Source organism: Hordeum vulgare, chromosome 4H (assembly GCF_904849725.1).
Source record: "Hordeum vulgare subsp. vulgare chromosome 4H, MorexV3_pseudomolecules_assembly, whole genome shotgun sequence".
In the NCBI taxonomy this organism is placed as follows: Eukaryota; Viridiplantae; Streptophyta; class Magnoliopsida; order Poales; family Poaceae; genus Hordeum; species Hordeum vulgare.
Window position 1 is genome coordinate 587,872,373 of NC_058521.1, and position 71,566 is coordinate 587,943,938.

The 71,566-nt window shown below is 48.4% G+C and overlaps 2 protein-coding genes and 2 non-coding genes across 5 annotated transcripts; 1 reads left to right on the plus strand and 3 right to left on the minus strand.

The window, feature by feature from the left end:
* Nucleotides 1-16,439: 16,439 nt before the first annotated feature.
* Nucleotides 16,440-21,678, plus strand: LOC123449778 (protein NLP1-like). 2 transcript variants are annotated; one of them, XM_045127104.1, is made up of 6 exons: nt 16,440-16,544; nt 17,081-17,933; nt 18,125-18,172; nt 18,268-19,297; nt 19,825-21,195; nt 21,306-21,678. In XM_045127104.1, the coding sequence occupies exons 2-5, from the start codon at nt 17,193-17,195 to the stop codon at nt 20,694-20,696; spliced, it is 2,691 nt and encodes an 896-aa protein (XP_044983039.1). In that variant the 5' UTR covers nt 16,440-16,544; nt 17,081-17,192; the 3' UTR covers nt 20,697-21,195; nt 21,306-21,678. The 2 variants fall into 2 exon arrangements, with proteins under 2 accessions (XP_044983039.1, XP_044983040.1); XM_045127105.1 differs by having other exon boundaries at nt 16,440-16,539.
* Nucleotides 21,679-22,014: 336 nt separating this feature from the next.
* LOC123447321 (probable serine/threonine-protein kinase PIX13) lies at nt 22,015-25,824 on the minus strand. The gene is made up of 3 exons (XM_045123912.1): nt 25,275-25,824; nt 23,008-23,143; nt 22,015-22,902 (listed from the first exon to the last, which is right to left on the minus strand). The coding sequence occupies exons 1-3, from the start codon at nt 25,635-25,637 to the stop codon at nt 22,217-22,219; spliced, it is 1,185 nt and encodes a 394-aa protein (XP_044979847.1). The 5' UTR covers nt 25,638-25,824; the 3' UTR covers nt 22,015-22,216.
* A 526-nt stretch (nt 25,825-26,350) lies between these two features.
* On the minus strand, nt 26,351-26,431 carry TRNAL-AAG. The gene has a single exon. It is a non-coding gene; the product is annotated as a tRNA-Leu (tRNA).
* Nucleotides 26,432-26,602: 171 nt separating this feature from the next.
* Nucleotides 26,603-26,683, minus strand: TRNAL-AAG. The gene has a single exon. It is a non-coding gene; the product is annotated as a tRNA-Leu (tRNA).
* Nucleotides 26,684-71,566: the final 44,883 nt, after the last annotated feature.

Below are 71,566 nucleotides of genomic sequence, written 5' to 3' on the forward strand. Positions count from 1 at the left end.
TGATCTCCATCACCAAAGCACCGGCATGATCTTCTTCTTATCGGCGCCACACCATGATCTCCATCATCATTATCTCCATCAACGTGTCGCCATCGAGGTTGTCGTGTTATCTATGCTATTACTACTAAAGCTACGACCTAGCAATATAGTAAACGCATCTGCAAACACAAACATTAGTTTAAAGACAACCCTATGGCTGCTGTCGGTTGTCGTAGCATCGACGTGCAAGTCGATATTAACTATTACAACATGATCATCTCATACATCCAATATATCACATCACGTCATTGGTCATATCATATCACAAGCATACCCTGCAAAAACAAGTTAGATGTCCTGTAATTTGTTGTTGCGTATTTTACGTGGCTGCCATGGGTATCTAGTATGATCGCATCTTACTTACGTAAAAACTACAATGGAGATGTGCAAATTGCTATTTAACCTCTCCAAGGACCGCCTCGGTCAAAACCAATTCAACTAAAGTTTAAGAAACCGACACCCGCCAGTCATCTTTATGCAACGAGGTTGCATGTCAATCGATGAAACCAGTCTCTCGTAAGCGTACGAGTTATGTCGGTCTGGGCTGCTTCAATCCAACAATACCGCCGAATCGAGAAAAGACTAAGGAGGGCAGAAAATCAAACATCACCATCCACAAACCTTTTGTGTTCTAGTCGAGATAACATCTACGCATGAACCTAGCTCATGATGCCACTGTTGGGGAACGTTGCATGGGAAACAAAAAATTTCCTACGCACACGAAGACCTATCATGGTGATGTGCATCTACGAGTGGAGATTGGATCTATGTACCCTTGTAGATCGCACAACAGGAAGCGTTCAGAAATGCGGATAATGTAGTGGAACGTCTTCACGTCCCTCGAACCGTCCCACGAACCGTCCCGCGATCCGTCCCACGATCCGTTCCGATCTAGCGCCGAACGGACGGCACCTCCGCGTTCAACACACGTACAGCTCGATGATGATCTTGGCCTTCTTGATCCAGCAAGCAAGATGGAGAAGTAGATGAGTTTTCCGGCAACGTGACAGTGCTCCGTTGGTGGTGATGATCTACTCCTGCAGGGCTCAGCCCGAGCTCCGCAGAAATCCAATCTAGAGGTGAAACTGTGTGGTAGATGCTAGAGTTGCACGTGGCAAAGTTGTATCTCAAAAGGCCCTAAACCACCACTATACATAGGAGGGAGGGGGGCTAGCCTTGAGGGACAAGGCCCTCAGGGTGCGCCGGCCGCCAGGAGGAGGAGGAGGACTCCTCCAATTCAGTTTGGGAAGGAGGAGTCCTCCTCTTCCTTCCCACCCCCTCTTTCCTTTTTCTTTTTCCTTTATTTTTGGTATTTTCTTATGTGGCGCCATGGACTCCTTGGGCTGAATCCATGATACGTATCCAACGTATCTATTATCTTGTCAAACTTTGGATGTTTTGTATGCCTTTTATATCTTTTTTGGGACTAACTTATTAACTCAGTGCCAAGTGCCAGTTCCTGTTTTTTCGTGTTTTTGACCCCTTTCAGAGGAGGATTTTAAACGGATTCCAAATGGATTCCCTGGGCCTCCTCTGCCCTAGGTCTTTCGTCTATGTATTCCCTAAAATCCCAGAAAAAATCAGGAGATCAACGAAAACACTTTTACGCCGCCGCAAGCTTCTGTCTCCGCAAGATCCCATATGGGGCACGTTCTGGTGCCCTGGCGGAGGGGGGATTCGGATACGGAGAGCTTCTTCATCAACACCATGACCTCTCCGATGATGCGTGAGTAGTTCACCATAGACCTACGGGTCCATGGCTAGTAGCTAGATGGCTTCTTATCTCTCTTGGATCTTCAATACAAAGTTCTCCATGATCTTCATGGAGATCTATCCGATGTAATCTTCTTTTGCGGTGTGTTTGTCGAGATCCGATGAATTGTGGATTTATGATCAGATTATCTAAGAATCTTATTTGAGTTTCTTCTGATCTCTTATATGCATGATTTCATATCCTTGTAATTCTCTTCGAGTTGTGGGTTTTGTTTGGCCAGCTTGATCTATGATTCTTGCAATGGGAGAAGTGCTTGGTTTTGAGTTCATACCGTGTGGTGACCTCACCCAGTGACAGAAGGGGTATCAAGGCACGCATCATGTTGTTTCCATCAAGGGTAAAAAGATGGGGTTTTCATCATTGGTTTGAGTTTATCCCTCTACATCATGTCATCTTGCTTAAGGCGTTACTCTGTTCGTCATGAACTCAATACACTAGATGCATGCTGGATAGCGGTCGATGTCTGGAGTAATAGTAGTAGATGCAGAAAGTATCGATCTACTTGTCTCGGATGTGATGCATATATGCATGATCATTGCCTTAGATATCGTCATGACTTTGCGCGGTTCTATCAATTGCTCGACAGTAATTTGTTCACCCACCGTAATATTTGCTATTTTGAGAGAAGCCTCTAGTGAACACTATGGCCCCCGGGTCTACTTCACATCATATTTTCAGCTTTACACTTTTACTTCGTTGCACTTTCTGCCTTCAGTTCTCACTTTGCTATCAATCTTGAAGGGATTGACAACCCCTTTATAGCGTTGGGTGCAAGTTCTTTTGTGTTTGTGCAGGTACTCTGGACTTGACGCGATTCTCCTACTGGATTGATACCTTGGTTCTCAAACTGACGGAAATACTTACTGCTCCTATGTTGCATCGCCATTTCCTCTTCAAGGGAAAAACCAACGCAAGGTATTCCTCCGGTGCCAGTGAGTTATATGATCTCATGGTCATCGGAACAAATACTTAACACGCGGAAAACAATAGCAATAAAACGACACGATCAATATGCTACGTTCAAAGTTTGGGTCTAGTCCATCACATGATTCTCCTAATGATGTCATCCAGTTATCAAGTGACAACACTTGCATATAGTCAGAAAACCTTGACTATCATTGATCAACTGGCTATCCAACTAGAGGCTTGCTAGGGACATTGTTTTGTCTATGTATCCACACACGTATCTATGTTTTCATTCAATACAATCATAGCATGGATAATAAACGATTATCTATAAACAGGAAATATAATAATAACTATTTATCATTGCCTCTAAGGCATATTTCCAACAGCTATTACTGCTAATACAGAAATAATCACGAGTGGCATAAACGTGTTATACCCTCCAATAGGCCATGCAGAAGCCGCAACGACGGTGGCGGCAGCAAGAGCGTCCTCGGCGGCCTTCTTACCTGCCTTGGTCTACTCGGCGGTAGCACGTTCAGCGTCGGTGGACATGGTGATGACAGAGACGACGCAGACATAGAGGAAGTAGTGGATCGGAGGCGAGGAGTCGCATAGTCCTTCCCAAAAACCTATCCGCCTCTCTCCCGTACAGGAACTGGAGAGACGGGGTTTCCGAGGCCTGCTCTCCCGTGGACCGTGTACGCAGTGAATGGGACGGAGTCGCCGGCAGCAGCAGCAGCAGCAGCAAAGGAACGAGCACGTGAGGCAGAGGCGATCTGATCTCGTGATGGATAGGGTTGGCGTTAGCCCCGCTTATATAGGCGGCCGGGTGGAGAGACGTGGACTGAACCCACGTGTGAGTTGGTAACAGCCCATGATCCGACGTCTCAGATCGTGACGCATCCGTTACGTATTCTCCGATCCTGACCGGCAAAAATAAGCGTGTAGGTATGAGCTTGACTCATTCCCGCAACCCGCGGTGCGGCGCATCGTGGCGAGGCGTGGCGAGGCGGGCGGCGGAGGAGGAGTGCACGAGGGTCTCTTCTCTTCTCACTCTCCAATAGCACGTAGAAGAGAGACCCTTATAAAGGGGTCCAATTTCTTCTCCACTAGCGGGGTGGGACTAAATTTCCCACCACCACCTTGTCATGCCACCACCTACATGGGCCCTTGGAGATTTCTGAAATTCTCTTATGGGCCTAAATCCCACTACTAATTTCAACAATCCCCCACCAGATCTCAAGGGCACACCGTGTTCCCTCATTCCAATCACTGTTTTAATATACCAGCATTTCAGTGAAGACCTGTTAAGGTTGAGCTTCACCTAGAACAAGCAGCTACACCCGTTTACAACTGAACAATGGACTATGCCTTGAATTGTAAGTTTGGCGTAAAGAAGCTTCACCACAAATCTTACTAGTACTAGGCTATCGAAGGCTGACCCCTCGGGTGGAGCATATTAGTCACACTCCTAGCCTATTCACGAGTTTACTAGAGATCACCCCAATCTCATAGACTGTGACCAGCAGTCAGGCTCATATAGGTGTGTTCCTCCAAAGATCGCTCTGTAGGAAAACATCTTGCTTACACATAAGCTTTGGAACACATTAAGACACTAGTCATTGACAACTGTTCTTCCCATTTGCAACGGCACCAGGAGAATGCTACTAGCACTCTCCGGCAATCGAAACTAGAAGAATGTTGTTGACAGCCCACAAGCACATGGGATCGTAGCAGTTTTCGAGGGTAGAGTATTCAACCCAAATTTGTTGATCGCCTATAGGAAGTGAGAGAATACTCTCGAGTATTAGCAGCTGAATATGTCAGATTCAACCACACCTGAAAGATTAGTATCTGCAAGCAAAGTAGTAACAGTAAAGTACTATGATAACAACGGTGTCAGAAACGATCTGTTGACGACAGACTATTCCTAACGCTTGTATCAATGGCGCCAAGTTGCCTCGTTGACGGAAATTGTCAGTTCCCGTCAACGATCAGCGAATCAAGATTGTAGCAGGTAGCAGCAGTGTAACAAGCAATAGCAGCGGCAAGGAAAAGCAGTAGTGACAGCAGTAGCAAGTAGCAACAGTAGCAAGCGACAGTAGTAGCAACAATAGCAGCAGAGCAAGACAAGTAATAGCAATAGCAACAGTAGTAGCAGCAGAGCAAGGCAAGTAACAGCAGTAGCAACAGTAGTAACAACAAAGCAAGACAAGTAACATCAGTAGCAACAGTAGTAGCAGCAGCAGAGCAAAACAAGTAACAATAGCAGTAGGACAAACTCATAGGCAATGGGTCGGTGATTTGTTTGGATGATATTCATCATGCAACAGTTATAACACGGAGAGATATGTGGCAAGCTCCCGTTCGTCAATGTGATGTAGGCATGCATTACGTGTGTCGTCATACGTGCTTAGGGAAAAGAACTTGCATGACATCTATTGTCCATCCCTCCCGTGGCAGCGGGGTCCAAAAGGAAACTACGGGATATTAAGGTTCTCCTTTTAATAAAGAACCGGACCAGCGCATTAGCACTTGGTGAACACATGAACTCCTCAAACTATGGTCATCACCAGGAGTGGTTCCGGTTATTGTCACTCCGGGGTTGCCGGATCATAACACATAGTAGGTAACTACAACTTGCAAGATTGGATCTAAAACACACATATATTGGTGACAACATAATAATTTCAGATCTGAAGTCATGGCACTCGGGCCCTAGTGACATGCATTAAGCATGGCAAAGTAGTAGCAACATCAATCTCAGAACATAGTGGATACTAGGGACCAATACCCATCAAAACTAACTCGATTACATGATAGATCTCATCCTACTCATCACCGCCCAGCGAGCCTACGAATAGATTACTCACGAACGACGAAGAGCTTCATGGAATTATCTTTTTATTTTTTTCTGGGACAAAAGGGGACTTATAGACCTGAGGTTGGGGCGGCAGAGCCGTGTGGGCCCCACAAGCCTGCCCACCGCCACCAGGGGGGTGGTGGCGGAGCTAGGGCTTGTGGCCCACTGGCCCACCCCCTAAGGTGGAACTTGGCGCAGATATTTTTCTTATTTTCCAAAACTGCTCCCCGTAAATTTTCAGGACGTTTGGAGAACTTTGATTTCTGCACAAAAATAACACCAAGGCAATTCTGCTGAAAATAGCGTCAGTCCAAGTTAGTTCCATTCAAATCATGCAAATTAGAGTCCAAAACAAGGGCAAAAGAGTTCGGAAAAGTAGATACGATGGAGACGTATCTGTCATCCTACCATACAGTATCCGAGAGCATTGCATTTCCAACGTAGTGGGTTAGTAAAGTTACTCTCCTCAGTTCACCACTGGCTTGTTTTCCCAGGTCCTACTTTACGGGATCTCTGATCATATTGGTTAGGTTACTGCCATGGCAACTCATGTGGGTCTCATACCCATCTCCCTCGATGCACTATCTATCACAACACGTGATAGCCCTTTAGTAAAGGGATCTGCCCGATTCTTAGCCGTCTGGATGTAATCCAACGCTATCACTCCGGGGTTTCTCAAACGTCTGACAAACATCAATCTCACTCTTATATGTTTGTTGGACTTCATATTGTCCTTTGAACTCTTCACTTTGACAATAATTGTCTGATTATCGCAATTCATAAGGATAGCCGAAACCAGCTTCTCAACCATGGGTAAGTCCATCAAAAGATCTCGAAGAAATTCTGCTTCGACAACAGATGTGTCTAATGTTGTTAATTCTACTTCCATTGTCGATCTCGTTAAGATCGTTTGCTTGCAAGACTTCCAAGAAACAGCACCACCTCCAAGAGTAAATATATACCCAGTAGTGGCCTTCATCTCATCAGCATCACAGATCCAATTTGCATCACTATACCCTTCAAGTACCGATGGGTATCCCATATAATGAAGTCCGTGGTTGACAGTACCTTTCAGGTAGCGCATAATTCTTTCAACAGCACGCCAATGAACATCGCCCGGGTTTGCAACAAACCAGCTAAGTTTGCTCATAGCAAACACGATGTCAGACCTCGTTGCGCTAGCTAGGTACATAAGCGAACCGATAATTTGAGAGAATCTCAATTGATCTATAGATGTGCCTTTGAACTTTCGAATCAGCACACTAGGATCATATGATGTTTGAGAAATTTTGAAGTCTGAATATCCAAAGCGACTCAAAATCTTCTCAACATAGTTGGATTGCAGAAGCGTAATCCCACCCTCATCATCTCGCAAGAGCTTGATGTTCAAGATAACATCAGCCACTCCAAGGTCCTTCATCTCAAAGTTTTGAGACAGAAAGGACTTAACCTCCTCAATCACCTTGAGTTGGTTCCAAATATCAGTATGTCATGAACATACAAGCACAGTATAACTCCTTTGCCCCCACCATGGAGATAGTATACACACTTGTCAGCTTCATTAATAGCGAAGCCAACACATGTCAGAGTTGTATTAAACTTTTCATGCCATTCCTTAGGTGCTTGCTTCAGGCCATATAAAGATTTCAACAACTTGCACACTTTTCCTTCCTGACCATCTATCACAAAGCCATCTAGTTGTTGCATATAGATTTCCTCGTCTAGCTCTCCATTCAGGAAAGTCGTCTTAACGTCCATTTGATGAACAAGAAGACCATGCGAGGCTGCCAACGAGAGTAGTACTCGAATGGTGGTCAGTCTGGCCACACATGAATAAGTGTCAAAGAAATCTTCATCTTCTTTCTGGGCATAGCCCTTAGCCACAAGCCTAGCCTTGTACTTTTCGATTGTACCATCGGGCCTAAGCTTCCTTTCGAACACCCACTTGCATCCCAGTGGTTTACAACCATAGGGATGATCAGTAATTTTCCATGTCCCATTAGCCATGATGGAATCCATCTTGCTACGGACCGTAGCTTTCCAGTAATCAGCATCTCCAGAAGCATACGGTTCTGAAATAGAAGTGGGATTATCATGCACGATGTATACGAAGAAATCATCACCAAAGGTCTTTGCAGTCATTTGTCTCTTGCCCCTACCAAGGGTTTCCTTGTCATCCTCCTCGGGATTATCACCATGTGTTTGTTCATAATATTCCATAGGAATGGCGGGCTGAGGAGTTTCCTCAGATTCCTGTCTAGAAGTGCTTTGCATATCTCTCATGGGAAAAATATCCTCAAAGAATGTAGCATCTCTCGACTCCATAATTGTACCGACCTTCACGTCAGGTACCTCAGATTTCACTACTAGAAATCTATAGCCTACGCTATTCTTAGCGTATCCCAAATTAACGAAGTCCACAGTCTTTGATCCAAGCTTACGCTTCTTGGGGATCGGCACATTGACTTTTGCCAAGCAGCCCCAAGTACGTAAGTATGAGAGCGTCGTCCTTCTCTTCGACCACTCCTCATAGGGAGTGACCTCATTATCTTTTGTAGGAACCTTATTCAGGACATGACACGCGGTCAATATAGCCTCCCCCACCATGCCTTGGATAAATCCGATGTATCTAACATGACCTTAACCAAATCAGTTAGAGTACAATTTTTCCGTTCGACAACCCCGTTTGACCGGGGTGAATAGGGAGGCGTCCTTTCATGAATAATGTTGTGTTCCGCACAAAAAGAATCAAACCCATTTGAGAAGTACTCTCCACCATGATCAGACCGGACCCGTTTAACTTTCTTTTCAAGTTGATTCTCAATTTCTGCCTTGTAGATTTTAAAGTAGTGTAGAGCCTCATCTTCAGTATTTAACAGATACACATAGTAATATCTAGTGGAATCATCTATCAGTGTCATGAAATATTTCTTTCCACCTTTAGTCAACACACCATTCATCTCACAAAGATCATAATGTATGAGTTCTAATGACGCCAAGTGTCTCTCCTATGCAGCCTTGTGAGGCTTGCGAGGTTGCTTTGCTTGCACACACAAATGGCACTTAGAACCTTTGGCTAAAGTGAAACTCGGGATTAAATTCAGTTTTTCTAGCGACATAACACCTAAACTTATGTGACAAAGACGTGAATGTCAAACTTCAGATTCATTAACACTCAAATATATATTGTTCACGACTATATTACAAAAATCTGCAAGGGAAAGGCAGAACAGACCTCCGCATTCATAACCTTTTCCAACAAAAAGTCCATATTTTGTAACAACTACTTTATTAGACTCGAAGACCAACTTAAACCCTTCTATACACAGAAGGGAGCCACTAACGAGATTCTTCTTGATGGCGGGGACATGCTGTACGTTCTTCAGCTGCACAATCCTTCCCGGAGTAAACTTCAGATCGACCGTGCCAACACCAAGAACAGATGCACTCGCGCCACTTCCCATCAATACGGACCCGCGACCTGTGGCCTGATAAGAAGAGAACAATGAGATGTGAGCACACACATGAATATTTGAACCTGTGTCCATCCCCCAATCGGTGGACTGACAAACTGAAAATACAGTAAATAAATTACCGTACCCAGATGCACCACTTTCATTGTTGCCCGCAATCATATTGGCAGACTTGGAGTCCTGCGCCAGCTTCTTGTACTTGTTTGGGCACTTGTTCGCCCAATGTTCATCTGAACCACAAGTAAAGCAGCCCTCTCCCTTCTTATTCTTCTTGAAGGTCTTCTTTCCCTTCTTCTTGAAGTCGGTATTCTGTTGGACAGAATTCTTTCCCTTGGGCTTGTGGGAATTGAAGTTCCTCTAATGTACCATATTGGCAACAGAAGAGCTTTTGACCGATTTTCCACTGGAGTCCTTTGCTCTCGAGTTCTGATCAACACTCAGATGGTCGATGATGTCCTCCACTGAGAACTCGCGCCTCTGATGTTTCAGAGTAATAGGAAAGTTTCTCCAGGAATTAGGGAGCTTAGCAATTATACAGCGCGCGACAAACTTGCCCGGCAAATTGCACTTAAGAAACTCAAGTTCTTTAGCTATGCATATTATCTCATGAGCCTGTTCCAATACAGAACGGTTGTCAACCATTTTGTAATCGTGGAACTGCTCCATAACATACATCTCACTTCCGGCATCGGTGGCCCCGAATTTAGATTCGAGCGCCTCCCACGGCTCTTTGGAAACATGCATATGTAAATATGCATCAACCAGCTTATCTCCGATCACGCTTATAACTGCTCCAAGGAATAGGACGGTGGCCTCCGCGAACATCTTCTCTTCTTCAGAAGAGATCGTTCTCGTGGGAGTGACACCGGCTACCCAGAACATGTTCATAGCCGTGAGCCATAAGACAGTTTTCATTTGCCAACGCTTGAAATAAGTAGCGGTAAACTTATCCGGTTTCAGTGCGGCGGCAAAGCCACTTGCCAAAAAATTCCTACACATAATAGGTTTTTGGATTGCTGAGTAAATAGGCAATTTTTCGACTAATTTAATCCGTAAGTAGATGACTAGCATGGCATTCACAGAATTAATGACATACTGATGTTGATCTAAACAAGCACGTACTATGCAAGCAGTAGACAAATCTACACATGATTCTAGTACTGCTAATACAGAAATAATCAGGAGAGGGATAAACGCATTATACCCTCCAGTAGGCCATGCAGAAGCCGCCGCGATGGTGGCGGCAGCATGAGCATCCTCGACGGCCTTCTTATCGGCCTCGGTCTTCTTGACGGTAGCACGTTCGGCGTCGGTGGACATGGTGATGACAGAGACGACGCAGACGTAGAGGAAGTAGTGGATCGGAGGCGAGCAGTCGCGTAGTCACTTCCCAAAAACCTATTCGCCTCTCTCCCGTACAGGAACCGGAGAGATGGGGTTTCGGAGGCCTGCTCTCCCGTCGACCCGTGTACGCGGTGAACGGGACGAAGTCGTCGGCGGCAGCAGCAGCAAAGGAACGAGCGCGTGCGGCAGAGGCGATCTGATCTCGTAACGGCTAGGGTTGGCGTTAACCCTGTTTATATAGGTGGCTGGGTGGATAGACGTGCCCACGTCCGAGTAGGTAACATCCCACGATCCGACGTCTCAGATCGTGGCGCATCCGTTACGTATTCTCCGATCCTAACCGACAAAAACAAGCGTGTAGGTATGAGCTCGACTCGGCTCATTCCCGCAACCGGCGTCGAGGCGTGGCGAGGCGGGCGGCGGAGGAGGAGTGCGTGAGGGCCTGTTCTCTTCTCACTCTCCAATAGCATGTAGAAGAGAGACCCTTATAAAGGGGTCCAATTTCTTCTCCACTAGAGGGGTGGGACTAAACTTCCCACCACCACCTTATCATGCCACCACCTACATGGGCCCTTGGAGATTTCTGAAATTCTCTTATGGGCCTAAAGCCCGCTGCTAATTTCAACAACGGTGACCCTTGTAATTTCTCTTACAAAAAAAATCTTTAAAGTGCATCATTCAAGGCACTTAGACCTAGGTGTAATCCGATGCTAGCTTCGCCTTTGTAAGAGCATGGTTAATAGTATAGCCAGCTGCTGGCTATAAGGCATTATCATGTCACCTATAGCTCATCTTATAGCTAACATGTACATTAGTTGGTTACAAAAGTGTACTAATTTTTTATTATATGGTCCACCTTTCACTCTCGCAAAGTGCCTAGGAGCACGTGCTAGAGCTGACTCCTAATTAAGAGCTCACTTACCTTCTCTCTCCTCTTCTCTTCCTCCAACTAAACACAAATATATTATTTTATTTCTTATAACCAGCTGACTCAGCTCTATTGTACTTGCTCTAAGCATGTATTAGGCCGGTCATAGTAAGAGTATCATATGAAATATCACTGAGGCCAATTAAATAGTTTAGACGAGGCGGCAAATGAAGATAATGTCAACCGACGATATTAAACGATGCGCTACTCTGCGTCATGTATAGCAATAAATGAGGTTATCTATGATATCAATCTATTGTACTATGCATTATGAAGATAATATTATACATTAATATCATATACATGATACTAATACTCCCTCCATTCATAAATACTTGTTGGAGAAATTGATGTATCTAGACGTATTTTAGTTCTAGATACATCCATTTTTATATATTTCATCAAAAAGTATTTCCGGACAGCCTTAGAGCAACTCTAGCAGACCCCGCAAAGATTCGACCCACAAAACGCGTTTGCGGTTTCACGAAGATCGCGTTTGCCGATTGAAGACATGCGCGACCGAACAGAACCCGTATCAAAACCTGCATAATTAGAAAAGACACTTTCGCGGAAGAAATTGCACAAACATAGTTCATCACATAATACATAGTTCATCACATGATCAACAAACTACAAGCATAGTTATACTACATACTACGTTAAACTAGTAATAGAGGGGTTGGATCTGACAGCGGCGAGGTCGTGGCAAATGGACGACGTCGTGGAAGAGTCGGTCGCTCAATCCTCCTCGCCGGAGCTGCACAGGTCGACGTACTTTCCCGCCTGCTCCGCGCGGATGCGGAGCCACTCCTCAGCCTTCTCGTTGGCGGCGACGTTGACGGCGACCGCCTGCTGCCACTGGAGGGCTTCGAGCTCCTCGGCATGGCGCCGACGCTCCGCCTCCTCGCGCACGCTCCGCTCGGTGATGGCGGCAGCAACGGCATCGAAGTCCGCGACGTAGTCCTCGTGCCCGACCACTCCGCAGCGGCCGAGCGGAGCGGGCTCCTCAGGCTCCTCCTTCACTGGGACGAAGGCGAACGGCGCCGGCTCCTCCGGCTCCTCCTCGTCCTCCGACCAATCCCTCTTCACGGGAGAAAGCCTGCGCCAGAGGACGAGGAGGATCCGGCGTAGGAAGATCTTGCGGAGGAGAAGGATGCGCTACGGTGGTCGTACTCCTCCGTCTCGCGGCGGTTGAAGCTCACCGGCGGCGACATCCCGCGGTTGGTCCACCTCCGGGCGCCGCGCTTCCTCGCGTCGTCCGCCCGAACGCGCCGCTCGCGCTACGGGTCCCTCTCACGGCCAGATCTGCTGCCGGAGCCGCGTCCGGAGCTCCACATTCGGCCCCACATGGCGGCTGGAGGCAGGGCGGGTGGTCGCCGGCGGCGAGAAATGTGGAGAGGGGAAAGGGGAATCGGGTGGCTCGCGGCGGCGAGGGGACAGGGTTTGGACCCGCAAAATGGTCGCGGAACCGCAGTTTATACTGCTTGGGGCATGCGGTTTGCTGGCTGCGGCAAAAAAATTGACGGGCCGGGCAAGTATGCGGGCCCTGTTCTGACCGGAAAATTGGGCCGGTCCCGCATACTCGTTGGAATTTTTATGGGCCGGACATTTTGCGGGGTCTACTAGAGTTGCTCTTAGAAACCCCATGTGTCCATACTTCAATGTTGTCGCCGTTTTCCGTCATTATACTAGTTTTTATGGGGATTCGATGATTAAACTTTGACCTTAAATAGACAATATATGAATTACATGCACAAAAATTAAACTGATGAAAGCTACATTTCAATATGAACAAAATGGTATAATTTATGTGACATATAACTCACATTTTATTTAGTCCTTGAAATACCTATATGCCCTATAAATAGGACTAATGGAAGTAACATAGAAACTCAAATTAACATAGAAACTCAACCATGGACTCTTGTTGTTTGAAAGTTGAATCTCCTACTAACATACAATAACGATACGAAACAACAAGGAGTGCGACGCCGCACAGAGCAGTGGCCGGTAGCTCATCAATCACTAGGGTTGGGAAGCCAGCGGGGCTGACTGATCCAGTACTGGATCTATGGTTTGGTGTCTGTGTGAACTTTTGATGCGATTCAAATTGGATGTTCAAAGCAACTGTCGCAACCTAGTTTTTTTTAACATAGTACAGATGCAATCATTCATATACACACGCATACAGTCATCCCTATAAAAACACACACGCATGCCCTACCTCTATAAGCATCTCCGAAAAACTGAGCCGATATATCATCTTAAGATTTAGAAAGTCACTGTAGCCGTCTCGTCATCGCCGCGAACGTCTCCTCCTATTGAAAGCATATTGCCGGAAATTCTGAAATAAAATCCAGAAATAACGGAAGCACCAGAATTTGAACCCTGATGGATTAAAAATATCAACGTTTTTCTAACCATTCAACCATAGATTGGTTTACAAGTTGAGCATGCACTCCCGTCCAAGCCCTTATCCCTCTCCCCCTCAACTTCGCACCACGTACCACTTCACATAAAGAGGCACACAACCAAGCCGTCAAGAATTGCTCACGGTCGAAAGTAGCTGAGAAGATCGGAGGAAGTGGGGAGACATTGCTCAGCCACCGGCGACCCGAGACAGACAACCCTACTAACAACAATAGTACATCCGCCACTCTCGCTGAAAAATGCTTGCGACATTAAATTTGACGAAGTCTTGTGCATCATGGGAAAAATCATGCCCTATAAAAGAAACACCTTTCAAGCACTACCTCCGTCCTACATTAAGAGCAATTTCAATAAAACGACTCATTTCATTCACCGCCCGTCCGTTTGGATCAGCGCGGATAAAACAGATGACCCAACACGCCGACTCATTTTCAAAACACGACTGCTCTATGTCCGCGCCAATCCATTTCTAGCCCAAATTTGGAACTAAAATGCGTTGGCGCGGACGCGAAGCGGATGCGCGCGCCGTCTTGGTGTGTGCCCCCAACCACCGCGGTCAACATTATTTATGACGACCGCCTTCTTCGGGCCCACGCGCCAGCGACCGCGGTCGGTCTTTTTTAATCGGGGCGTGTGGTGGGTTCCGCCTCATCTGCTTCCAGAACCCACCGGTCCCCATCTCACCACCTCCTCGGCGACCAAACCCTAGCACCATGGCCGGCTCCTTCCCACCCAAGGGCAAGACCCTGCTCTACCCCCGCGCCATCTCCTCATCGGCGTCTTTCCGCCGGCCTCGCCAGCGTGTGAGCGTCCCGGTGCACCAAGCGTGGTGGCACCGGGAGCAGCGCATGCCGCTGCCTTACCCCGACGTCACCCTACCGCACCACTGGCATGTGGATCCGGAGAGGATCCCGGTGCCGGCCGTGCCGCGGTCGGCGCGGGTGCACGCGCAGGAGGTGAGCCGCCGTCGGCGTCTGCTGATGCCAGAGCAGCGGCAAAACCCTGCATACGCGGCCGACTCCCTCAACTGGGAGTTGTGGTTCGCGGTGAAGCACGAGGACCAGCGCCATCGTGGCGTGAGCGACGTGCAGCCAGGAGACCCTCCCCCGCCCCCGCCTATCGTCAGCGATGAGGATCGGGAGGCTGAGGCCTCCTAACAGGCGGCGATCGCAGTTGTTCTCCGCGACAGCGAGGAGGAAGAGCGGCGCAGGGCCGACGAGGAGGCAGCGTACTAGCAGCAGCTCGCGGAGGTCATCGCACTGTCGGCTGCCGGCGACTGCGTCGTGCCACCTCCGCTGAAGCCCGAGCCCACGGAGCCGCGGGAGGTCTAGCAGTGGAACGACGTCGTCAGCGAGTTTTTCAGTGCGCCGCCCTTCTGGCTGGGCGTCACACCGCAGCAGGAGCAAGCCTACCTCGAGCACTGAAGGACGGATCACCTGCGGGCGGAGCGCGCCGAAGGACTTCAGCTGATGGAGCTGGAGAAGGAGGCGAAGGAGGAACGACGGGAGATGTAGGAGGAGGAGCGCAGCCCGTGCTTCTGCGCTGCCACCGCCACCAGCACAGCCGCACCGGCGGGACAGACGACAAAGGTGCAGGCAGCTACGCTCTGGAACACGACATTCCCCTGGGCCGGCCCTGCGCCTACGCTGGTCGACCTCACCGGCCCCAACGACGACGACGACAACGCCTAGGGTTGCCTCGTAGTTTTAGGGTTTTTTTATGTTTAATTAATGTAATGCGGACGCGTGGATTCTCGCGGGCCTTCGTGACCGGCTTTTAATGTTTAATTATGCATGTTTAGTATTTTCGCGAATACTTATGTATTTTTTCGTACGTCGGTATAAATGGATCGGACCAGCGTTGGGCGTATGCGACGGCCCAAACGCTGAAGCGGACATTTATGTATGCTGGGCCGGCCCAAACGGACAAAAAAACAGACAAAATCGTCGTCCGTTTGGATCGATTCGTTGGAGTTGCCCTGACACTATCAAATGAATATGAATATATGTAGACGTATTTCAGTATTATCAATACATCCGTTTGAGGGGGACATTTTCAGGTTTGACGCGGTTCAGCAAGAAATCTCATTTTGCTATTTGAAGAAGTTTAGTCGAAGGCTGTTTCAATCAAATCAGAAAGAGAAAAATAACCGCAGAGGAGCGAGAGAGAATCTTCCACCCACGGAATCACGGCTCACGGGTTGGCGGTCACAGCCACGGGCGGGGCCCAAATAGATGCACGTTCTGCCGACGTCACCTTGATGAGGAATTCCCCGTCCTGCCCCTCGCAACACGCCCAGGCCCGCTTGACTTGGGGCCCAAAGCCAGGCCCATTCCCGTCAACCCACCCTCCCCGAGCCCGCGCGCTCGAAGATTCCGTCGTTCGTCGTCGTCGTCGTCGTGCGTATGCACAAACAAAGATGCAGCCGAGGAGCGCACGCCACAGCAGCAACGAGGAGTAGAAATTGAGCGCGTACTCCGAGGAGAGAGCCAGAGGCGGAGGCTACTTGTGCGCCGTCCTCAAGTACAAATCCACCACCACCACCACCCCACTCCAGCCCACCAACCCACATCCTCCCGTACTCTACCACGTACGTACCGGACCCTCCCCACTCGCGCGCAAGCTACTTTTATTCCTGGCGGCGGCGGCGGCGGCGGCGGAGTCCGTCTGATACCGCACCTGGTGCGTGCCTGAGAGGAACGGGAGAGTCATCCGGAGCCGCTCGTCCAACTGACCGCCTGTCGGGCCCTACCGCCATGGGAGATCGCCTCCGAGCTAGGTGAGGTGAGATGGGTTCGTCGACCCACCGACCGCTCCTCGGCGCCCGATCTGATCTGAGTACCTGCCTACTTGGTCAGCAGCGCTCTTCCTCCTCCTCCTCCTCCGTCGGCATTCGGCAAGACGAGAGGCTACGGCTACGTCTATATAGCTAGGCCTAGGAGTAGGCTGAGCAGTAGCGCGCGCTAGTCGGCCGGCGCCCAGCACGTGGTGGGGGTTCACCGAGGAGGCTGCTGCGGTTGTCCGCCGTCTCGTCTCTCTCCTCACTTTCTTCCCAGGGCGGGGCGTGGCTGGGGCGGGGCGGGGCGGGGCTAGCTGACGGCGACGTGTCCCGCTTTCCATGATGGGGATGGGGATGTCTCGTCCGCTTCCGCTACTTGCTTCTGCCTGCCAATGGAGTGGTGGCCGGGAACGGCTTCCCGCGAGCTAGTGGCGTCCGTCGTGGCAGCCATGCGCATCAAATCTTATTGCTTGCCTGCTAGATTCCTTGGATTGTATCGTGACGAGATTTTCCCTCTCCTCTCTTTTCCCTTTGTGCCCAGCCAGCGGAGTTAATCCGAGCTTCGTGGCTCCCGTCACTCCGGCCGGTTCCTTGGCTTGTACGTATGCGGCGGAGGGTTTGAGGATTGCTGAGCGAGCTGCTTGTGGGCGGCCATGGAGCATCCCGCGACAAGGAGCGACGATGGCGGCATGCGTGGTGCCGACATGGACGAGCTGGATCTCATGGAGGAGTTCCTGCTGGCGTCGCCCGGGCCCGACTTCCCCGAGTTCCTGCACCCGGGCGGCGCGGCGTCGCCGAGCCCCTTCTCCCCCCTCTTCGACCTCGGCAGCACCATCACCACCGCCCCGGCCGGCGGCGGCGACGGGGACGACGACGGGTCGCGCCGCGCGTGGCTGATCCAGCCGCAGGAAGCACCGGTCTCGGTGAAGGAGCGGCTGGGGCGGGCGCTGCAGGGCATCGCGTCGCGGTCGCGCGGGGCGGCGGGCGAGCTGCTGGTCCAGGTCTGGGTGCCCACGCGCATCGGCGACCGCCAGGTGCTCACCACCTGCGGCCAGCCCTTCTGGGTCGGCCGCCGCAGCGACCGCCTCGAGAGCTACCGCACCGTGTCCGTCAAGTACCAGTTCTCCGCCGACGAGGCCGCCTGCGCCGAGCTGGGCCTCCCCGGCCGCGTCTTCGTCGGCCGCGTCCCCGAGTGGACGCCCGACGTGCGCCTCTTCACCGACAACGAGTACCCGCGCGTCCGATACGCGCAGCACTTCGACATCCGCGGCAGCGTCGCCATGCCGGTCTTCGAGCGCCGCACCGGGGCCTGCCTCGGCGTCGTCGAGCTCGTCATGACCACCCAGAAGATCAACTACAACGCCGAGATCGACAACATCTGCAATGCTCTCAAGGTAGATCATTGGTAACCCCTCTATGTACCGTGCGTGCGATGTTTTGCGCTTAACCTGTTCGATGGAATGCCCCTAGGGGGAAGACGTGGTAACCACCGGGCACGCCGATCCCCGAAGTAATCAGCCTTTTCGCCCCTCTTTCCTTGATGATGTTCTTGTCTTGCTAAAACTGCCTTTGTGGAAATTTGCAGGAGGTTGATCTCAGAGGTTCCGATGTTTCGAGCGATCCTCGCGCACAGGTGGGCTGAAAACATACCGAGCTCAGGGTAGTTTCGCGGTAGAATGCCGAAATTTCGGTATTGCTAACATAGGCTGCTGCTTTCGTTGTTGTCAGGTGGTCGATGCTTCCTACCGAGCAATTGTGCCAGAGCTAGCGCATGTTCTCAGAGCTGTTTGTGAGACCCATAAGTTGCCACTGGCCCAGACATGGATACCCTGCGTCTGCCAGGCCAAAAGGGCGAGCCGCCACTCTGACGAAAAATACAAGTATTGCGTCTCCACCGTGGACGAGGCGTGTTATGTCCGCGATCCCGCCATGAATGGCTTTCACCAGGCTTGCTCTGAGCATCATCTGTTCAGAGGCGAGGGTGTTGTCGGCACGGCGCTCGGGACAAATGAGCCGTGTTTCTCTCCGGACATAACTGCCTACAGCAAGGTCCAATACCCCCTCTCACATTATGCAAAACTTTTCGGCTTAAGGGCCGCAGTGGCAATTCGGCTGCGAAGTGTCAAGACTGGAAGTATGGATCTTATCTTGGAATTTTTCTTGCCAAACAACTGCATAACAAGTGAAGAGCAAGGGGCCATGCTTACTTCTTTGTCCAATACCATACAACAAGCCTCATGTACACTGCGAGTTGTCGGTGTGAAAGAACTGGCGAACGATGGATCGCCTGAAACTAGCTCGCCGACCCCACCAGAAGTTTGTGACAAGCCAACTGAAATCTTGGATGAGCTTTCTAGTGGCCTTAATATTCCTGCAAGGACAACATCAGTGGATGCTTCTGAGGAGGTATCTTCATGGATTGCAAGCCTTGTGGATGTTCAGAATAATGGGGCGCAGGGAGAAACAGATTGTGGCCTGCCATTTGGATTCAGGAAACAAGAGGATGAAGGGTTCAGTGTAACAGCTGGCTGGCCAACTTCACCGGTGCTAGAACCTGAAGATAAAAGTTTCTTTCCAGGGTTTAAGAAGCAAGAAGAATATGAGGTCAAGGGTTCACCTTTTTCCAGCGATCGAAGCCTCTCAAACTCAGACAAAGCAATAGAGAAGCGGCGAACTAAAATTGAGAAAACTGTGAGCCTGCAAGAACTTCGGAAGCATTTCGCTGGTAGTTTGAAAGAAGCTGCAAAGAATTTAGGAGGTAACTTCTGACTCTCTCAAAGTTTCTCTATTGTTCTTTACCTTCCCTTTTGTTGGTTGACTTGCATTTTCTCACTTTGGATGAGTAGTCAGTAGATTTAGACAACTTGCTAAAAAGTTGGCACCACAGTTCCTTCCTAATTATTTGAGTAGCTCGTATAGGACTGCAATAATTGTGCTAAGTTTTTTAGGATCTAACATAGATTGGAAGTGTATAATTGGGACGTGTGCATCTTGCTATGCAGAGGCCAGATTTTGTCCTCATTGCTGCTGTATCGCCTCGATGCGACGTTTAGTCATTATAGTTACATATACCGGGAATAAGGAAGCATATAATCAGGCAGGGAGTCTTAGAAACAGAATTGCTCTAATAAAATTGATTCTCAATAATTCAGCTGACCCTGTTGTTGCAACAGCTAGCAACTGAAAGACATGCTGGTCTTGATTTTTCATTTACTATTTGCAATACATACAAACTCCAGTGTCTATCATTGACTATAGCTATTGTCTTTCTACCGTTTGTTCCAGTGTGCCCTACTACATTGAAGAGGATTTGCAGACATCATGGAATTGATCGTTGGCCATCAAGAAAGATCAAGAAAGTTGGGCACTCTCTAAAGAAATTGCAAATGGTCATTGATTCGGTACATGGAGCTGAAGGAACTGTTCGGCTGAGTTCACTCTATGAAAACTTCACCAAGACTACATGGTCAGAAAGAGAATTGCAGGGAGATCTGAGTTGTCCAGCATCAGAGCAAAAGGTTCAGCTGGAGCCTTCAGTTCCTGATCGACAGTGCGAGAGCAGGTTCAGTCCGCATACCTCTGGCTCAAATTCCCTCTCCCCCACCTACAGCCAGAGCTCAAATTCTAGCCTGGGCTGTTCCAGCGATCCAAAGCCTCAGCAACAGCAAAGCAGCGCTCCTCAGCTTGCAGTGAAGCAGGAGTTTTTCATGGAGGAGAATCAGAGTTCGACACAGATGAAAGCTGCGAGCCATGACGAACTGCAGTTATTTACTGAAGAAAAACCTGTCACCCTGTATAGATCTCAGAGCCACATGCTATTCAGTGAACACAAACCAGTGGAAAACATGTCAAGCATGCAAGAAGCCAAGCCTGATTCTCTCAAGATAAAAGCCATGTATGGCGAGGAAAGATGCATATTCCGGCTTCAGCCGAGTTGGGGCTTTGAAAAGCTAAAAGAAGAAATCGCAAAGCGGTTCGGCATTTCTCAGGAAATTTATCACCTCAAGTACTTGGATGACGAGTCGGAGTGGGTTCTTCTAACATGTGATGCAGACCTGCTGGAGTGCATCGATGTATACAAGGCATCAAGTGCTAAAACAGTAAGGATCTCTGTGAATCCTACAGTTCAACCGGTACTCCGTGGTTCCTTTGGTTAATCCTGACGTTTCTTCTTCAATATTAAAAACAACCATCCCTTCTTCCAAGTTTTCAGTCACAGCGATAGGTAAAGGCCACATTTGTAAATATTTGGAGTCTGTGGTCCATCCAGTAGTCAGATGCTTGGTGAGTTATTATCAGCCTGGTCTGTGTTAACTGAATATGACACTTTGTACTTGTAGACTAGGTCATATTCAGACATAGGAAAAATGGTTTACTGCAGTTACCAAACTAGTGTACAGAATAGGAAAGAATAGGAATTTGTCGAAATGAAGCTTTGCATTAGGTCTAGAGTTACCTGGCAAATGTAAGTTCTTTCTGGGCTTGTTTGATCCGTCTCACAATTCTGAAGCGCCTTCAAGGTTTCAACATTCCAAAGCTTTCTTGAAGGCATTCATGCGCTTTGTAATTGAGGAAATTATGTTTCGTGCCTTCACGCATCAGTTTGAGCGGCACGAAGATGCATCCTTTACGGTGCTGGAACGCCTTCTTGCTTGTGTAAGTATTGCTGCACTAAATTTTCTCTTCAGAAGTAATATAAATCATTTCCCTTGTAAAATTCCGTTGTGGCACGGTTAACTGATCTTACTTGCACCACATACTTGCAGATGAGTACATGATACGGGCACTCGGATTGCTTTGCTCACATTAATAAGAATGCATGCATGGATCAAGCTCATCTCTGGTGTCGAAAATGCATGCATGGATCAAGATCATGTTTTCAATCAGTGCTGCTCATGTGTGAGGCAGGAAGCTGTCTAGACTCCTAGACAGACTCTGGCCGACGATGGTGCATACATAGGAGATGATTTATTTTCCTACTTTTTCTTGTTTGGGAACAGTGGAATACTAGAACTTTTTTGTGGTAATCTTTTTGTATAATTACACTCAGAAATACACCTGTACACCTTGCTTCAGAAATCCATAACATGTACTGTATGCAACGGTCTGTGATTGCTTATAAACTGATGTTCCTTGCTCTCATTATTATTATTTTCTCTGAATGTGCATCGAAATGCTTGCCATTTTGTGCTACTAGACAAAGTACGCAACAATAATTCCGCAAGTGCGTGAACGTGAAGTTCTTGAACCATAAAATCGGAAACGTTTAAAGAAAGTTCTAAAATTTATTTATGGCAAACTTTGACAAATATTAGCTTGTAAAGTTTCATCATGAAACCACATTTGAGAAAGTCATGGCAAAAAAAAAAAATGATACTTTAAAAATACTACTTTCGAAAGTGTTTTGGAGCACTGGTTTTATTTTATTTGCCATGACTTTCATAAATGTAATTTTATAATAAAATATTGCAAGCTCTTGGAACATTTTTCAAGGTTTTTCATAAAAAAGATCAGATTTTTCTGAACATTTAAAATAATCGAGTTACTATTCATCCATACCCCAATGACCTAGTAATTCAAAGGCAAGTATGAATCAATACAAAACTGCCTAGCTAACAAAGAAATCAAGAAACTAATGAAAGACCGTTGGTTAACAGGTGGAATTATGAGCTCGCCGTCAGGCCGGCTTGGAGTTGGAGGAACCGCGGTACGGCGACCTTCGCGCCGCCGCCGCTGCCGTCACCGGGGCGGGCCTCGGCCTCGGCGGGAGCGGGTCGCGGCTCCCTCTGGCGTCGATCTCCTCGAGCTTGGCGACGACGTCGTCCATGGAGGGCCGGGCCTTGGGGTCGCCGCAGAGGCAGCGGTGCGCGAGCCTGGCAGCCCGGAGCGCGGCCTTGGGCGGGTACTGGCCGGCGAGGCGCTGGTCCATGAGCCCGGTGAGCTTCCTGCCGCCGGCGCCGGCGATGTAGGGGCGCGCCCACTCGACGAGGTTGGCCTGGTGGGTGGGCCGGTTGGGGTCGTGCGCGCGGAGCCCCGTGAGCAGCTCCAGCAGCACCACGCCGAAGCCGTAGACGTCGCTCTTGACGTAGAGGTGGCCCGTGGCGACGTACTCGGGCGCCGCGTAGCCGTAGCTGCCCATGACCCGGGTGGTGACGTGCGACCGCCCCGCCGCCGGCCCGCTCTTGGCCAGCCCGAAGTCGGACAGCTTCGGGGCGAAGTCGTGGTCCAGCAGGACGTTGGACGCCTTGAAGTCCCGGTAGATGATCTGCGTCCCCGGCGAGTGCAGGAACGCCAGCCCCCGCGCCGCCCCGGCGGCGATCTTCAGCCTCGTCGCCCACGACAGCGGCTCCAACGAGCCGCCCCCTGCGACATCCATCATGTGATCATGGTCAGCCAAGAGCAAAGCACAGCGCGTCGATTCATCAATGGCGATGCATCCATGCATGCATGGTGGAGTGGATGGATTACTTCGGAAGAGGTGGTTCTCGAGGCTGCCCTTGGGCATGAACTCGTAGACGAGGAGGAGGTCGCGGTCCTCGCCGCAGTAGCCCAGCAGCTTCACCAGGTTCGGGTGCTGCAGCCGCCCCAGGAAGTTCACCTCCGACTGCACTCGCCATACAAAAAAAAAAAAAAAAAAAGTGGCCACGTTAGCACGGCACGGCCGGTGAGGTTTCCAATTCCAGTGAGATTTCAATGGAACTCACTGATTTTAAGAAGATTTGGTAGATTCTTAAATATTTACCTTTCCACAAAATTATTTTAACGATTTCAGTAGTACTTCCTCCGTGAACTAATATAAGAACAATTAGAACACTACTTTAGTAATCTATAAATGCTTTTATATTAGTTTACAGAGTGAGTACATATATATGAATTCAAACATGTTACGGATTTTAAAATATTTTATTGAATTCAAGCGGACATTTTTTGTCCTTTGACCAAAAAATGCAAACCAAAAACACTGAATTACAATGATTTCAGTTGGTGCTGATTGCTCAACTTTTTTTTTTCTTTCTAAAACTGAAAGTGAAAACCAGCTAAGTAGTGCCAGTCAGAGAACACACAACCAAGATGAACATGGACAGCTGGGACTGACGAATATAACTTAACTTTAATACATACACGTGGTACAATTGACGAACTGCTTGAAAGCAAATTAACCAGCAAATGGATGGAGTTGAAAAATGCAGCTTGTTGCTTGCTGGCATTGGCACGCATACTACTTGTCAACTCTAGGTACAGACAGAGGGGGTTGGCCAGAATTGTACACCCACCGATGGGCGATGGGCGATGGGCTGGCCAAGACAACGACTAGCTGAGAAGGGGTGAGTGAACCCGCAGGGAAATGTTCTCCATTGATTCACAGAAAGGGACGGCCTTTTGTTTGCTGCTAGCTCCCCTAGTTGGAAATTGCTTTTGGTGGGGCCTGGATTTTTTGAAAAACATACCTTCGAAATTTCAGAAACTTTTGGCAATTTTTTAAACATGAACCCAGGGATGTATACTACATCTCCGTAAATTTTCATGATGAAATACAGAGCCGTCTTCAGAAATTTGAGGGCCCGGGACAAAATATAAATTAGGCCCCTATGTTTCAGAAAATCATATAATTGAAAAACTAAAATAACTAAAGCATGCTCTCACTCACTTAACTATAATATTATATACATTTAGATATGTGCTATTCTGTACAATACTTAGAAATATCTCAGATATTATAACACTAAAAAGTGTTGCGAAACCTCATGCTCAATCTAAGAAAAATGCCTTCATGTTTTATAAGTACAACAAAAATCATGATTCAAACACTACATGAGTTCTAAGCTTATCATTTCTCAAGATAATCATGAATTTTGGGTGCTCCTGGCTGGGCGAGTGGGCTTTTTTTACCTAATTATTAAGCCAGCCTACGCAGCAATACGAAACACTGGTGATTTGGGGGCTCCAAAATTCTAGGGGGCCTGCGCGGTTGGCCAGTTTGGCCTGCCCCATCGACGGACCTCATGAAATACATTGTCATTCAAGCTATGCAAAAAAAAAAAAAAACGTGCCTTTCTAGCATATGCACTATTCATCATAAAAGTCTCTGATTTCAATTTTTATACACCTCACACAAAAGCGCAATTGACCACAAAACCTTACATAAATTTAGTGTACATTTTAATGTTCATGTGTATTTTTTTCAAAATTTTATGAGACTTTAAAATGTGTGTTGGCTCAGTGTCTTGGACGTGTTCATTAATGTAGGGTGCACATTTGTGTGTTCATATATGGATGAATGGTTGTGCATGTGCGTGAGTAGATGTGATTGTACCGCATTACGAATTTAGAAACATGTCGGAAGAAAACCATGGATGGATGGAGTTGAATAAACGCAGCAGGGGAATTACTTATCAGCCAAGTACAGACAGGGTTGACCAGACTTGTACGCCGATGACATGCCACGACAACGACTAGCTCAGGAGCGGTGAGCCGCGGGGAAATGTTCTCCATTGACATTATCGTCTAATGGAAAGGGACGGGTTTCTCCTTCCCCGCTAGTGCAGCCCGGCGACAGAATTCATCAAGTGCAAACTGACCAGGAAAAAAGCCATGGATGGGAGGAGAGAGAGAGACCGACTGAATCCAATCAACTCGGAATGGAAACGGAGCCGAGAGGCAGGCAAGGCATGCAAGCAACTGAGACTGGGATGGGATGGCGCCATGGCGGGCGGGCGGAGGATGCATGAGCTCACCTGCCACTCCTGGAGGCCCTGGACGCTCTCGGCGTTGAGCCTCTTGACGGCGACGACGACGCCGGCGGAGCTCTTGGCCGGGTTGAGGGTGCGCTCGTCGACCCAGCCCTTGTAGACCCGCCCGAAGCCGCCCTCCCCGAGCACCATCTCCGGCTTGAACCCGCGCGTTACCGCCCGCAGCTCCGCCAGCGTGAACACCCGCAGCCTCGGCGCGTCCAGGACGCGCCCGCCCGCGCTCGGCCACCGGCGGTACGGCTCCAACGACTCCTCCTCTCTCCTGCCGCCGCCGCCGCTCTCCTTGGTCGACGGCGTCGCTTTGGCCGGGCTCCCGGGCTTGCCGCCGGACCGGAAGCAGTTCCCCATGCTGGCCGATCTTGCTTCCCTCTTCTTCTTCTTCTTCTTCTTGCTGTCTTCGTGCGTGCGTGCCTGCGTGTGTGTGTGTATGTTAGGTGATCGTGTGTGTGCGCGTTTGCTTATATATATGCAGTTGGGTTGTGGCGGAAAAGAAATGATGGGGCTGGCCGACGTTGACAAGGCGGAGGTCGACGGCGGCAAGGAAGTGAACTGGTCGTGTTTCCGAGGAGGTGCAGTAGGGACCAAGTTCACCGGCACAGCCGTGTTCAGACGGGGAAAACCTGACCTCGAACGCAACCGGCCGGAAATTACCGACCGGCCGGGAGGGGAGGTTACCTACGTGCGTGCGCGTGCGTTGGAGGGAAGGGAACACCTGGCAAGCGCAAGTGTGCAGGTGCTGCTGGCTGCTCGGATGTCCGTAGCTCGTGGGTTTGGTGGTAGCTCCTGGCTAGATCGCGCTGTTTGCTTCGTCGTCGGCGCAGTAGCCAGCAGCTTCACCAGGTCCGGGTGGCAGCTCCTGGCCAGATCGCGCTGGTCGCTGGACGGACGACGCGCACCAACTCATCCGGCAAGGGAGCGGTGAGTTCTCGTGCATGGATCGAAACCAGTGAAAAAAAACACCGCATTTCCTCGAGCAATGCTACGCCAAAGTCGATCAACTTCAGATATGCTTGCGTGTCTTATTTACTTTTTTGATGAGGAGAAAAAAAGATATATATATTTGACCAGAGTGGGATTTGAACCCACGCCCTTTCGGACCAGAGCCTTAATCTGGCGCCTTAGACCAACTCGGCCATCTGATCAGCTGTTCCTTTTCTATTTTTATAACTTTCTTATTTTTGAGACTGAAGGAATACATGATAGTTTTATGCTGTTCCTGTCGAACTTAAGATACGCCGCAAGTTTCCATGCATGCACGAGGAGAGGTGATGATATGCGTTTACCCTTTTTAGAGAAGAAAAAAAACATATATTTGACCAGAGTGGGATTTGAACCCACGCCCTTTCGGACCAGAGCCTTAATCTGGCGCCTTAGACCAACTCGGCCATCTGATCAGCTGTGCCTCATTTATTTTTACATTTTAATTGAGTCGTTCATCCATTTTCTCGTAACAGAAGAAAAACAAGAAATTAAGAGAAAACAAAGATATTTATTTTTGGAAAAACAAGGTGGCATCAATCGATTCATACGGCCACATTTATTAGTTATTCAACGAAGGTCAAGCCACCCGAAGTCATCTCTCACACCAACAAACTTGATAATATGGAGTGCTTTCCTCCCCATATCTAAAACCGGTGTCGTCGTCGATCCATCCACATAACTATCACAACCTACAGCCTGTGCAGCAAACATAAAGCGTACACCACCTGCACACGTTTTAGAAGCCGACATCGTCATTGGACCGCTGATCCATCTTGAGGAAAGAGATACGCATCCTCCTTGCCAGTCGACCATCCGTCGACGCCGCCACGAGGTCCAACGGTACCACCTCCTTGCGAGCAAACTCTTGAGCACGTTGTGGTTGCCGCCAATACACCGCAGCACCATGTCATCGAGCACCACCATTCGACACAGCTTGAAGTCTTTGGAAGATCTATCGTGCGTAGCACCTGTCGACCACGCATGAGTTGACATATCCACCGAAGCTCCGTGCAAGATGAAACCGCTCCAACTCCTGCCTCTGACTTCCAGGGCTGCTCTACAAACGATGCTCTCAGAAGAGAAACGACATCACAGTGTCGTTATCGTCCGATCTGGAAGACCAGGTCCTAGGATTTCTCGCAGAGCAGCACGAGTGGACTGACAGTAGTTACACCACGACGTCTTCATGAAGGTAAAGGTGCACAGCGCCGCCATCGCCCATTGTCGGCTCGGTTTTCCCCGGCAACTATGTCTCCCTGACTCACAACGGGATTGTATGACAGATCTGAAAATTCGACCACCTAGCCTCACGCCGACCACCTCCGACGAAGTAGATGACCACCACCGCCAAGGCCCGTCTCCATGCCGAGAAGGGCCATCGGACTCCACCGTCGTTAGTAGCCGTGCCTGACGCATAGCCACCAACAGCACATCATGAGCACCCCGGGGATGCCTCCCCGACCTGCCTTGACGTCGATCCAAGGCTGAGCACAGGCGACAAGACCAAGTCGGCGAGCAGCCCCAAGGGCATCCCGCTCGACTCCGCCCAGCTCAGGTGCCACCGCCCCCTCCCCCAACCGTCCATACCCGACAGGTTGATCGCCGGTCATTATAGCCATCACCAACACGCCGCTCTCCTCGTGCATCCCTCCACGCCCGCCACCGCTGCAGCTTAGCATCGCTGCGCCCCGCACCACACCGTGTTTCGACCAGGGTAGATCGCCCCATGATAATCCCTCATCGCGAGGAGGAGAGAGCGGCCCGCCGCCGCCCACGGCGGCATGCGCTGGCGGCGGTGAGGGGAGGAAAGAGGCAGGAGGGTCGAGGTCCGACGGCGGCTAGGGTTTCCTCCCCTACCGCCCGTGGGAACGCTAGAGGAGGAGGACTTGACGCGAGACGAGAGAACACATATATCCATCCCAAAAGAGAACAAGAGGAGAACAAAGATATAGCGCGAGTTGACGTCCCTAAAGTTGTTTTCCTTATGAGTTGACATCCATGAAGCTGGGGCAGTATTTCAATTGCATCACTTGTCACGGATATAGATAGCGTGCTTACTCTATCTCATACGTGTGCTAGCTTTTTCTACCACTCCCACTGTCTCATAATAATATATTCCCTTAATCCCTTTATTCTTAAATATAAGTCCTTTAAACATTTCGTTACGTACTACATATGAAATAAAATAAATGAATCTATACTCTAAAGTTTATCTATATACATATGCGTGTAGTCTATACTGAAATCTCTAAAATGACTTGTATTTAAAAATGGAATATAAAATGTTACTATAAACAAAAGTTCTTTTTGGAGGCCGAGCTCAATGAAGGCCTCCTTTTGCAAAATTCAAAATTCATCAAAATACATATAAAGCGATACTACCACTTATAAAGCGGTACTACCGCTGTCCAGATCAGTACCACCGCTATCGAGAGCGGTACTACTGCCTAAGACCTTGAGGACACATGCACAGAAAATAGATGAATGCATGAACATCACAACTGCCATAACTTCTGCAAATGAGCTCCGAATTGAGCAAAATCAAGCTTGTTATACTATGAAGAGGCGGTAGAAAAATGTCAATGATATAGAGATGTGAAACCTCTATGAATGAATAATCGATCAAAAGTCCAACATAGAAAACATTATAAAAGATGCATATGGACTCCGTTTTTGATGATCTCGAGCTTGTCATGAAGATGATCATAAGATCTAAAACCCACATAGAGAAAAGACAAACAAGAACCAAGAAATATGATGATGCCAAGAATGTAATGGTTCGAGCTCTCAAAAAACAATATGATCAAGCTACTCACTTGAGAGAGCCCCTTGATAGTACGACAATCGATCCTATAACCCGTGTTGGGGAACGTCGCATGGGAAACAAAAAAATTCCTACGCGCACGAAGACCTATCATGGTGATGTCCATCTACGAGGGGGATTTCAGATCTACGTACCCTTGTAGATCGCACAGCAGAAGCGTTAATTGTTGGAATTATGCCCTAGAGACAATAATAAATATAGTTATTATTATAATTCCTGTATCAAGATAATAGTTTATTATCCATGCTATAATTGTATTGAATGAAGACTCATTTACATGTGTGAATACATGGACAAAACACCGTCCCTAGCATGCCTCTAGTTGGCTAGCCAGTTGATCGATGATAGTCAGTGTCTTTTGATTATGAACAAGGTGTTGTTGCTTGATAACTGGATCACGTCATTAGGAGAATCACGTGATGGACTAGACCCAAACTAATAGACGTAGCATGTTGATCGTGCCATTTTGTTGCTACTGTTTTCTGCGTGTCAAGTATTTGTTCCTATGACCATGAGATCATATAACTCACTGACACCGGAGGAATGCTTTGTGTGTATCAAACGTCGCAACGTAACTGGGTGACTATAAAGGTGCTCTACAGGTATCTCGGAAGGTGTTAGTTGAGTTAGTATGGATCAAGACTGGGATTTGTCACTCCGTGTGACGGAGAGGTATCTCGGGGCCCACTCGGTAATACAACATCACACACAAGCCTTGCAAGCAATGTAACTTAGTGTAAGTTGCGGGATCTTGTATTACGGAATGAGTAAAGAGACTTGCCGGTAAACGAGATTGAAATAGGTATGCGGATACTGACGATCGAATCTCGGGCAAGTAACATACCGAAGGACAAAGGGAATGACATACGGGATTATATGAATCCTTGACACTGAGGTTCAAACGATAAGATCTTCGTAGAATATGTGGGATCCAATATGGGCATCCAGGTCCCGCTATTGGATATTGACCGAGGAGTCTCTCGGGTCATGTCTACATAGTTCTCGAACCCGCAGGGTCTGCACACTTAAGGTTCGACGTTGTTTTATGCGTATTTGAGTTATATGGTTGGTTACCGAATGTTGTTCGGAGTCCCGGATGAGATCGCGGACGTCACGAGGGTTTCCGGAATGGTCCGGAAACGAAGATTGATATATAGGATGACCTCATTTGATTACCGGGAGGTTTTCGGAGTTACCGGGAATGTACCGGGAATGACGAATGGGTTCCGGGAGTTCACCGGGGGGGGGGGGCAACCCACCCCGGGGAAGCCCATAGGCCTTGAGGGTGGCACACCAGCCCTTAGTGGGCTTGTGGGACAGCCCAAAAGGCTCTATGCGCCAAGGAGAAGAAAATCAAGAGAGAAAGAAAAAAAAAGGGAGGAGGTGGGAAGGAAGGGGGACTCCCTCCCACCAAACCTAGTCCAACTCGGTTTGGGGGGGGAGAGTCCTCCCCCTTGGACTCGGCCGACCCCCTTGGGGCTCCTTGAGCCCCAAGGCAAGGTCCCCTCCCTCCCACCTATATATACGGAGGTTTTAGGGCTGATTTGAGACGACTTTTCCACGGCAGCCCGACCACATACCTCCACGGTTTTTCCTCTAGATCGCGTTTCTGCGGAGCTCGGGCGGAGCCCTGCTGAGACAAGGTCATCACCAACCTCCGGAGCGCCGTCATGCTGCCGGAGAACACTTCTACCTCTCCGTCTCTCTTGCTGGATCAAGAAGGCCGAGATCATCGTCGAGCTGTACGTGTGCTGAACGCGGAGGTGCCGTCCGTTCGGTACTAGATCGTGGGACTGATCGCGGGATTGTTCACGGGGCGGATCGAGGGACGTGAGGACGTTCCACTAGATCAATCGCATTCTCTAACGCTTCTGTTGTATGGTCTACAAGGGTACATAGATCACTCATCCCCTCTCGTAGATGGACATCACCATGATAGGTCTTCGTGCGCGTAGGTAAATTTTTGTTTCCCACGCGACGTTCCCCAACATTAATAAACGCGATTGATGTAGTGGAACGTCCTCATGTCCCTCAATCCGCCCCGCGAACCGTCCTGCGATCCGTCCCACGATCCGCTCCGATCTAGTGCCGAACGGACGGCACCTCCGCGTTCAGCACACGTACAGCTCGACGATGATCTCGGCCTTCTTGATCCAGCAAGAGAGACGGAGAGGTAGATGAGTTCTTCGACAATGTGACGACGCTCCGAAGGTTGGTGATGATCTAATCTCAGCAGGGCTCCGCCCGAGCTCTGCAGAAACGCGATATAGAGGGAAAACACGTGCAGGTATGTGGTCGGCCTGCCGTGGCAAAGTTGTCTCAAATCAGCCCTAATACCTCTGTATGTATAGGTGGGAGGGGAGGGGCCTTGCCTTGAGGCTCATGGAGCCCCAAGGGGGTCGGCCGAAGGGGCGGGAGGAATCCTCCTCCAATCCTAGTCCAACTAGGATTGGAAGGTGGAGTCCTTCCCTTCCTTCCCACTTCCCCATTTTTTGATTTTTTCTTATCCTGTGCATGGGCTTCTTGGGCTTGCCCACCAGCCTACTAAGGGCTGGTGCGGCACCCCTAAGGCCTATGGGCTTCCCCGGGGTGGGCTGCCCCCCCCCCCGGTGAACATCCGGAACCCATTCGTCACTCCCGGTACATTCCCGGTAATGCCGAAAACTTTCCGGTAATCAAATGAGGTCATCCTATATATCAATCTTCGTCTCCGGACCATTTCGGAAACCTTCGTGACGTCCGTAATCTCATCCGGGACTCCGAACAACATTCGGTAACCAACCATATAACTCAAATACGCATAAAACAACGTCGAACCTTAAGTGTGCAGACCCTGCAGGTTCGAGAACTATGTATACATGACCCGAGGGACTCCTCGGTCAATATCCAATAGCGGGACCTGGATGCCCATATTGGATCCTACATATTCTACGAAGATCTTATCGTTTGAACCTCAGTGCCAAGGTGTGACAGCCCGATGCCGCCGTTCCAGAAGATTCCCCCTTCTTTACGTTTTCGTCGTGTGTCTATTTTATTTTGTCGCATCATCATCGCATCATTCGCATCATCTGCATTGCATCGGCATCTCCGTTGCCACCAGTTTTCAAAACTTGCATCCGTTGTTAGCTGCTGGTTCTCGTCGTTGTCCGTTCTTAGCCCGACCGCACTCGCACGCGCCCGCGGCATCGTTTAAATCTTGTTTCCAAAAGTGTGCGTAAAACTTTCATTGATCGGGGTGAAACTTGGCATGCGGTCGTAATTTGTTTTAGTTAGACCGCCTGTCGAATTTCGTCGCGATCGGAGTCCGTCTAGCACCCGAACGGTCGACCGTAGCGGCACCGTAACCGGTCTGCCGTCGGACGTCTGTCGGTGTTTCAAAACTCGTTGCCGCGCCGCCCGTTCTCCCTCTTGTCCCCGGATATCCCCTCTACACGGCCACGTACCCGTCCCCGCGTGCGGAAACGTTCGAATTCGACCCCACGGTTGGATCCGGAACGCGATTTCGGATAACCTACCCCCCGTTTGTCTATATATAGACCCCCATGCCATTAATTAGACAGCCACTCCCCCTGTGCCTCAAAAACCGTGCCCACGCCTAACCCTAGCGCAGCCTCCCACCTCTCTCTCCCACCTCCAGCCGCCCGGCCCACCCGAGCCCGGGTCAGGCCCGCCGAAGCCCATCTCAGCCCGAGGCTAACCCTAGCCCAAGCTCCCGCGCCTTCTTCGCCGAGCTCCGCCGCCCGTGCCTCGCCGGCGCCTCGCTGGCCGCCTCCCGCGCGCAGCTGCAGCCTCCCCCGCCGCCTTGCCCTTCGCCTCTGCGACGCCGCGCCGCCCCGCCTACCCCGCCGCCGGCCTCTGCTAGTAAGCGAGCCGCCACCATGGCCGCCTCGCCGTCCTCCGCCCGGAGCTCGCCGCCGCGGATCCCTCCAGATCCGGCCGGCCCCCACCGATTCCCCTTCTTCCCCGCCGGATCGAGCCCCGCCTGGTGCTGCCACCGGCCAGGCGCCATGGCCTCGTGCTGAGCACTGGAGGACGAGGGCGCTGCTCGCCAGCGCCAGCAGGCCAGAGCGCCTCCAGCCGGCCCAGCACCACACCGCCGGCCCAGCTCCACCAGCCTCTGCCTCGGCCCACCGCAACCAGCCACTCCACGAGGCCCATCTCGCGCCAGCCCAAAGTGAGCCTTCCCCGAGCCTAACCCTCGCCCGCGTGCATTTTTAATTATATAGCGCCCGCCTGTGCGGGCCATTAGATAATTAGGATTTTTTTTCGAATTAGGAATATTCCAGAAAAAGACGTATATTAAAACGTCCGTAGTTTTTAATCCGTAAGTCGGATCGCGATGAATTACATATGTATTTGGTGTAGAATTTCGCGTAGTATCCGTTTTTGCAACTTGCATAAATGTTTGATGAGGTTTGACCAACTGTTTGCCTAGAGTAACGTGTTGTCCCCTTAGAATAGTGCCCGTATTACTTTTCGCGCGTGCCCGGACTGCCCGTATACCGTAGATTAAATGTCCAAGTTTTAGGGACCATTATTTCATGTATTTTAGAGCGGTCATAGGTATTTTTGCATGTATGGATTGCCGGTAGTTTATTTTCCCGTGTATAGGTTATCTTTCCCGCATTTTCGTGTGGCATTATTTTGTTGCGCAACCCCACATATTTTATATGTTTTCGCTGGATTTTTCTGTGAAGTTAGTTTTAGCTTTTGAGTAAGTTAGTTCGCGCGATATTTTGCCGTGATGCCCTTTTGTTTATTTGGTAGGATTTATTCCGTGCTTCGTTTGACGGAGTTGTCAACTAGGGAGTTGTTCTTGGATGTTTTGACTAGCCCCTGGTAATTTTGCTTGCAATAGAAATGCATGTATAGGTGTGGTTTGATTGCCCTCAAGTTGCAAGAAATAGTGCTGATTTGGAGGAGCTGAAATATTTCTAAGTCTGGAATCTGTTATATTTTGTTGCTGTTTTGTTTTGCTTCTATCTTTAGATCTGTAGCTCTTTTAAGGTTGGTCCAATGGAGTAAGTTGTAGCCCTTGTGTTTCTTTAGCATGCTGTGAATTTTCATGCCATTTGGAGTCCTGTAGCTATAGGTTTTGCTGCTGTCAATATTGCTTCAGATCGAAAACTGCACCTTCATGAGGTGTAATTTTCACTAAGTCTGAAATAGTGCATGAGATGCCATTTTGTGACTTCTTTCCCTAGTGATCCATGATGCCATGCTAGTAGTTGTTAGTTGTTTGTAATAGTGCTTCTTGCCCTCTTTCGTTCCATGCCTTGCTTGAGCATATCGGAGTTGTGTAGCCCGTAGTTGTGGGGTGTAGAATATGCTATGTGGCGGATTTTGGCAGATTGTAGTGATTTCTCGTTTTGCTCGTAGATTTTGATCCGTAGCTCCGATTTGATCATGTCCTACATGAAACTTGCTTAGAATCTCGTGTAGTTTCATTTTATCTTGCTGGTTGTATGTTTTGAAGTGCTCGTGACCATCGTTGCACACATACTGCATTCATGCCATCATATCTTGCGGTGCTTGTATCTTTTGTTCCGTAGCTCCGTTGGAGATGTTCTTTATGTGTAGATTGCTTGCCATGATGCATAGAATCACGTGAACCTATTTGTTTTGCTGTTTAACAACTAATTAAACTTGTGAGGTTGTTTCGGAGGTGCTATATGTCATTTCTGACCTCATTTAAAATGCCTAGATAGGTAGATTAGTTGCGCTTCACCTCTTGCCATGTTTAACCACATTTAATATTGCCGTGTATCTAATCGGGATAGAAATAAATAATTAAACGTGGAGTTTCGTCAATATGCATCTCGTTGCATATTGAACTTCACTTAATGTGTAGGGTTGGATTGTTGTGATTGTCATGCCTTGCATTAGACCGTTCATGCATCATATGTGTTGTGCATCGTGTGGTGAATATCGTGTGTTGATGCTTGTTTACGGTTTTCCCCGTCTCGGTAGAGTTCCGCAGCGTGCCGGATTGTGAGGACCCGTTCGACTACGTCGGTTCGTCTGCTTCACGGAGGCATTCTTCTTCCAAGCGGGATCTCAGGCAAGATGACCATTTCCCCAGATACCATTATTATCATTGCCATGCTAGATTACCATTTCTATCGATTATGCCTCGTTGCCTACCACATGTTAAATATCAGCCTCTCAACAATGCCATGAAAACCTTCAACCTGTTCAACCTAGCAAACCACTGATTGGATATGTTACTGCTTGCTTAACCCCGTTGATAGTGTTGCTAGTTGCAGGTGCAGTTGCTTCCATGTGATAACATGGGTTCCTTATCATATCACCATATTAATGCTATTTATTTTAATGCACCTATATACTTGGTAAAAGGTGGAAGGCTCGGCCTTTCTAGCCTGGTGTTTTGTTCCACCTTTGCCCCCTTAGTTTCGGCTACCGGTGTTATGTTCCATAATTGAGCGCTCCTAACACAATCGGGGTTGTTATGGGGACCCCCTTGATAATTCGTTTTAGATTAAAGCTGGTCTGGCAAGGCCCAACTTTGGTTCTACATTTGCCCAACATAATAACTTGATAATACTGAAATGCATAGGGAGTTATCGCTACCCGGGGAGTAATTCTACATAATATAGGGAGGGCCAGTGCTGATGGTGCTGGTCCAAAACAGAGCACCGTGCGGGGCCACCGCGAGGAAACTCGAGGTTTGGCACTCGTATGCTTCGCTTATCCGTCGTGTCCTGAGAACGAGATACGCGGCTCCTATCGGGATCGTCGACACGTCGGGAGGCCTTGCTGGATTAGTTTTACCTTTGACGAGATATCTTGTGCATCAGGATTCCGGTGATGCTTTGGGTAATCTCAGAGTTGAGGTTTTCCACTAGGGAATCCGACGAGATCGCGAGCTTCGTGATTGAGGATTTCTATGCGGCTTGTGATAATTTGTGATGGACTAGTTGGAGCACCCCTGCAGGGTTAAATCTTTTCGGAAAGCCGTGCCCGCGGTTATGTGGCAACGTGGAAACTTTGTTTAACACTGGTTCTAGATAACTTGAAGTTAACTTAATTAAAATATGCCAACTGTGTGCGTAACCGTGACTGTCTCTTTCGTGAGTTCTTTCTCTGATCGAGGACACGGTGGGGTTATGTCTGACGTAGGTAGGTGTTCAGGATCATTCATTTGATCATCAGTAGCTCACGTCCGTTATGCGTAGATTTTCCCCCTCTTATTTTCTTGTACTCGTAAGTTTAGCCACCAAATATATGCTTAGCCGCTGCTGCAACCTCACCACTTAACCATGCCTCACCCATTAAGCTTTGCTAGTCTTGATACCTTTGGAAATGAGATTGCTGAGTCCCCTGTGGCTCACAGATTACTACAACAACAGTTGCAGGTACAGGTAAAGGTTACTTGACGCGAGCGCATTGATTGTTCATTTGGAGTTGCTTCTTCTTCTTCTTCTTCTTCTTCTTCTTCTTCTTCTTCATCGATCTAGGATGGGTTCCAGGCCGGCAGCCTGGGATAGCAAGGATGGACGTCTTTCTTATTTTTCTCGGTTGTTTTCGTCCGTAGTCGGACCCTGCTCTTACTCTTGATGTTTATGTAATGTACTGATGTGACTCTGATGTAGCTTGTGGCGAGTGTAAGCCAATTCTTTATATCTCTTCTTTTCAGTACATGTACTTGTAACGATATCCATTCTTGCGACACGACGAGATGCGCTTCTATCCCTCACGAGGCCCTCGTGCCAAATTGAGGATAGGGTCGCATCTTGGGCGTGACAAGTCGGTATCAGAGCAGTACCGACCTAGGAGCCCCCTTGATTGATCGAACTTGGCCGAGTCGAGTCTAGTGAAAAAACTGCTTTTAGTCTAGTTATATATTGGAGAGTAGGATTCTTTTTTTCTCTTCTTCTATGCTCTGGTGAGGAATCTTGACGTAATAATTTATTCTACTCCTCTTCCCACTTGTCGTGGGTATAAGTCTGACAGTAGATGTGTAGGGTACGAAAGGATGGGCAGAGCCTTAGCTACGACGAGGTTGTATGAGTTCATGCCCCTCTACGGTGGAGGTAAAAGCCCTACGTCTCAGTGCTCTTGGGAGCTTGATGTCGAGTGGAATATGGATTACACTGAAATGCTAACCCCTGCACCAGTGGGAAAGGGCGGCTTATATAGAGTGCGCTGCCCTTCACAACGGTTCCATGCACAGGGGTGGTGTAGTGGCGAATAAATGCATACGTTACAGGTAACGTATGCCTTAAATGCTAATAATGGTGCATGAAAATGTATGACCGTTGCCCTCCAGGGGGTTACGATGTACAGAGTGGAATCCAGTCGGTAGGTTTGATACGTTCCGAATGCTCATCTCCGACTGGATGATGGAGGAATCGTCACCGACTGGATGATGGGAAGTCCTTAATTCAGTCGGAACTGACTAAGGGCCTTGTCCCTTATGAAGGGTAGTCCTTGGGTAGGACCTATAGGGCAGGCCTATGACCCTACCCTGGGACTATAACCCCATCATTAGTCCCCGAATGGATCGGGGTTGGAACGACGAGACGATGCTAGGAATACGGATCCGACTGGTATGGATGCGGCTTTGGCGTTGCTTGCCTCGATCCATTTTATCCTCTTGACCAGTGATCCGAGTGGATTTGTCTATGAAACGAACCGTCAGAGACCGAGTGCTTCCGCGGAATCTTTTGACGTGATCGGTCAACTGATAGCGGTGGATTTTCTGGGATCCTCAAATTTCGGTTGCCGCGCGCTCAGCGGGGGTGACGACATCGTCATCGAGTAGTTTCTGCCGCCTCGATTACCGCGCCTTCATCTCCTCCACTAATATCGCAGCAGTCGGTCGGGGGATAAGATTTCGGGGCCACCTGCTAGTGACCCAGTCGGAACCTTATTTAAACCTCTCAAGTGAGGGTTTCTCGTTGCGCTCGCCTGATAACTCGCACTCGCCCCGCTTCTCCCGTGGCTTCCTGCGCACCCCAAGCTTCTTCCTTCTTCTCTTCCCCCGCGGATCTGCAGCCTCCACCATGACGAAGGGGCAGACGAGCAAGCTCGAGGCGCAGAAGAAGAAGAAGACGGCGGCTCCTGCTCAGCGGCGACGGTGGGCACTGCCGGCGGGTTGGATCCAGGGGGATTTCCTCCCCTCCACGGCGACGAAGAATGACATGCTGGAGCTAGTGGAGCAAGGTATGATCGAGAACAAGTCATGGAGGCTGCCGGCGGAGGGCGATACGGAGCCGGTGGCTCAGGAGGGGGAGCGCGTCTTGCTGCTCAGTCACATGTACCGAGGCTTCTCTCTGCCTCCTCATCCCTTCTTCAGAGGTATCATGAACCACTTCGGGGCGCAGCTCCACCATTTTCCTCCCAACGCATTAGCTCATCTTTCTGCCTTCGTCGTGCTTTGCGAGTGCTTTATCGGTTGTCCTCCCCATTGGGGGCTCTTTAAGTACATCTTCTCTGGTAGATCCCAAACCGTCTAAAGACTTAGCCAGTCGGATGATAAAACCCATCTCCTCCAGCTCTACGGGGGCTTAGGCTTCCAAAAGAAAATGAAGAGTAGCTATCCCGCTCTCCAGTTGTCCGAGTCCGTTAGGAACTGGCAGTCGACTTGGTTCTATTGCCAGGATGTTGCTTGCCCGAATGCCGCGACTAGACTGCCACCTTTTAGCCTAGACCGACCGGCTCCACCCAGGCAGCTTGTGCTCACGAAGATGGAGAAGATCCAGATTCAGCCTCTGGTCGAAGCCCTGATAGATGTCGTCCGCAAGGGAGTTACCGGCACGGATCTGCTGGAGATTTTTCTGGGTCGGCGCATCCAGCCCTTGCAAGCTTGACACCACGTCATGTGGCACTACACGGCGCCTGAGGACTCCACTCGGACTCACCCCGAATGCGTGACCGAGGAGGTTGTGACGGCGTGGGTCCGCAGCATCACAGGCGCCTGTGATAACCCTAGAGGAGCCCGGCGAGTGAAGCCCTTCCGCGCTGACAACCCTCCTCCGAATGAGGTGTGTATATCTTGTCGGGTGCTTACAATTCTCTTAGATTTATCGCTTTTTCTTGCATCACTGTCTGATGTCTGATGTTGTCGACTGTATCTCGCGCAAGCGTGGACTAACTAGTTTTCTCCTGTCTCGAACGGGAATCCGGCTGAGGAAGAGGAAGGCAGCCAGGAGGGCAGCATGGAGAGCGTCGAGTACGCCTCCGACAGTGGGGAGACGGAGGAGTCTGAAGAGGAGGAGGAGGGAGATGGGGAGCAGAGCTCGCCACCCCCACCACCAGAGCCTCGAACTAGGCGCCGTCATGAACCCGTGACTCTGTCGGCTCCTCCAGCGGCCCCGAGTGCCCCGCTAGCTCCTCCCGTGGTTCCGAGCGCCTTGCCAGCAACTCCCGTGGTTCCGAGTGCTCGGAGCACAAAGAGGACCAGGGACGCTACTGCTGAGCCCGCAGGCCAACCTTCCAAGGTGGCCAAACCGAGTGGATCTAAGCCTCGGAAGGCTTTGCCTCAGATGAGGATCACCGTTCCCGTTGCCTCAGCGTAAGTATCTTGTTCTCCTATCTTCTTTCAGTATTTGATTGAACTCATGCTTATTGGTCGAGTGGATTTTACTCGACAGAGCTGCTACCTCCGGCACTTCTCCGCCACGCCAGGAAGACGTGTTGGAAATATGCCCTAGAGGCAATAATAAATTAGTTATTATTATATTTCTTTGTTCATGATAATCGTTTATTATCCATGCTATAATTGTATTGATTGGAGACACAATACTTGTGTGGATACATAGAAAAAACACTGTCCCTAGTAAGCCTCTAGTTGACTAGCTCGTTGATCAAAGATGGCCAAGGTTTCCTGGCCATAGGCAAGTGTTGTTACTTGATAACGGGATCACATCATTAGGAGAATCATGTGATGGACTAGACCCAAACTAATAGACATAGCATGTTGATCGTGTCATTTTGTTGCTACTGTTTTCTGCGTGTCAAGTATTTGTTCCTATGACCATGAGATCATATAACTCACTGACACCGGAGGAATGCTTTGTGTGTATCAAACGTCGCAACGTAACTGGGTGACTATAAAGATGCTCTACAGGTATCTCCGAAGGTGTTAGTTGAGTTAGTATGGATCGAGACTGGGATTTGTCACTCCGTGTGACGGAGAGGTATCTCGGGGCCCACTCGGTAATACAACATCACACACAAGCCTTGCAAGCAATGTGACTTAGTGTAAGTTGCGGGATCTTGTATTACGGAACGAGTAAAGAGACTTGCCGGTAAACGAGATTGAAATAGGTATGCGGATACTGACGATCGAATCTCGGGCAAGTAACATACCGAAGGACAAAGGGAATGACATACGGGATTATATAAATCCTTGGCACTGAGGTTCAAACGATAAGATCTTCATAGAATATGTAGGATCCAATATGGGCATCCAGGTCCCGCTATTGGATATTGACCAAGGAGTCTCTCGTGTCATGTCTACATAGTTCTCGAACCCGCAGGGTCTGCACACTTAAGGTTCGGCATTGTTTTATGCGTATTTGAGTTATATGGTTGGTTACCGAATGTTGTTCGGAGTCCCAGATGAGATCACGGACGTCACGAGGGTTTCCGGAATGGTCCGGAAACGAAGATTGATATATAGGATGACCTCATTTGATTATCGGAAGGTTTTCGGAGTTACCGGGAATGTAGCGGGAATGACGAATGGGTTCCGGGTGTTCACCGGGGGGGCAACCTACCCCGGGGATGCCCATAGGCCTTGGGGGTGGCACACCAGCCCTTAGTGGGCTGGTGGGACAGCCCAAGAAGGCCCTATGCGCCATAGGAAGAAAATCAAAGAGAAAAGAAAAAAAAGGAGGAGGTGGGAAAGGGAAGAAGGACTCCACCCACCAAACCAAGTAGGACTCGGTTTGGGGGGGGGGGAGACCTTCCCCCCTTGGCTCGGCCGACCCCCTTGGGGCTCCTTGAGCCCCAAGGCAAGGCCCCCCCTCTCCCACCTATATATACGGAGGTTTTAGGGCTGATTTGAGACGACTTTTCCACGGCAGCCCGACCACATACCTCCACGGTTTTTCCTCTAGATCGCGTTTCTGCGGAGCTCGGGCGGAGCCCTGCTGAGACAAGATCATCACCAACCTCCGGAGCGCCGTCACGCTGCCGGAGAACTCTTCTACCTCTCCGTCTCTCTTGCTGGATCAAGAAGGCCGAGATCATCGTCGAGCTGTACGTGTGCTGAACGCGGAGGTGCTGTCCGTTCGGCACTAGATCGTGGGACCGATCGCGGGACGGTTCGCGGGGCAGATCGAGGGATGTGAGGACGTTCCACTACATCAAACGCATTCACTAACGCTTCTGTTGTGCGATCTACAAGGGTACGTAGATCGGAAATCCCCTCTCGTAGATGGACATCACCATGATAGGTCTTCGTGCGCTTAGGAAAATTTTAGTTTCCCGTTCGACGTTCCCCAACAGTGGCATCATGAGCTAGGTTCATGCGTAGATGTCTTCTCGAGTAGAACACAAAAGTTTTTGTGGCCGGTGATGTGCGTTTTGCTGCCCTCCTTAGTCTTTTCTTGATTCCGCGGTATTGTTGGATTGAAGCGGCATGGACCGACATTACTCGTACGCTTACGAGAGACTGGTTTCATCGCTACGAGTAACCCCGTTGCTCAAAGATGACTGGCAAGTGTCAGTTTCTCCAACTTTAGTTGAATCGGATTTGACCGAGGAGGTCCTTGGATGAGGTTAAATAGCAATTCATATATCTCTGTTGTGGTGTTTACGTAAGTAAGATGCGATCCTACTAGATACCCATGGTCACCACGTAAAACATGCAACAACAAAATTAGAGGACGTCTAACTTGTTTTTGCAGGGTATGCTTGTGATGTGATATGGCCAACGATGTGATGTGATATATTGCATGTATGAGATGATCATGTTGTAATAGTTAATATCGACTTGCACGTCGATGGTACGGCAACCGGCAGGAGCCATAGGGTTGTCTTTAAACTAACGTTTGTGCTTGCAGATGCGTTTACTATATTGCTAGGACGTAGCTTTAGTAGTAATAGCATGAGTAGCACGACAACCCCGATGGCGACACGTTGATGGAGATCATGATGATGGAGATCATGGTGTGACGCCGGTGACAAGAAGATCGTGCCGGTGCTTTGGTGATGGAGATCAAGAAGCGCATGATGATGGCCATATCATGTCACTTATAAATTGCATGTGATGTTAATCCTTTTTGCACCTTATCTTGCTTAGAACGACGGTAGCATTATGAGGTGATCTCTCGCTAAAATTTCAAGACGAAATTGTGTTCTCCCCGACTGTGCACCGTTGCGACAGTTCTTCGTTTCGAGACACCACGTGATGATCGGGTGTGATAGACTCAACGTTCACATACAATGGGTGCAAAACAGTTGCACACGCAGAACACTCGGGTTAAGCTTGACGAGCCTAGCATGTGCAGACATGACCTCGGAACACATGAGACCGAAAGGTCGAGCATGAATCGTATAGTTGATATGATTAGCATAGAGATGCTTACCACTGAAACTATTCTCGACTCACGTGATGATCGGACTTGAGATAGTGGATTTGGTTCATGTACCACTCAAATGACTAGAGAGATGTACTTTTTGAGTGGGAGTTCTTAAGTAATATGATTAATTGAACTAATTGTCATGAACATAGTCTAATGGTCTTTGCGAATTACGATGTAGCTTGCGCTATAGCTCTACTGTTTTTTATATGTTCCTAGAGAAAATTTAGTTGAAAGTTGATAGTAGCAAACTTTGAAGAGGATTGTCCTCGTTGCTGCGCAGAAGGCTTATGTCCTTAATGCACCACTCGGTGTGCTGCACCCCGAGCGTCGTCTGTGGATGCTGTGAACATCCGACATACACGTTTCTGATGACTACACGATAGTTCAGTGCAAAATACTTAATGGCTTAGAAGCAAGGCACCGAAGACGTTTTGAAACGTCACGGAACATAAGTGATGTTCTAAAGAGATGAAATTGTGATTTCATGCTCGTGCCCTTGTTGAGAGGTACGAGACCTCCGACAAGATTCTTTGTCCACAAAGTAAAGGAGAAAAGCTCAATCGTTGAGCGTGTGCTCAGATTGTCTGAGTACGACAATCACTTGAATCAAGTGGGAGTTAATCTTCCAGCTGAGATAGTGATGGTTCTCCAAAGTCACTGCCACCAAGCTGTGAGAGCTTCGTGATGAACTATAACATATCAAGGATAGATACAATGATCCTTGAGCGATTCGCGATGTTTGACACTGCGAAAGTAGAAATCAAGAAGGAGCATCAATAGTTGATGGTTTGTAAAACCACTAAGTTTCAAGAAAGGCAAGGGCTAGAAGGGATACTTCGTGCAACGGCAAAACAGTTGCTGCACTAATGAAGAGACCCAAGATTAAACCCAAACCCGAGACTAAGTGCTTCTGTAATGAGGGGAACAGTCACTGAGGCGGAGCAACTCTAGATACTTGGTAGATAAGAAGGCTGGCAAAAGTCGAAAGAAGTATATTTGATATACATGATGTTGATGTGTACTTTACTAGTACTCCTAGTAGCATTAGGGTATTGGATACCGGTTCGGTTGCTAAGTGATTAGTAACACGAAATGAAAGCTACGGCATAAACGGAGACTAGCTAAAGGCGAGGTGACGATACGTGTTGGAAGTATTTCCAAGGTTGATATGATCAAACGTCGCACGCTCCCTCTACCATCGGGATTGGTGTTAAACCTAAATAATTGTTATTTGGTGCTTGCGTTAAGCATGAACATGATTGGATCGTGTTTATTGCAATACGATTATTCATTTAAAGAGAATAATGGTTACTCTATTTTCTTGAATAATCACCTTCAATGGTTTATTGAATCTCGATCGTAGTGTTACACATGTTCATGATATTGGTGCCAAAAGATACGAGGTAATGATGATAGTACCACTTACTTGTGGCACTGCCGCTTGAGTCATGTTGGTATAAATTGCATGAAGAGGCTCCATGCTGATGGATCTTTATACTCACTTGATTTTAAATCACTAGTGACATGCAAATCATACCACATGAGCAAGGCCTTGTTTTCATTGAGATGAAATAAGATAGTAACTTGTTGGAAGTGATACATTTTGATGTATGCAGTTCAATGGGTGCTGAGGCACGCAGTGGATATCATTATGTTCTTACTTCAATGACGATTTGAGTAGATACTAGAGTATTTGCTTAATGAATCACAAGTCTGAAATATTGAAAAGTTCAATCCTATTTCGGAGTGAAGTTCGTCGTAACAAGAGGATAAACTATCTACGATATGATCATAGAAATGAATATCAGAGTAACGAGTTTTGGTACGCAGTTAAGACAATGTGGAAATTGTTTCGCAGTTCATGCCACCTAGAACATTAGAGTGTGATGATGTTTCTGAACGTCATAGCCACACACTATTTGGTATGGTGCATGCTATGATGTCTCTTATCGAATTACCACTATCGTTTATGGGTTAAGCATTAGAGACAACCGCATTCACTTTAAATAGGGCACCACGTATTTCCGTTGAGATGACACAGTATAGACTGAGGTTTAGAGAAATCTAAACTGTCGTTTCTTGAAAGTTTGGGGTTTCGACACTTATGTGAAAAAGTTTTAGTTTGATAAGCTCGAACCCAAAGCGGATAAATGCATCTTCATAGGATATCCAAAACAGTTGGGTACATCTCCTATCTCAGATCCGAAAGCAAAGTGTTTGTTTCTAGAAACGGATCCTTTCTCGAGGAAAGGTTTCTCTCGAAAGAATTGAGTGGGAGGGTGGTAGAACTTGATGAGGTTATTGAACCATCACTTCGACCAGTGTGTACCAGGGCGCAGGAAGTTGTTCCTGTGGCGCCTACACCAATTGACGTGAAAGTTGATGATGGTGATCATCGAGCATCGGATCAGGTTACTACAAGCCTCGTAGGTTGACAAGGTCGCGTACTACTACAGAGTGGTACGGTAACCCTGTCTTCGAGGTCATGTTGTTGAGCAACAGTGAACCTACGAGTTATGGAGAAAGCAATGGTGGGCCCAGATTCCGACAAATGGCTGGAAGCCATGAAATCCGAGAGAGGATCCATGTATGAAAACAAAGTGTAGACTTTGGAAGAACTACTTGATGGTCATAGGACTATTGAGTAAAGATGGATCTTTAAAAGGAAGACAGACGATGATAGTGATAAGTCACTATTAAGTAAAGCTCGACTTGTCACAAAGATGTTTCCGACAAGATCAAAAAGTTGACTATGATGAGACTTTCTCACTCATAGCGATGCTAAAAGTCTGTTAGAATTATGTTAGTAGTTGCTGCATTATTTATGAAATATTGCATGAAGGATGTCAAAACATTGTTTCCTCGACGGTTTCCTTGAGCAAACATTGTATGAGATACAACCATGAGGTTTTGTCGATCCTAAAGATACTAGCAAGTATGCAAGCTCCAGCGATCCTTAAATGGACTGGTGCAAGCATCTCGGAGTTGGAATATACACTTTGATGAGATGGTCAAGGATTTTGGGTTTGTACAAGGTTTATGAGAAACTTGTATTTCCAAAGAAGTGAGTGGGAGCACTATAGAATTTCTGATAAGTATATGTGGTAGACATATTGTGGATCAGAAGTAATGTAGAATTTCTGTAAAGCATACAAGGTTGTTTGATAGGAGTTTTCAAAGGAATACCTGGATTGAGCTACTTGAACGTTGAGCATCAAAGATCTATGGAGATAGATCGAAAGCGCTTAATGGAAGTTTCAACAAGATGCATGCCTTGACAAGTTTTGAAGGAGTTCAAAATAGATCAGCAAAGAAGGAGTTCTTGGTTGCGTTGTAAGGTGTGAATTTGAGTAAGACTCAGAACCCGACCACGGCAGAATAAAGAGAATAGACGAAGGTCGTCTTCTATGCCTTAGCCGTAGACTCTAAAGTATGCCATGCTGAGTACCGCACCTGATGTGTACCTTGCAGCAAGTCTGTTGAGAGATACAGAGAGTGATCCATGATTGAATCACTAGCAGCGGTCAAAATTTATCCGTAGTAACTGATGGACTAAGGAATTTTTCTCGATTATGGAGGTGGTTAAAGAGTTCATCGTAAAGGGTTACGTCGATATAAGCTTTGACACTAATCCGAATAACTATGAGTAGTGAAACGGATTCGTATAGTAGAGTAGATATTTGGAGTATTTCCGAATAGCACATAGTAGCAGCATCTATAAGATGACATAAAGATTTGTAAAGAACACAAGGATCTGAAAATTTCAGAACCGTTGACTAAAACCTCTCTCATGAGCAAGACGTGATCAGACCCCATAACTATATGTGTGTTGGATTCGTTGGAATCACATGGTGATGTGAACTAGATTATTGACTCTAGTGCAAGTGGAGACTGTTGGAAATATGCCCTGGAGGCAATAATAAATTAGTTATTATTATATTTATTTGTTCATGATAATCATTTATTATCCATGCTATAATTGTATTGATTGGAAACACAATACTTGTGTGGATACATAGACAAAACACTGTCCCTAGTAAGCCTCTAGTTGACTAGCTCGTTGATCAAAGATGGCCAAGGTTTCCTGGCCATAGGCAAGTGTTGTTACTTGATAACGGGATCACATCATTAGGAGAATCATGTGATGGACTAGACCCAAACTAATAGACGTAGCATGTTTATCGTGTCATTTCGTTGCTACTGTTTTCTGCGTGTCAAGTATTTGTTCCGATGACCATAAGATCATATAACTCACTGACACCGGAGGAATGCTTTGTGTGTATCAAAGGCCGCAACGTAACTGGGTGACTATAAAGATGCTCTACAGGTATCTCCGAAGGTGTTAGTTGAGTTAGTATGGATCGAGACTGGGATTTGTCACTCCGTGTGACGGAGAGGTATCTCGGGGCCCACTCGATAATACAACATCACACACAAGCCTTGCAAGCAATGTGACTTAGTGTAAGTTGCGGGATCTTGTATTACGGAACGAGTAAAGAGACTTGCCGGTAAACGAGATTGAAATAGGTATGCGGATACTGACAATCGAATCTCGGGCAAGTAACATACCGAAGGACAAAGGGAATGACATACGGGATTATATGAATCCTTGGCACTGAGGTTCAAACGATAAGATCTTCATAGAATATGTAGGATCCAATATGGGCATCCAGATCCCGCTATTGGATATTGACCGAGGAGTCTCTCGGGTCATGTCTACATAGTTCTCGAACCCGCAGGGTCTGCACACTTAAGGTTCGGCGTTGTTTTATGCGTATTTGAGTTATATGGTTGGTTGCCGAATGTTGTTCGGAGTCCCGGATGAGATCACGGACGTCACGAGGGTTTCCGGAATGGTCCGGAAACGAAGATTGATATATAGGATGACCTCATTTGATTACCGGAAGGTCTTCGGAGTTACCGGGAATGTACCGGGAATGACGAATGGGTTCCGGGTGTTCACGGGGGGGGGGGGGGCAGCCCACCCCGGGGAAGCCCATAGGCCTTGGGGGTGGCACACCAGCCCTTAGTGGGCTGGTGGGACAGCCCAAGAAGGCCCTATGCTCCATAGGAAGAAAATCAAAGAGAAAAAAAAAGGAGGAGGTGGGAAAGGGAAGAAGGACTCCACCCACCAAACCAAGTAGGACTCGGTTTGGGGGGGGGAGACCTTCCCCCCTTGGCTCGGCCGACCCCCTTGGTGCTCCTTGAGCCCCAAGGCAAGGCCCCCCCTCTTCAACCTATATATACGGAGGTTTTAGGGCTGATTTGAGACGACTTTTCCACGGCAGCCCGACCACATACCTCCACGGTTTTTCCTCTAGATCGCGTTTCTGCGGAGCTCGGGCGGAGCCCTGTTGAGACAAGATCATCACCAACCTCCGGAGTGCCATCACGGTGCCGGAGAACTCTTCTACCTCTCCGTCTCTCTTGCTGGATCAAGAAGGCCGAGATCATCGTCGAGCTGTACGTGTGCTGAACACGGAGGTGACGTCCGTTCGGCACTAGATCGTGGGACCGATCGCGGGACGGTTCGCGGGGCAGATCGAGGGACGTGAGGACGTTCCACTACATCAACCGCGTTCACTAACGCTTCTGCTGTGTGATCTACAAGGGTACGTAGATCGGAAATCCCCTCTCGTAGATGGACATCACCATGATAGGTCTTCGTGCGCGTAGGAAATTTTTTGTTTCCCATGCGACGTTCCCCAACAAGACGATCCCATGGACACGGACAACGTTGCCACATCCCAGCAAGGTACGTCGTGACGACTCCGAGAGCTTAAATTATTGTTTCGCGAATTATGTCTTTGATCTTGCCCTTTTTTCTGTGGTCTCACATCATTCAGTCGGGCTTCCTTTAGAGGTGATTCATTTGGAGGAGGACGACCAGAAGGGGTCCGGGCAAGCTTCGGCGCCTGTCCTTGAGGTTGCTCCATCTGCTACTGCTCCCGCCATGGACGCGCCGCCAACCGAGACGATGCCATCGATTGAAACGGTGCTCATCACGGCTGAACCGACTGGAGCAGGACTTGGGATGCCTAAGGAGTCTCCTGTGGTGCCAGGCCCGTCGACTGTCCAGCACGACGCCCGACACCTCCCGGAAGATCAAGTGGGAGCCGCCAAGGAGGCTATGGTGTAGGTGGAGTTGATGGCGGGTGATGCGAAGGGGGCGTACGACTCCATCGCATCTTTGTACAAGAGAAGCTTGGAGCTCCGGGACGAAATCCGAGTAAGTGCGCTAGTAAGTATTTGCTTTTCTCTTGTAGCCCATTGGGGGTTTAAGCGATATACTCGGAGACAGTAGGATTATTTTGCAGTGGGTTCACTCTGAGTGAACCCAGTGGGTGTAGTCCCCGAGACTTCTATCGAGTGCTTGCACCGGCAGTTGTCTTTATATACATTATCTTTGACTTGACCGGATCAAAACTAATCTGTCCGAATGGTACGGGTGGGAGCACTCCGAGTGCACCCTTTGGAAGTAGTCCCCGAGAGTAATTTTACTCAGGTCGGGTAGTAGTAGCCTCGTAGGCTTGTTTTTGTTATGCAGCTCAATAGGGCGGACCTGTTCGAGCTTCATGCCAGTGGGGTCACTCTTAGTGAACCCACTGCGTGTAGTCCCCGAGACCGCTGTCGACTGCTTGCGTCGCCAGGGGTCTGAAGAACTTTGGGCTGTTATTGTTTTCCTTGTTGAATGTGTCTGATCTTCTCTTCACGTTGATTTGCAGAAGACTTACGAGATGGGATCAGCGTACAATGTTCTGAAGGCTGAAAAGATTCAGCTTGCTGCTGAACTGGAGGCAGTTGTGCATGACTTAGCTGGTGTGAAGGGTGCTCTTGCTGAATGAGAGAAGTCCTTGGAGGAGTCCCGCGAGGCAAACAAGGCATTGGTGGCCGAAATTGAGAAAATGGGGAAGCAAAGAACTGAGCTAATGGGTCAGATGAAGGTGATAAACAGTCGATGCATATCGCAGGAGAAGTACGTGAGTGACTGGGCTAGGAAGATGATTGCGCTGCTCGGTGGTAAGTTTATTCCGAGTGCTTGTTGACTTTGTATTTCATTCTGCGCTTACTTTCTGCTCGTCTTGTCTTTGCAGATTTTTGTATGGACGTTGAGGCTGAAGCAGCTGATGTTGAGCGGTCGGTTATTCCGAACGTTCCACTCGGCGACGAAGCCAATCGAGACATGCTCCGAGCGCACAGTCGCCTTGGCAAAGTGGGACCTTTCGCCGGTCGCCTGAGAGAGGTCGTCGGCCGAATCGACAAGGAGCTGTGGCCCGAAGACGAGTCCCGACGGGAGATAGAAGGGTTGATGACTCGGCTGGAGGACGTCCCGAACCGAGTGCAGGCGTGGAAGAAGTCTGCTGCTCGCTGTGGTGCGGACGTGGCGCTGTCGCTGGTCCGAGTGCACTGCAAGGAAGCTCGCGAAGAGAAGCTGAAGGCGTTGCAGGTCGCCAACACCAAGAAGCTTCGATTCGAAGATTTCATGGAGACCTTCCTTGGGAGCGCCACTCGCATCGCAGACGGGATCGACCTCGACACTTTCGTGGAGCCTGCCAGTCCTAGTGCCAGTCCTGACGACGCTTGAAAAACTTAACCTCGGTATGCCGAGTGGTATTTGTATCAAACTTTGGCCACTGCTGTTGGCCTTCACATTCGTGGTTCGGTGTGGATAAGCTTGATCTACACCGAACCGACTATCGTTTAACCAACTTTGAATTCGAATTGAATATTTTGCCCTTCCTTCGCCAAAAAATTCTTGACACGATTTTGGCTCGTGGTTTCTGTTTGGTGTTTCTTTGTGAAGCCAGTGGCAAACATGTGAAGCATGTAGTTGTCAGTTCTCTTGACATCTGCATGAGCCTCAATGAGGGTCTGCTAAGCCTCCGAGTGGATCTCTAGGATACACTCGAAGGGAGTCTTTTTACTTAGGCGATTCTGGATCGCAGCTAAGTCTCCGAGTGCGGCATCTCGTGCGCACTCGTAGCGAGTTGATACTCATGTAGTTGTTAGTTGTCTTGACAGCCACATGAGCCTCAATGAGGGTCTGCTAAGCCTCCGAGTGGATCTCGAGGATACACTAGAAGGAAGCTTTTTACTTAGGCGATTCTGGATCGCAGCTAAGTCCCCGAGTGCGGCATCTCGTGCGCACTCGGAGCAAGTTGATACTCATGTAGTTGTCAGTTGTCTTCACATCCACATGAGCCTCGATGAGGGTCTGCTAAGCCTCCGAGTGGATCTCGAGGATACACTCGAAGGAAGCTTTTTTACTTAGGCGATTCTGGATCGCAGCTAAGTCCCCGAGTGCGACGTTTAGTGCACACTCGTAGAAAGTTTGTACTTAGGCGATTCTTGATTGCAGCTAAGTCCCCGAGTGCGACGTTTAGTGCACACTCGGAGAAAGTTTGTACTTAGGTGATTCTGGATCGAGCTAAGTCCCCGAGTGCGACGTGTAGTGCACACTCGGAGAAAGTTTGCACTTCGGCGATTCTGGATCACAGCTAAGTTCCCGAGTGTGACATGTAGTGCACACTCGAAGAAAGTTTGTACTTAGGCGATTCTGGATCGCAGCTAAGTCCCCGAGTGCGACGTTTAGTGCACACTCGGAGAAAGTTTGTACTTAGGCGATTCTTGATCGCAGCTAAGTCCCCGAGTGCGACGTGTAGTGCACACTCGGAGAAAGTTTGTACTTAGGCGATTGTGGATCGTAGCTAAGTCCCCGAGTGTGACGTGTAGTGCACACTCGAAGAAAGTTTTTTACTTAGGCGATTCTGGATCGTAGCTAAGTCCCCGAGTGCGACGTTTAGTGCACACTTGGAGAAAGTTTGTACTTAGGCGATTCTGGATCGTAGCTAAGTCCCCGAGTGCGACGTGTAGTGCACACTCGGAGAAAGTTTGTACTTAGGCGATTCCAGATCGCAGCTAAGTTTTTTTTTTGAGACCGGAGTCTGCCAACGCGAAGAATTTTGAATCTACAAAAAATCAATCTGCTTTGTATTACTTCAATGATACTTGTTCTTTACATTGCTCCATTCGGCGGTCACGTGTAGAAGCGCTTCAAGAGATCTCCGTTCCATGCTCGTGGCTCGTCCGTTTCCCTGTCGAGGTTGTATAGTCGATATGCACCGTTGTTCAGCACCTTGGAGATGATGAAGGGTCCTTCCCAGGCGGGAGCCAACTTGTGAGATCTCTGCTGATCCACTCGGAGCACCAGGTCGCCTGCTTGGAATGTACGACTCGTGACGTGCCGTGCATGAAATCGCCGCAGATCTTGTTGATAAATGGTTGAGCGAGTCAGTGCCATCTCGCGCTCTTCTTCTAGAAGATCCACTCCGTCTTGCTTGGCTTGCTCTGCTTCGGCTTCGGAGAAGAGTTCGACTCATGGAGCGTTGTGAAGCAAGTCACTCGGAAGGACTGCCTCTGCTCCGTAAACGAGGAAGAACGGGTATCGCCCTGTAGATCTATTTGGGGTTGTGCGGAGACCCCACAGCACCGAAGGCAGCTCGGTGACCCATGCGCCGGTAGCATGTCCTACTTCTCGCAGGAGTCGAGGCTTCAAACCTTGAAGAATTAAGTCCATTTGCCCGCTCTGCTTGCCCGTTTGTTTGGGGATGCGCCATAGATACAAAATCCACTCGGATACCTTGGCCTGTACAGAAACCTTTGAATCTGTCCGAGTCAAAGTTTGTGCCATTGTCAGTGATTATGTTGTGCGGTACCCCGAATCTGGAGATGATGTCCTTGACAAACTTGATGGCCGTAAGGGCGTCAAGTTTCTTGATGGGCTTGACTTCGATCCACTTGGTGAACTTGTCGACTGCCACCAACAGATGTGTGAATCCACCTTGGCCTGTCCTGAATGGACCGACTGTATCTAATCCCCACACTACAAACGGCCAGACAAGAGGGATTGTCTTCAGCGCGGATGTTGGCTTGTGAGACTTGTTCGAGTAGAATTGACACCTTCGCATTGGTCGACCATTTCCTTCGCCATTTCATTCGCATGCAACCAGAAGAAACCAGCTCTGAATGCTTTGGCGACGATTGCTCTTGAGGAGGCATGATGACCGCAAGTTCCCGAGTGAATTTCTTCCAGGATTAACTGCCCCTCCTCAGGGGAGATGCATTGTTGAAGGACGCCTGAAACACTTTCTTTGTACAACTGGCCATCAATGACGGTGAACGACTTCGACCTGCGGACGATCTGTCTGGCTTGGACCTCATCTTCTGGTAATTCTCGCCTTAGGATGTACGCAATGAACGGCACAGTCCAATCGGGGATGATAGCAAGAATCTCCATGATCAGATCAACCACAGCGGGGACCTCGACTTCAATCGGATCTGTCGAGCTCTTTGGTTGAACTGGTTCCTCTGTGAAGGGATCTTCTTTAACTGAGGGAAGGTGTAGGTGCTCGAGGCAGACATCACTCGGGACTGGTCTCCGAGTGGATCCAAGTTTCGCCAATTCATCAGCTGCTTGGTTTTTCAGTCGTGGAACATGGTGGAGTTCCAGACCTTCAAACTTTTTCTCGATCTTCCTCACCGCGTTGCAGTATGTAGTCATGGTGGGGTTCCTTACGCCCCACTCCTTCATTACTTGATTAACCACCAAATTTGAATCACCATAGACCATCAGGCGACGGACGCCGAGTGAGATGGCCATGCGCAATCCATAAAGGAGAGCTTCATACTCTGCCTCGTTGTTGGAGGAATCGAAATGTATCTGCAACACATACTTGAGCTTGTCACCCTTTGGCGATATGATCACAATACCAGCGCCGGAGCCATTCAACATCTTGGACCCATCGAAGAACATTGTCCAATGAGCCGAGTAGATGTGAGTCGGTTGCTGTTGTCCTACCCATTCTGCTATGAAGTCAGCCAGAGCTTGAGACTTTATAGCTTTCTTGGCCTCGAACTTGATGTCGCAGTATAACATCTCCATTGCCCACTTCGCCACTCGGCCTGATGTGTCCCGATTGTGGAGGATTTCCGACAACGGAGCATCAGAAACGACAGACACTGAGTGGTCTTGGAAATAATGAGCCACCTTCTTCGCAGTCATGTAAATCCCGTAAATAAGTTTTTGATAGTGGGGATACCTCTGCTTGGAAGGAGTCAGGACTTCGGAGACATAATACACTGGCCGCTGAACCTTGTATGCTTTGCCTTCTTCTTCGCGTTCGACTGTGAGAACAGTGCTCACGACTTGATTTGTAGCCGCGATGTACAGAAGAAGGGGTTCTTTACTGAGCGGAGCAGTAAGAACCGGCTGGGTGGAAAGTAGGACTTTGAGGTCGTCGAATGCGATTTGGGCTTCGTCTGTCCACTCGAAAGTATCCGATTTCTTCATGAGTCGGTACAGAGGTAGCGCCTTCTCGCCGAGTCGACTGATAAACCTGCTCAAAGCCGCTAGGCAACCTGTGAGCCTTTGAACATCGTGTATTCTGATCGGCCGCTCCATTCGGACGATGGTCCCGATCTTTTCGGGATTGACATCGATCCCTCGTTCGGAAACAAAGAAACCGAGTAACTTTCCGCTGGGAACACCGAATGAACACTTGGCTGGGTTGAGCTTGATATCGTACCTACGAAGGTTGGCGAATGTTTCTGCCAAGTCAGTCAGCAGGTCGGAACCTTTGCGTGACTTGACTACGATATCATCCATATACGCCTCCACATTTCGACCTATCCGGTCAAGGAGGCATTTTTGGACCATGCGCATAAAAGTTGCTCCTGCATTCTTCAAACCGAATGGCATAGTGATGTAGCATAAGCACCCGAATGGGGTGATGAAGGCTGTTTTTAATTCATCGGGGCCATACAGACGGATCTGATGATAGCCCGGGTAGGCATCAAGAAATGAGAAACGCTCGCAACCCGCAGTCGAATCGACAATTTGATCAATGCGGGGGAGCGGGAAATGGTCTTTCAGGCAGGCCTTATTGAGATGCTTGAAGTCGATGCACATTCGAAGAGACTTGTCCTTCTTGGGCACCATGACAACATTGGCGAGCCACTCGGAGTGGTGTACCTCGCGAATGAAGTTGGCCGCCAAAAGCTTAGCCACCTCTTCTCCGATTGCCTTCCTCTTGTGCGCGGCGGACCAACGCAGGCGTCTCGGACAGTCCGAGCAGCAGGATCCACATGCAGTCGATGCTCAGCCAACTCCCTGGGTACACCTGGCATGTCAGCGGGCTTCCATGCGAAAATGTCCCAGTTCTCACGGAGGAATTGGATGATCTCGGCTTCCTATTTTGGATCAAGGGTGGTGGAGATGTTCATCGGGGCAGCGGTGTCGTTTGTCGGGTGGATGCTGACCTTCTTCGTTTCTCCCGCCGACTGGAATGCGGACTCCGAAGCTGGCTTCTTCGAACGCATCAAGTCAGCGGGGTCGGCTGTCTTCTTGTACTCGTCGAGCTCGAGGACAGCCATCTGCTGACCGGCGATCCTCGACCCCTGCTGTAGACACTCCTCGGCCTGCTGCCGACTGCCTGTGACAGTGATCACACCTTTGGGACCTGGCATCTTCAGCTTCAGGTACATGTAACATGGACAGGCCATGAAACACGCATACGCCGGACGGCCCAGAATCGCGTGGTATGCACTCTGGAAGTCCACCACCTCGAACATCAGCTTTTCCTTGCGGAAGTTCTTGTCGGAGCCGAAAACGACGTCCAACGCGATCTGGCCGAGTGACTTGGCCTTTCGTCCAGGGACGACTCCGTGGAACTGCATGCTGCTCTCACTAAGTTTAAACATCGGAATGCCCATCCCCTTGAGAGTGTCGGCGTACATGATGTTCAAACCGTTGCCGCCGTCCATGAGGACTTTGCGGAGTCGGACTCCTTCCACCACCGGGTCGATGACCAGGGCCTGCCTCCCTGGGGTGGGTACGTGTGCTGGATGATCCGACTGGTCAAAGGTGATCGCAGTGTGAGATCATTTGAGGAACGTGGGGTTGGTTGGGGTGGCCATGTTCACCTCCCTGTTCACCAGCTTCAGTCGACTCTTGCTTTCCACGTCAGGAAAAATCATCAGTGTTGCATGGACTTGGGGGAACGGATCCTCCTTGTCCTCCTCATCCTGTTCATTGTCCTTTTCACTCGGCTGCCCTTCGCCAAACCCTTGGATCAGGAGGCGACATTGCCGAGTGGTATGCTTTGGAAATATGGCGTTGCCTTCTTCATCCATCTTTGTGTGGATGGGACATGGCTGATCCAGGATGTGGTTTCCGAACTGCTTCTTCTTGGGGGTGAACTGAGCCTTCCCCTTGCCCTTGAACTTGGCATTGGTAACGGTTGCGGCCTCTGCCTGCGGAGTGGACGGTGCTTTCTGCTTCTGCTTCCGAGTGCTGTTCCCATCTCCATCGGCGACTGCTTTATGCTTGCCGCTACGAATGCGATCATGTTCTTCGCCATTGGCATAGCGTGCTGCTATCTCCATCATCTTGCTCATGGAGATGTCGCCTATCCGACCGAACTTCAGGTACAGATCCCTGTACCGCACGCCTGCCTTGAAAGCGCAGACTGCTTGGTGCTACGTGACGTTCTCCACCGTGTGGTAGAGGGTTGTCCAACGCTGGATAAAGTCGCGCAGGGGCTCATTCTGCTTCTGGACACAGTGCTGGAGCTCCACGAGACCAGCAGGGCGTTTGCACATCCCTTCGAAGGTCCTGATGAAGACTTGGGCCAGATCTGCCCAGCTGTAGATGCTTGAAGGGGCTAACTGGTTCAGCCACGCCCGTGCCGAGCCGTCGAGCATCAGGGGGAGATGTTTCATGGCGACCTGGTCATCTCCGCCACCGATCTGGACTGCCACTCGGTAGTCGTCTAGCCATGTTTCTAGCTTGGATTCTCCTGTAAACTTGCTGATCCCCGTCGCCAATCGGAAGTTGGGAGGGATGTCAGCCGAACGGATGGCCCGACTGAAACACTCGGGACCAGAGACGATGGTCCTGCTTCCACTCGGACGGTCTCTATCATGACCATCACGGTGGGCTCGGCTCCTGTTGACCTTCCTCTGGACGATGTATCCTCTTGCATCGGGCCTTGGATCATAAGTGTCACCGACCGAACGCCGATCCTCATGATGTCGGGGCCCGTAGGGCCCACCCCGCGGAGGGGTGCGTGAACAGCGACGATCTTCGGGATTCATGGAACGGCTGCCTCCTCTGTGTCGCTGATGAGAATCGGGGCTGAAAACTGACCGATGCGTGTTCGCGTCAACAGAACTGTTGTGGATCCTGTTGTGCGACTGGGAGACCGCCGAATTCTGCTGCTGCGCCATGTGCAACAGGGCACGGATCTGCTCGATCCCTCTGCCAGCCTCTGAATCAGTCGGCTGGAGGGAATCGGCTATCTTGGCGGCGGCAGCCAGGTTGAGGACGGGTGTGCGGAACACCTCCACATTTCTCTGACGAGTGCGCCGACTGGCAGAACGGCGGGGCTGACGGCGAGCGCCAGATGTTTCGCCGACCTCGTGCTCGTTTTGATCGGTTTGGCGGGGACTTTCATGGGAATTGGCCATGTGCACTTCGGCTGCAGGCCCGCGACCCAAGTACTCGGAAGGCAACTCAGTCGGAACTGAGTCCGAGCGCTGGGACGGTGGCGCAACTACAACCGATTCGAGGACCGCCACTTGTGAAGACGCGTTCTGGCGCACCTGGGCGTGTTGCACCCAACGCTGGAGTTGCGGACGGCGAGACCGCTTGTTGCGGCGCGTGACGGGGGCGAAGATCGACACCGGAGCCGACTGCTGGAGAAGAAGGATGCCGCGGGTGCCGGCACGGAAGTGCGTAGCCCCGCGACTGGGGAGCGCCTCGACGTCGAGAGGCGCATCCCGAAGCCATACCGAATCGTCGACGATGAAGGAAAGTGCGTCGAAGAGGATCTCACGACCCATGCACAAATCTCCACCGGACGACATGACGAAAGTATGTAGTCGCAAACTCGCTGGAAGTCGCTTAGACGCCTGCCCCACGGTGGGCGCCAACTGTCATGGGTATAAGTCTGACAGTAGATGTGTAGGGTACGAAAGGATGGGCAGAGCCTTAGCTACGACGAGGTTGTATGAGTTCAGGCCCCTCTACGGTGGAGGTAAAAGCCCTACGTCTCAGTGCTCTTGGGAGCTTGATGTCGAGTGGAATATGGATTACAGTGAAATGCTAACCCCTGCACCAGTGGGAAAGGGCGGCTTATATAGAGTGCGCTGCCCTTCACAACGGTTCCGTGCACAGGGGTGGTGTAGTGGCGAATAAATGCATATGTTACAGGGGGTTACGATGTACAGAGTGGAATCCAGTCGGTAAGTTTGATACGTTCCGAATGCTCATCTCCGACTGGATGATGGAGGAATCATCACCGACTGGATGATGGGAAGTCCTTAATTCAGTCGGAACTGACTAAGGGCCTTGTCCCTTATGAAGGGTAGTCCTTGGGTAGGACCTATGGGGCAGGCCTATGACCCTATCCTGGGACTATAACCCCATCACCACTCAAAAAAAATTAGGATCACGCGGATATTCTTGGGATCTATATGATGCCGATGTGACGGAGTTTTGTCTTGGTGCCTCCTATCTGCTTTAAGTTTCAGGAGAGTTGAGCTCCAGGGGATTCTTGTGCACATCATTATCATTCATATTTATTAGTATCTCAGAACGAAGGATGTTCGTAATTGCTTCAATACTAGTAGTGGCGAGATAACCCCGATGTCCCCAGTACTGGTGCAGATTGTTCGGGAGTACTGCCATACTTTGTATCGTTGTGATCACGAGGGTCTGTTGTAGATGAAGGTCCGAGATTCTGGTTGTGTGTTGACGGATGTGATACAAGTGACGGGTTAGTATAGGAGTTGTGTGATAATTACTGCTTGTATCCGTGTACCAGATTGCATGACCAGATAATTTTGGGAATTCTTAGGTGCGAATTCAAGTAGTTGCTTATAGGACAATCTTCCAACAAATACATGATGTTAGGTTGGGGTTCGACATCTAGTGGATTCCTGTCCACGAAAATATCGGACGAAATCTTTCCCATGAGTTTGTTCTGGCTTGTTTCATAAGCCTCACCCTTTATTTTGTTGAAATATGGTAATTCAAGTTGCTTCGATGTCAAGTGGTGTTTCAGATCTTTCCTAAGTGGTGTTCTCATATTTTTATGAGAGTATTAATTCTTTTGCTCTATCAATTGTCTTATCAATTCCTTTCAACCGGAGTCATCGTATCAATTCCATTCAACCGGTGTGCTTCTCTTCAACTGAATTCAATCTTATCTAATTTTGCAAGATCATGCTCTCATTTTATTTCGGAGTTCATCTCTTCTGTCCCAAATTCTCTTTGTTTTTCCCCGCCCTCCCGCCCTTTTTCTTCAGTGATTGGATTTCATCCAAGTGCATTTCATTCCAGTGATGCTTCCGCTATCTCGTCTTCCTTTCGTAGCCGTTGATTCATGGTGAAGGTTCTCAGGAGCTTCATGTTCATCCTTATTCAGTCTTGTTATTTTTCCGGTGAATTCAATTTAGTTGTCCGTGTCATCTTATCCATTCATCCTTGTAATTCTTTCCTATGTTGGGAATTCTTATGAGCCTATCTTGTTATTTATTCCTCTCTTTTCGATCCGGAGCGTTGAAGCTATCTTTGAAGTTTTTGTTTCCAATCCTTTTAATTATTTCGAGGTGCTAACCTCATCTATTCTTCATTTGTACCAGGGCAATATCAATCTTTCTAGAAATCTTTTCAACGGTGGTTCTTCGACTGGGCCATAACCCACAGGTTTTCCCAAGATCTTTCCTGGCTCTTTTAATTTTTCCGGAGATCCTTAATTCTTTTCAACTATGACGTAAGTATGATTTTCATCAGTTATATCCTTTCATCAAGATCAATTTGAATTAATTCTCATATTTGGCTCAACCTTGCAATTTTCTTTATTCCGGAGTGTCTCAGTTATTCGTGGTGTTGTTTCTCGTCATCATTCTCAGCTTGCAATTCGAAGGAGTGTTTCTCTCAAATCTTTGTCCATTCTTGTGAAGACCGTCATCTCAGCTTCGTGTATCCTCTCATTTGTTGCCAATCATGAGTATCCCTTTCTTCCTATCCGGTGCATTTCTGAGTTGTTTTTATTTCTCTTCCTCCAAAGGCCATCATTTCAGAAGATTCTCCGTTCTCAGCTTTCAACTTTCATCCTCAATTCTTCTCAATTGTTGTATCTTCGTTCGTCTCTCGATTATCCGGTGCCTTGTTCTAGTTTTCTCTCAGGTGGCTCATGATCTCTTCTTTCTCATGTATCTCTAGTCATTCATGGTTGCTTCATTCATTTCAATTATCACCGGTGTCTCTTTCAAGATTTCTTCTATTTTGTGCTCATATCTCTCCTCAATCTTTTCAAGAAGAATAAGTTGTATGCTAGATCCGTTGCTTGTCATCAATTAAACTTGATGAAGGATAAGCATAACATAATTCGTATTCTTGTTCTTCCTTCTTCCAAGAGATTTCAATTCTTCTTCCAGAGTGGCTCGTGATATCAATTCTTTTCTCAAGTGCTTATCTTTCTTTTCCGGAGTTCCAAGTTCTTTTAAGTATCTCTTTGTGAGGCTTCATCTAAATTTTGGCAAGGTCATAATCTTATTCTTTTCTACCTTCATGTTGTTGCATAATTCATTTTTTATACGGAGGTCCTTCTTGGTGGTTCATCAAGGTTTCAATCCATTCTCAAGTGTTCTTCAAGATTCTTGTTGGAGAACCTCGAGTATCCTTTCTCTTGCATTTATATGTGCAATTGTTCTTCCTTTATCCTTTGAGGTGGTATTATAGCATTCTTGTTAGTGTAGGAGCCTCGAAGAGATTTCCATTCAAGTATGAGATAATTAAAACCACCAATTCTATGATCATGAGATATTCTCAACTGATGATTTCTTCATTGAGTTATCTTGGTTTGGACTTCACCTAAAGCTTTTCCTATGGATTATGCTATCATGGTGCTTGTCATTAATCCCAGTTCTCAATGCACCCTCTTGGTGTAAGAAGTTTTGATATCTTTGCTTTCATCTATCCTTGGTTCTTGTAGTGGTTGGTTGTCACCTCATATTTGTTGAGATGATTTTCATAAGCCCACTACTATCTTGTTCTTTTCGTTGTTGTTTTTCCAACAACTCCGTCCAATTCTTCTTGCAAGGGTGCTTGTCAAGTTCATTGGACTTAGTAGTTGTCATTCTTTCTTCATTCTCTTCTTCCGTATGAGCTAGTTCATATTCTCTTCTTCCGGAGGCCTTGTGTTGTTGCTCTTTTGGGTCAATCTTGTTGTTCTATCAAGATCATGGTGTTCCCTTGTTCAATTTAGTTAATTGTTATGAATATTGTCTAATTCTCCTACCTTTTCGAATTTTTTGTCCCATTTTCCTACCGAAGTGTTGCCGAAATTTTCCGTGAATTCTTGCTTCCTTCTCATATCAGTCCTCATCTCTTTGCAACTTTCAAGGATCATTGGTTTCACTCGTTTGTCAAAGAAGCGACCAAGTTTTTACCTCTCGTTCTTTCTCATCCTCTCCCCCTTTCATTCTTGGATCTCGGGGACAGATCCTCTTGTAGTGCAGGAGAGTTGTGACAGCCCGATGCTGACGTTCCAGAAGATTCCCCCTTCTTTCCGTTTTCGTCGTGTGTCTATTTTATTTTGTCGCATCATCATCGCATCATTCACATCATCTGCATTGCATCGGCATCTCCGTTGCCACCAGTTTTCAAACTTGCCTCCGTTGTTAGCTCCCGGTTCTCGTCGTTGTCCGTTCTTAGCCCGACCGCACTCGCACGCGCCCGCGACATCGTTTAAATCTTGTTTCCAAAAGTGTGCGTAAAACTTTCACTGATCGGGGTGAAACTTGGCATGCGGTCGTAATTTGTTTTAGTTAGACCGCCTGTCGAATTTCGTCGTGATCGGAGTCCGTCTGGCACCCGAACGGTCGACCGTAACGGCACCGTATTCGGTTTGCCGTCGGACGTCTGTCGGTGTTTCAAAACTCGTTGCCGCGCCGCCCGTTCTCCCTCTCGTCCCCGGATATCCCCTCTACATGGCCATGTACCCGTTCTCGCGTGCGGAAACGTTCCAATCCGACCCCACGGTTGGATCCGGAACGCGATTTTGGGTAACCTACCCCCTGTTTGTCTATATATAGACCCCCATGCCATTAATTAGACAACCACTCCCCCTCTGCCTCAAAAACCGTGCCCACACCTAACCCTAGCGCAGCCTCCCACCTCTCTCTCCCACCTCCAGCCACCGGGCCCACCCGAGCCCGGGTCAGGCCCACCGAAGCCCATCTTAGCCCGAGGCTAACCCTAGCCCGAGCTCCTGCGCCTTCCTCGCCGAGCTCCGCCGCCCGCGCCTCGCCGGCGCCCCGCTGGCCGCCTCCCGCGCGCAGCTGCAGCCTCCCCCGCCGCCTTGCCCTTCGCCTCCGCGACGCCGCGCCGCCCCACCTACCCCGCCGCCGGCCTCTGCTAGTAAGCGAGCCGCCGCCATGGCCGCCTCCTGCCGCCTCGCCGTCCTCCGCCCGGAGCTCGCCGCCGCCGCCGGAAATGGGGTTCCCGTGCCCGGATCCCTCCAGATCCGGCCGGCCCCCACCGATTCAACTTCTTCCCCGCCGGATCGAGCCCTGCCTGGTGCCGCCGCCGGCCAGGCGCCATGGCATCGTGCTGAGAACGGGAGGACGAGGGCGCTGCTCGCCAGCGCCAGCAGGCCAGAGCGCCTCTAGCCGGCCGAGCACCACACCGCCGGCCCAGCACCACCAGCCTCCGCCTCGGCCCACCGCAACCAGCCACTCCACGAGGCCCATCTCGCGCCAGCCCAAAGTGATCCTTCCCCGAGCCTAACCCTAGCCCGCATGCATTTTTAATTATGTAGCGCCCGCGTGTGCGGCCCGTTAGATAATTAGGATTTTTTTTCGAATTAGGAATATTCCAGAAAAAGACGTATATTAAAACGTCCGTAGTTTTTAATCCATAAGTCGGATCGCGATGAATTAGATACGTATTTGGTGTAGAATTTCGCGTAGTATCCGTTTTTGCAACTTGCATAAATATTTGATGAGGTTTGACCCACTGTTTGCCTAGAGTAACGTGTTGTCCCCTTAGAATAGTGCCCGTATTAGTTTTCGCGCGTGCCCGGACTGCCCGTATACCGTAGATTAAATGTCCATGTTTTAGGGACCATTATTCCATGTATTTTAGAGCGGTCATAGGTAATTTTGGATGTATGGATTGCCGGTAGTTAATTTTCCCGTGTATAGGTTATCTTTCCCGCATTTTCGTGTGGCATTATTTTGTTGCGCAACCCCACATATTTTATATGTTTTCTGTGAAGTTAGTTTTAGCTTTTGAGTAAGTTAGTTCGCACGATATTTTGCCGTGATGCCCTTTTGTTTATTTCGTAGGATTTATTCCGTGCTTCGTTTGACGGAGTTGTCAACTAGGGAGTTGTTCTTGGATGTTTTGACTAGCCCCTGGTAATTTTGCTTGCAATAGAAATGCATGTATAGGTGTGGTTTGATTGCCCTCAAGTTGCTAGAAATAGTGCTGATTTGGAGGAGTTGAAATATTTCTAAGTCTGGAATCTGTTATATTTTGTTGCTGTTTTGTTTTGCTTCTATCTTTAGATCCGTAGCTCTTTTGAGGTTGGTCCAATGGAGTAAGTTGTAGCCCTTGTGTTTCTCTAGCATGCTATGAATTTTCATGCCATTTGGAGTCCTGTAGCTATAGGTTTTGCTGCTGTCAATATTGCTTCAGATCGAAAACTGCACCTTCATGAGGTGTAATTTTCACTAAGTCTGAAATAGTGTGTGAGATGTCCTTTTGTGACTTCTTTCCCTAGTGATCCATGATGCCATGCTAGTAGTTGTTAGTTGTTTGTAGTAGTGTTTCTTGCCCTCTTTCGTGCCATGCCTTGCTTGAGCATATCGGAGTTGTGTAGCCCGTAGTTGTGCGGTGTAGAATATGCTATGTGGCTGATTTTGGCAGATTGTAGTGATTTCTCGTTTTGCTCGTAGATTTTGATCCGTAGCTCCGATTTGATCGTGTCCTACATGAAACTTGCTTAGAATCATGTGTAGTTTCATTTTATCTTGCTGGTTGTATGTTTTGAAGTGCTCGTGACCGTCGTTGCACACATACTGCATTCATGCCATCATATCTTGCGGTGCTTGTATCTTTTGTTCCGTAGCTCCGTTGGAGATGTTCTTTATGTGTAGATTGCTTGCCATGATGCGTAGAATCACGTGAACCTATTTGTTTTTCTGTTTAACAACTAATTAAACGCGTTAGTTCAGATCTGGACAGAATTGTAAATTAACTTGTGAGGTCGTTTCGGAGGTGCTATATGTCATTTCCAACCTCATTTAAAATGCCTAGATAGGTAGATTAGTTGCGCTTAACCTCTTGCCATGTTTGACCACATTTAATATTGCCGTGTATCTAATCGGGATAGAACTAAATAATTAAACGTGGAGTTTCGTCAATATGCAACTCGTTGCATATTGAACTTCACTTAATGTGTAGGGTTGGATTGTTGTGATTGTCATGCCTTGCATTAGACCGTTCATGCATCATATGTGTTGTGCATCGTGTGGTGAATATCGTGTGTTGATGCTTGTTTCCGGTTTTCCCCGTCTCGGTAGAGTTCCGCAGCGTGCCGGATTATGAGGACCCGTTCGACTACGTCGGCTCGTCTGCTTCACGGAGGCATTCTTCTTCCAAGCGGGATCTCAGGCAAGATGACCATTTCCCCAGATACCATTACTATCATTGCCATGCTAGATTACCGTTTCTATCGATTATGCCTCGTTGCCTACCACATGTTAAATATCAGCCTCTCAACAATGCCATGAAAACCTTCAACCTGTTCAACCTAGCAAACCACTGATTGGATATGTTACTGCTTGCTTAACCCTGTTGATAGCGTTGCTAGTTGCAGGTGCAGTTGCTTCCATGTGATAACATGGGTTCCTTGTCATATCACCATATTAATGCTATTTACTTTAATGCACCTATATACTTGGTAAAAGGTGGAAGGCTCGGCCTTTCTAGCCTGGTGTTTTTTTCCACCTTTGCCCCCTTAGTTTCGGATACCGGTGTTATGTTCCATAATTGAGCGCTCCTAACACGATCGGGGTTGTTATGGGGACCCCCTTGATAATTCGTTTTAGATTAAAGTTGGTCTGGCAAGGCCCAACTTTGGTTCTACATTTGCCCAACATAATGAAATGATAATACTGAAATGCATAGGGAGTTAGCGCTACCCGAGGAGTAATTCTACATAATACAGGGAGGGACAGTGCTGATGGTGCTGGTCCAAAACAGAGCACTGTGCGGGGCCACCGCGAGGAAACTCGAGGTTTGGCACTCGTATGCTTCGCTTATCCATCGTGTCCTGAGAACGAGATACGCGGCTCCTATCGGGATCGTCGACACGCCGGGCGGCCTTGCTGGATTCGTTTTACCTTTGACGAGATATCTTGTGCATCGGGATTCCGGTGATGCTTTGGGTAATCTCAGAGTTGAGGTTTTCCACTAGGGAATCCGACGAGATCGCGAGCTTCGTGATTGAGGATTTCTATGTGGCTTGTGGTAATGTGTGATGGACTAGTTGGAGCACCCCTGCAGGGTTAAATCTTTTCGGAAAGCCGTGCCCGCGGTTATGTGGCAACGTGGAAACTTTGTTTAACACTGGTTCTAGATAACTTGAAGTTAACTTAATTAAAATATGCCAACTGTGTGCGTAACCGTGACTGTCTCTTTCGTGAGTTCTTTCTCCGATCGAGGACATGGTGGGGTTATGTCTAACGTAGGTAGGTGTTCAGGATCATTCATTTGATCATCAGTAGCTCACGTCCGTTATGCGTAGATCTTCCCCCTCTTATTTTCTTGTACTCGTAAGTTTAGCCACCAAATATATGCTTAGCCGCTGCTACAACCTCACCACTTAACCATGCCTCACCCATTAAGCTTTGCTAGTCTTGATACCTTTGGAAATGAGATTGCTGAGTCCCCTGTGGCTCACAGATTACTACAACAACAGTTGCAGGTACAGGTAAAGGTTACTTGACGCGAGCGCGTTGATTGTTCATTTGGAGTTGCTTCTTCTTCTTCTTCTTCTTCATCGATCTAGGATGGGTTCCAGGCCGGCAGCCTGGGATAGCAAGGATGGACGTCGTTCTTATTTTTCTCGTTTGTTTTCGTCCGTAGTCGGACCCTCCTCTTACTCTTGATGTTTATGTAATGTACTGATGTGACTCTGATGTAGCTTGTGGCGAGTGTAAGCCAATTCTTTATATCTCTTCATTTCAGTACATGTACTTGTAACGATATCCATTCTTGCGACACGACGAGATGCGCTTCTATCCCTCACGAGGCCCTCGTGCCAAATTGAGGATAGGGTCGCATCTTGGGCGTGACACAAGGATTCATATAATCCCGTATGTCATTCCCTTTGTTCTTCGGTATGTTACTTGCCCGAGATTCGATTGTCAGTATCCGCATACCTATTTCAATCTCGTTTACCGGCAAGTCTATTTACTCGTTCCGTAATACAAGATCCCGTGACTTACACTAAGTCACATTGCTTGCAAGGCTTGTGTGTGATGTTGTATTACCGAGTGGGCCCCGAGATACCTCTCCGTCACACGGAGTGACAAATCCCTGCCTCGATCCATACTAACTCAACGAACACCTTCGGAGATACCTGTAGAGCATCTTTATAGTCACCCAGTTACGTTTCGACGTTTGATACACACAAAGCATTCCTCCGGTGTCAGTGAGTTATATGATCTCATGGTCATAGGAACAAATACTTGACACGCAGAAAACAGTAGCAACAAAATGACACGATCAACATGCTACGTCTATTAGTTTGGGTCTAGTCCATCACATGATTCTCCCAATGATGTGATCCAGTTATCAAGCAACAACACCTTGTAAATTAATCCCGTCTGCATCAGACGCGAAAAAGACAAGAGCTGCTGAGAAGGAAGCAAAGAAGAGAAAAGCTTCCTCAGCAGAAGAAAAGATTGAGGCAAAACGCCTCAAGGAAACTGAAGAATCTGCCCCTCTGGACCCGGTGCCTCTTAATGTTGCACCCTCATATGAAATGGTCGTCCTTGGTGACCACACTACAAGGGCAGATGAGGAAATGAAGGATGCTGCCTCTGAGGAGCATACAGATGAGGAAATACAAATTGATGACAGTCCTCAACCTCATATTCCTCAGAAAGGGACTACTGAAGCTTCAGCTGCAGCAGCTGATGAATCTGCTTCTGCCACAAAGTCAGCTAATGAAAATCAAGCTGAAGAAAATGTCCAGTCTGAGAAAGCTCCTCCCACTGAACAGGCTGACCAAACTCCTCAAGCTGAGAAGGAAGAAGAAATTCCTCAGCCTGATGCTCAGTCTGAGCAAGAAATTCCTCAACCTGAGGAAACTGCTGAAGAAAATGTTCCCGCCCCTGACAATGAATTCATTGTGCTCAACCCAGAGACTGCCATGGTTGTTTCCCCTCCCATTCCTCAGCACAATCTCAATCCAGTTCAGCGCCTGCCATTCTCAAAGCGGCCAAAGTTTCAGAAAGAGAATTTATTTGAGGAACGCATGTATTTCATCAGAGAGAATCCTTATGACAAGCCTCAAATGAGGCATCTGAAGTTTTGGACAAGGACTCAGATGAACTACTATGCTTCTGTGCTCTGTGGCCGCAACAAGATATTCCAGCACAGGCACATTCCTCATGATGAACTTGAAGAGATTCCCTGCATGGAACCAGTCCTCAGTGTACTACATGATGCAGGTTTGCTCCCTATGTGCTCCGACATATCAGATTGGAATAGTGAGCTAATTCTTCAGTTCTATTCGACTATGCACATCTCGGGCAATGCTGATGACATCAACACTTGGGTGTTCGACTGGATGACCCAAAATACTCACTACAAGGCTCCAGCGTCTGAACTCCTCAGAGAACTGCCCGTACCAATTCCTTCAGAAGGGGCAGTGAAGCTTTATGGTGAGCGTGAGCTGCCAAATGGAATGATGGAGTCCTCATGAAGCCTTTGGCTGCAGGAAAACCCTCAAGAACCACATTCCGCGTCCATGAGCTCAAGTACACACCCCGGTCTGTCTACCGCATTCTCTGCAGTGTGCTAGCGCCAATTAAAGGCCATGATGATGACGAAGATGTCGTCGGTCTCATGAAGAATATCCTCTTCAACATCATTCACGGTATCCCCATGAATATCCATGATTTATTCTTGAGGACTTTGGCTGACAATGCAATGTGCCCATATGATCACACAATTTATGCACCATGGATCATGAGATTCCTCAGGACAAGGACAGGCATCAACTTTCACGCAAATTTCCAGAACCATGTTGGTTATATGCCTCCTATCCGGGTCAACAAGAAGACTTTCGAGCCCATTGAGGGAAAAGGAAAGTATGTAATTGATGAAGGAAGCAGGCCTCTTGATGGTCAATTTAAGGAGCCAGATGCATATTCCTCATGGGACGATACTGAGACTCGTCCACCAAGCCCAGTTCCTCCTCGCGTTCTAAACACCAGAGAGCTTCTTCTCAGTCTTCATCAGAAGGTGGATCACAACCACAAATGGGTCAAACGCCAGTTTGGTGCCATTGTGAAAACCCTCACTGAGACACAGAACAGTGTGAAGCTTAATCATCATATCTGCATGAGGTTTTTGATCGCACCTGGGCTACCCTTGCCCATCTGAAGACCCAGACTGAGCTTAAAGAATTGAACTTTGAGCAGGACTTTGACTGGTCGTGGCCTCCCAAGAAGAAGTTCAGGCCCATTCCAGTGCCAGATCTTGAAGGCAGCTCCTTCTCGTCCTTCCGCACCGCCGAATCTGATGAGGAACAACTCGACACCGCAACAGGCCCAAGGAAGAAGACTACACCCAAGAAGCGCCAAGGATCTTCATCAACCGCCAAGAACTGAAGTCTTCACGGGCGTTAGGCCTCAGTTTGTCCCTTTTTGTCACTTGATGACAAAGGGGGAGAAACTTGAGAGTTAGTTTTCAAACGGGAGTTATTTTTGGGGCTTATGAACTATATTTACGTTACAAACTCTTGGCTCTTCTGAAGTTTTTATGTAATGAGTTGTAACTTAAGCCCGATGGTACTCTCACGCTTTTTGAACGTTTTTCTTTGCATGCTTATTCCTCAAGTTTTAATGCACGCATGCTGGAATTCGTCAGATACCATTAGCCATCATGCATCTTCATTTTCTTCATATGATATGTTATATGTATGCATGATTTACAAGATTCAGGGGGAGATCTCCATGATATAAATCATCAATGTGCATATGCTATAAAAGCAAAATCCTCAAGGTATGCACATCTTCAGGGGGAGTCTCTGTGAATCTTGTCTTCAAATTCCTCAAATTAAGTATTTACACTTCACATTTTTATTCCCTGTTGAAGACTTAACCTAATTGTCATCAACCACCAAAAAGGGGGAGATTGTAAGTGCATCTAGTGCCCCTTAGTGATTTTGGTGGTTTGAAGACTTATAGGTTAAGTATCTAATGTGTTTATAAGTGTACACAGGATCTATAAGTCATTGAGGAGTTTGAGATATTTGAAGAATATCGACCCCTAAAAATATATGTCTTCAGTTGAAGAAATTGGTCTGAAGCTGAAGAAATGAATCGCGAAGAATTTGCGATGAAATTGATATTCCTCATGAAGATATTGATATTGAGAAGATCGGTGGTTCCTGAAGAAAATCGTTCTGAAGAAATTGAAGCATGAAGATTTATGTTTTCTGTTTTACTTTCTTCGCATTTGATGAATAGGAACACCGTACTGTTAAAGGGGGTCAAAGTAACGCTATGGAATGAATTTCCTCATGATGCTCAACCCAAGCCAAATCCTACCAAAAGCCTCAAGTGAGGAATATGAGTGACATGAGGACTCTCACAGTTGAGGGTCCCGACCGTTTCGATAGCCACGCCAAGTCACTGGTCTTATCCACTCCAACGGTCATATTATTTAAGGGCATTAATGTCAAATCATGTCGGGATGCTCCCAGGCTATAAATAGCCACCCCCCACAACCACTAGCTGGTTGGCTGCTCTGTTAGAAACTGACACTTGTCATAAGAGCAACCCAAATTCCTCAGAGCTTTCGAGAGTAAATCATCAGTGAAGAAATACACCACCCACCGAAACCACAAACCAAACCTAGTGATTGAGCATCACTGAAGAAGTTGTTCCTGTGTGGGACTGAAGCCTTTTACCTTTGAGGACTGTGCATCCTCCAGACGGTTAGGCGTCATGGTCTAGAGCAATCCAGCAGTCAATTGTGGATCGCCGGGTGACCGCGTTTGTGAGGGTTTGGAAGTCTGCCCTGAAGACTTACCACGAGTGTTGGGCGAGGACTGTGTGTCCTTAGCTCAAGGAGAGTACGGTAGGGACTGTGTGTCCCGGGACTGGGTGTCCTTTGGTTTCAATACCAAGCCGCTCCAAACCAGATGTACAACTGTCACAGCAGTTGGAACTGGGTCATCAACAACAGTCTTCACCAAGAATCGGGTTCTAATTCCTCAACTCTTTACATTCTCTGTATTATGTGTTGATGACATTCACTGTGACTGTTTGAAGAATTTGCTGAAGACTTTCTCTGAATTTCCTCAACCCCAAATTCTTCACTTGAGTTAAACATCATCTGTATTCTGCGTGCCTGCTTACTGTGCAATCTGTTTTCATAATCTTCACTCTGCAATACTGCTGTTGTGAACGATTGCACGACTGATCCTTAACTGTTTCCGCTGTAAGTTAGTCATCAGTGAGGAATTTCCTCAACAGGAATTTCCTCAGTGATGAAATTCTAAAAATCTCCTATTCACCCCCCTCTAGTCGATATAACGCACTTTCAATTGGTATCAGAGCAATCTACTCCCTTGTTCTGTGTGATTTTGGTTTAACCACCTGGAGTTTTAGTTATGTCGACTGCAGGCATGTTTAAGGTGACTGCAACATGTCCTACCTACGAGGGAAAGAATTTTCCCTTCTGGAAGAACAAAATGCAAATGCATCTACAAGCTATAGACAATGATCTCTGGTATATTGTGGAAAATGGTGTCCCCATCATTTCTGCTAGTGTCAGTGCAGTTGATGTGAAGAAATTCAAGCAACTCGATTCTCAAGCGAAGAACATCATCTGTGGTCATCTGAGCCCTGGCCAGTTTGGAAGAGTAAGTGTCTTAGGCTGTGCAACACTGATCTGGGAGAGACTGTGCAAGGTAAATGAAGGAGTATCAACCCAACGCGACTCTCGTGTTGATATTCTTCGCAATCTCTTCAATCGCTTCAAGAGACATGACAATGAAAGCTGCCAAGACACCTTTGATCGCCTCACTGACATATCAAATGAACTGCAAGCACTGGGAGCTCGAGACATCACTAATCACGAAGTTGTGAAGAAACTGCTGAGATCTTTGGATTCTTCATTTGACACTTTAGTTCTGATGATCCAAGAAAGACCAGACTACAAGATGCTAGATCCTGCTGATATCCTTGAAAGGCTAAATACTCATGAGTTCCAGCTAGAAGAAAAGAGAGATCTATATGGACAAAGCTATTCCAGACCACGTGCACTGAAGGCAAGAGCAATTTCCTCATCTGAAGAAGAAGACACAGATGACAGCAGTTGTGACCCTGAAGAATTTGGTCAGGAACTTGCAATGCTTGTGAGGAAATTCCAGAGATTTACACGACGAGGCCAGTTCGGTAAATCATCAAGAAGAGACATGAGGAAATCAGAATCTGCATCTAAGGACTACAAGAAACGGACCTGTCACAAGTGCAAGAAATCAGGTCATTACATTGCTGATTGTCCTCGCTGGGGAAAGGAATCAAAGAAGAAGAAATAC

What these genes read in the sequence shown, in the direction of transcription:
- LOC123449778 (XM_045127104.1), top strand. Translation starts at nt 17,193, where the DNA reads ATGGAGCATCCCGCGACAAGGAGCGACGATGGCGGCATGCGTGGTGCC. An exon ending in ACATCTGCAATGCTCTCAAG is followed by an intron (nt 17,934 to 18,124) that starts GTAGATCATTGG and finishes GGAAATTTGCAG; the next exon opens with GAGGTTGATCTCAGAGGTTC. An exon ending in AGCTGCAAAGAATTTAGGAG is followed by an intron (nt 19,298 to 19,824) that starts GTAACTTCTGAC and finishes CGTTTGTTCCAG; the next exon opens with TGTGCCCTACTACATTGAAG.
- LOC123447321 (XM_045123912.1), bottom strand. Translation starts at nt 25,637, where the DNA reads ATGGGGAACTGCTTCCGGTCCGGCGGCAAGCCCGGGAGCCCGGCCAAA. An exon ending in AGGGCCTCCAGGAGTGGCAG is followed by an intron (nt 23,144 to 25,274) that starts GTGAGCTCATGC and finishes TGGCGAGTGCAG; the next exon opens with TCGGAGGTGAACTTCCTGGG. An exon ending in CGAGAACCACCTCTTCCGAA is followed by an intron (nt 22,903 to 23,007) that starts GTAATCCATCCA and finishes TGGATGTCGCAG; the next exon opens with GGGGCGGCTCGTTGGAGCCG.